At 38.0% G+C, this 61356-nt stretch overlaps 3 protein-coding genes across 3 annotated transcripts in view; 2 read left to right on the top strand and 1 right to left on the bottom strand.

Annotated features, from left to right (window-relative positions):
• Positions 1–661: 661 nt before the first annotated feature.
• Positions 662–14078, bottom strand: LOC139744083 (peroxisomal leader peptide-processing protease-like). The gene is made up of 10 exons (XM_071654541.1): positions 14060–14078; positions 11977–12853; positions 11419–11627; positions 9796–9990; positions 8520–8663; positions 6249–6404; positions 4471–4592; positions 3338–3429; positions 2220–2314; positions 662–1039 (listed from the first exon to the last, which is right to left on the bottom strand). The coding sequence occupies exons 1-10, from the start codon at positions 14076–14078 to the stop codon at positions 933–935; spliced, it is 2016 nt and encodes a 671-aa protein (XP_071510642.1). The 3' UTR covers positions 662–932.
• A 10957-nt stretch (positions 14079–25035) lies between these two features.
• On the top strand, positions 25036–25985 carry LOC139744082 (uncharacterized). The gene is made up of 2 exons (XM_071654540.1): positions 25036–25636; positions 25762–25985. Exons 1-2 carry the CDS (start codon positions 25036–25038, stop codon positions 25983–25985), a joined length of 825 nt encoding a protein of 274 aa, XP_071510641.1.
• A 30833-nt stretch (positions 25986–56818) lies between these two features.
• Positions 56819–61356, top strand: part of LOC139744081 (uncharacterized) — a 5735-nt gene continuing 1197 nt past the window's right edge. The window contains exons 1-3 of the mRNA XM_071654539.1: positions 56819–57182; positions 57681–57872; positions 59820–60149. Of these exons, the coding sequence (XP_071510640.1) occupies positions 56819–57182; positions 57681–57872; positions 59820–60149 (886 nt within the window). The remainder of the gene's footprint in view (positions 57183–57680; positions 57873–59819; positions 60150–61356) is intronic.

The following is a 61356-nucleotide window of genomic DNA, read 5'->3' as shown; positions in this document are numbered from 1 at the left end:
TATTCAATTCACTTATCACAGTACAGTGTAGTATCTCATGACGGACTCAATAATCTTCAGGAAAAAAAAAATGATGCAGGCTCAGAGCTGAACTAACAGTAAACCTTCAATTAAACATCACTGTTACATCACTTACATGTACAGTGCACAACATTGAGTCTGCTTCCTACACTACCAAAAGTTTCTTATTTGTAATCATGCTTGTGCAGTTCTTTTCTGATCAAGTTTACAACATAAAGGACAAGGCTAGAGAAGATAAAACTTCATTGATAAGAAGAAAAGACAATCTACGGGATCAAGAATGAAAATATCCAAAATCAGATTAAACAAATTATTTTTTTCCCCTTATCATTCATTGATCCTGGTTTTAGCATTCTGCTGTGGGTATCCCAGGTTCTGGGGTAAGCAGCAGGCACCCAGGCAGCTAGAATGTCTAACACCCGCCATACTCAAGATTGTATTGATACACGAAGTGACGCTTTCAACGTGAACTCTTCCACCTCCTCCTTGTCCTCCTCTCCCTTCTTCCATTTTTGCTCCTCCTTTCCCCCCCCCCCCCCCCCTTCATTTTCTCCATCTACACCATCTTTTTCTTCTTCTCTTCCTCCTCCTCCTCCTCATCCTTCTACTCTTCTTCCTTCCACTTTTGCTCCCCCTCAATCACCCCCTTCTTGATGTTCTCCCCATTCACCATCGTCTTCTCATTCTTCTTAAGTACTACTCCTCCTTTTCTATGTGGCACATTGGTGCCTGTTTGATGACGATTATCAGCGACCAGGTACACTTGACCACCGTCAAGTCATGAGGGGTCAAATATTATCTGAAACACCCTTAGCATCCATCCTTGAAGATATGAAATCTATTGCGGCACAGACTCCACGCACAAATCCCAGCTGGTTTCCTTGCACGAGGGCGCTCACCCATCCTCGCCATCACAATTTGCTCTGAGTGATCCTCTGGTATCGCCCGCCTTCCTGGAGTGACCACACCCTACACAGAGAGTCTTCGCTGGTGTTAAGTTCATGGAAACTCTGTAGGTCTGAGGGAATCAGCGAAGCATTCTTAAGTCTAAACAGGTTGGTAAGGTCGAGCTTAGCGGTGATCTATCACTTCGTCTACTCCCACTTTGTCTAATGACCATTTCAATAGTCCAATTGCCACTTAATAGCCTCATAACCAGTTGGTCTACTTCCAGACGTGCTATGCTACCTTCGTCTAATACCCATAGTTTATTAGACACAATAGGAAAAAAAAATCCAAGGAAGCAAAATTGCAATAAGATCATCTGATCATCAGATGAAATGATAATTAGCCAAACTAGGCATTAGGCCAAGTGAGAATTGCACCAAGCCAGCATTAGACAAAGTTGATAGTAGACCAAAACGAGTTTAGCCATTGTGATGCTAGACAAACTGGAAAGTAGACCACCCTGATATTAGACCAAATGGCAATAAACCAAGCTTGGCTACATGATGACACAAGTTCAAAACAAAATAACAATTGGTAAAACTTAAAGACAAAAGCTGTCATTATATAGCCCCTTTCCCCAGTAAGAAAGAAAATACCCTGCAAGTAAAATGTGAGGGCACAGATACACTATTCTGCTTTGACAGTTTCAATTAACATTTTCACACATCAAGTGTTTTGTCCATTCATCTACTTGTTGGAACATCTCAAAAGATTCAACACTTCATCTAATATTGGTCCTCATCTTATGAGAGTTTTTACAATTACTCTACCATCCCTATGGGAGCAGCTCGCTAATACACAGCAGCAGTGCACGTGTTGTCTACAACTTTGGATTAACCTGCAATGACAGCAACTATCTGTAAGCTACTATTGCAAAACCTCTTTCTGAAACTGGTCTCATATCAAAATGACAAGTATCTGAAGTTCATTCCTATGCAAACAAGGGAAACACTCTTTTGTCGCTGGGTGACAAGACCTTGTATCTGAAATTTTTGGGAATATGTTTTTTTTTGGGATTAATGGTCAAAATATAATTGGTTTGGTGATGTCCTGTCCAAATCCTATCAAACTGTCTTACCCCAAAACTGAAGCCACTACAGCATATCAAAGGAAAGCCAATCTCATTTGCTATAGTGCTTTGGCTGCCATGTTTTTCGGCTCTCCTGAACATCTGACATTTTTTTAGATACGAGGTCTTGTCGCCCCAGTGACGCTTTGCGATCGAGTGTAAGCACAGTGATGTAAATTACCTTTGGTACGAATGTATTTCTCCAGCGGAGATCTGAAGCAGCTCACTGGAATGCTGAAGTTTACATGAGGGAATGTGGCCCCACTCTCAGCATCCCTGTCCAATCAGAAGAGAGATAGATCAATGGCAAGATTACCGGACTGATATAGATGATAACATTGATAATATCATCATCAACAATAATGATGCCAATAACAACAGTAATAGTAGTAACAACTACATGTACTAGTACTGGGGGATGTTTCATAAAGCTGTTCGTAAAGTTACGAACAACTCACGAGCGACTGGTGATCAGTTCTGATGTGCTATACTTATCAAAATTTCTATAATTCAGCACAAGAACTGATCACCAGTCGCTCGTAAGTCGTTCGTAACTTTACGAACAGCTTTATGAAACATCCCCCAGCTACTACTCCTTCTACCACTTTTACTTTTAAAAAGTAATCTCATTATGTACAAGAGAGGAATAAGGATAATAACAATATTTACAATACTACTTAGGATAATAGAAGTGATACAATGAGAACACCAAGATAGTGTATTTAGTCTTTAACAATGGAAGTTGTTCATAACATAGAGAACACAAAGAACTTGTTTTTCAATTGACCAGTATATGAATGTGTTGAGTGGATGGGGGGGGGGGGGGGGGGGGGGGAGAGCAAACTTGGTCAGAAAAATGCTGATAATATCCAAAGAGCAGAGCTCTCATTGACTTGGTATCCCAATGCCAGCTTTATCAAATCTTCCCTAGAAGAGAAAAAAGAAGAAGAAGAAGAAGAAAAACAGACACAAATAGAAAATACTTCTCTCCAGGGGGGGGGGGGGGGGGGGGGGGGGGGCGTTTCATGAAGGAACTTGCCGGATAAAATGTCCGACAAGTCAATTTTATCCGACAAGTTCAGAGAAATCAGCCAATCAGACAAAAGAATTTCTCAAAACTTGTTGGATATCATTGACTGGTCGGACATTTTATCCGACAAGTTCCTTCATGAAATGCCCCCTGGAACTCTGAATACTAAACACAGCTGACATCGGTAAAATCACTCAAGAAAGACCGTGAGAAGTTTCACAAACACTGAACATCACGTAGGAAGGACAGGAGGATGCGGAGCATCTTACTTTGAGTTACTTGCGATGATGCCGACTAATCTCCCTGTGTGGGCACACAGCAGCGCTCCCCCACTGGCCCCAGGGTGTACTGCACAGCTGGACTGAAATGATACAACATACAATGTAGATACATCGTATCTATTATGGATGACTGACAAGTTACATCAATATTGCTAGTCCTGCTATCATTACTACAGCTACTACACTTTGTACTACTACTACTACTCTTTGTGCCACTAGTACTACTATACGTACTACTACACTTTGTACCCCTACTACTACTACTACTACTACCACTACCACTACTACTACTACTACTACTACTACTACTACAACTACTACTACTACACTTTGTACTACTGTACTTCTATTTCTACTACTACTAATTTATTACCATTATCATTATTACTACATTGTACTACCACTTCTACTAAGTTATATTATTACTACTACTACTAACTACTACTACTACTACTACTGCTACTACTATTACTATGTGTACTACTACTATTACTACTGGACTGTACTACTACTACTGCTACTACTACTACCACTACTACTACCACTATTACTACTACTACTAGACAGCAGTATTACAACCATCACTGCTACTGTGTGTACTTTTGCCTAATCTACCATTTTCCAACACAGCAGTGTGCTTGTTTGCAATAAACTTTGCATGAATACGTATAGTACATGACAACCAAAGTTGAGCTCACTAGATTCTGACTTGTTTGCTGACCCCATGCAAGAGTCCTTGTAGTGTTTAAAAATAGAATTTGCTAGCCCAGGACATGCTCTATTAATATCTCAATATTCGGCATTGTTCGGATTGCACATGCAAAGGGGATACATGTAATACTCAACTGCCTCCACACAGGTGGATCACCAGCCTGTCCCTTCCTTGTCAGCGGGCATAAAGGATTAGTTGTTTTGTTGATTTTGTGATAAATAGTCACGTTTATCATGTTGTCTTCTCCAAACATGAAGAGATGACAAAGAATTAGCAAGATAGCAGCTCTGTGAAGGAGCAATGATGACGATGATATGATGATGATCATTGTCATGGTAACGCAAGTGGAGATGATAATGATGCTAATAATAATAATATATGTAATCAGTATGAGTAACACTGGACTAACCTGGATCCTTACTGGTGTGTGGTCGACCCGCACGACCTTTGACACGACCCCAGAGGTCACTGCATAATCTGTACTCTGGCTGGGGTCAAACAGGGGGTAACCTACTGCAAAGACCCTGTTACCTAGCAACAAAACAGGAACCAGTAGATCATTCACATACAAACCAGCATTGAAACCAGTGACATACATATTGACATTCTTCCAGCACTCATTTTTATGATTACCATAATATTGTAAACATAAATAAGAAATCAATTGATTAGTGTTTTAGTAGAAACCAAGACAAAAGAAACAGGGGCATGCAGTGTACATACTCAAACAAGACGCAAACCTAGAACCTCCTAATTGAGTGGAATCCTAATTGAGTAGAATCCTGCTCGAGTATGTATGCCCATGATTTTTTTTTTTTTTGTCATGGCTACTTCTAAAACACTGATCAATTTAGTGCTTTTTACATCGATGTAAGGCAATTTGTCAATTAGTTGCAAGAAAAACAACTCCCTCTATGCAAGAATTTCATCTACCATTGATAATGCTATCACTCAATTAATATCATTATCACTTCTTTATAAGGGCAGTGATGTGACTGAGTCGGCAATGTATCTGCCTCCCAATCCAAATTACACGGGTTGGAGTCCAGTCAAGCAATCTTGTGTGCAAGCATAATGTCCCCTTACTTTAGTAAGAGGTAAACACTCTTTACACTAAAAGATCCTGCTTCATTCATTCATAGCAAAGAGCAGGGTGCTAACCCTGCGAGGTGGTGGTCCACCTACCTACCCACACAAGAAAATGGGCAAATGATGCCAACCTCGGTGGTTCCTCCCCAAGTGACTAACAGCAGTCAGCAAACGGTATCAACCAGGCACATTATTCCATACCCATGTACGTATGTACTCTTAACCCCGATCCTTATGGGAGCAACTGATATACGGGAACCTGATATACCAGGTTCCAAAGATGAAGACAAGAGTGCCTGCTTTTATAATGTCCCCCAAAATGGGTATGATAAAAAGATTAGAGTTTATTCTATCAGTACTTGTTTTCTTTCTTTTGAAGTATTTTTTACCTTTATTCTGACTTAGTTTGCCCTTGCTCTGCTATAAAACTCTTTGAACATGTACATTAGCGATCAAAGATGAGCTCAGTAGATTTCTGAGTTCGCTGTCCCCAGTCATCCCATTCAAGTGCCTGGTTTTGTGTAGAACAAACGAGTCTGTGAGTCCATCAGTGCACGCTCAATTCATACATACGGCACATTGCACCCGATCGATATTTCCATTGTTCAAAAGCACGTATGTAGTTGACTATGGAGAGGGGATACATGCATGGGTTGACTGCCTTCACACAGGTGGATTACCAACCTGTCCATTCTCTGCGGACGGGCCTAAAAGAATCTCAGTTTGGGGGCATTAAAGGCACTCAAAGAATTGCGGAAGGAATAGGTCAACTGTACAATACCCAGTAGCCTTACAATAATCCTGCACAAAATACCCCAATATGTCTTTGATCTTCAGGTTTGACCTTAGCATTTACTAGTACTACAGCACTATAATTACATAGTGTGTCCTGTCAGTGCTACTTTCTTTCTTGTTGATACAGTTTGCTGACTATTTCCAGTCACCTTGGTCGAACCACGAGAGGTCGGCATCATTCGCCCTTTTTTACCTGTGTGGGTAGGTAGGGGGACCACTTCACTGGGTTAGCACCCTGCACTTTTCAACAAATGAATGAAGAGGGATCCTGTACATACATGATATGTCTATGCTAGGAAATACCTTCTGCACAATTTGAAGAGAGCTCCGCTTCCACCAGGCTGCCACAGCTGGTGATGTCATTGATCTTCACGATGGCGAGGTCAAGGGGCGAGAGGTCAGAGGTCACAAACAGGATGTCGCCCTTCACCCAGGGGTGTGATGGAACCTTCACTCTCACTGACAAAAATGAAGAAAATTTTGCATGACATGACTCAAACATGTTACCACATCACAGTTAAAAAAAAGGAAGCTCTTTGGGTGTTAATTGACCCTTAGGAAGTTTCAGATTTCTACCAACATCTATACAGTGGACTCCCATTATAATGAAGTCCTCGGCAGGTTTCTTTCATTATACTGAAATTTCTTTATAACTGAACAAAAAAGCTATGAAAATATATAGAGTGTATAATGCTGTGTCCTGAATTTTTACTTCGTTGTGACTGGAATTTTGTGTGCACTGTACACTGTACTGTAGTCTACTCACAATAGGGGTAAGTACACACGTAGTGGTGTTTACACTGTGTGGGTGCAGACATATGCTGCAAATAAATGATAAGATTAGCTTTAATATATGGTAAGACACTAAATAGATTACTATACTAGAAATGTCGCTAAGGCGACTGGTATGCCTCCGCCATAATGCATAATTCTCCTAATAGGTCTATGGTACATGTAGACAATGTGTGATTACATTTTCACAAAATTGGCAAAATATCAAAATGATAAGTTTGTCATAAATGTGTTGAATGTTCACCTTCCTTGACCTAGCTTCAATTGGATGAATAGGAGAGCATGTATTTGGGGATTTAAGGACTTTAACTTGACTTTGACCCATTCATAAGTCTATGCATTGAGTAATTTTCAAGGTATAGAGAAAAAGTGCAATTTCTGTATTGAAAAGTTCATTGTTACCATTTTCATCTGGCCTTTGACCCTAAAATTCATAGGATAATCACTGTCAGGCACAACATGCATTTAAGTTTCAAGATAACTTGAGCCACTTCTGAAATATGGAGGAAAAAGTTAGTTCAGCACTTTCCCTTGATCTTTGACCTTTTGACCTTTGAGGCAAAAAAAAAGAAGAAAAAAGAAAGCTTCCAGAGAATTTCTATTAGGTTATACATGCATACACCAAGTGTTAAAAAAAAATAATAATCCTGCCGGCACTGCATAAATATGAGGGAAATAGTAAAATTTTGAAATGTTGCACTTGACCTTTGACCCCTGACCTTTGACCCATGAACCCTAAATTCTCTAGATAATCACTGCCAGTTAGTACAGTACATGTATATATACTATGTTCCATGAAGACACCTTGAACAATTTCCAAGATACGGAGAAAAAAGTGAAGTTTTAATATTTTACTTGACCTTTTGACCTTTGACCTTTGACCTCATGACCCCAAACTTTCACCATAGAATCTTAATTGGGTAATACATGTATACACTAAGTTTCAAGAAAATATCTTCAGGCATTGCATAGATATGGTGGAAATAGTGAAATTTTACGTTATTTGACCTTGACCTTTTGACCTTTGACCTTGAGCATGTGCACCCAAAAGTTGATAGGCACAACTTCACCCCCTAATACACATACGTGCCAAGTTTCATTAAGATACCTCAAAAGGTTTTTTAGTTACGCTGTCCACAAAATTCATTACGGACGGAAGGACGGACGGAAGGACGGACGGAAGGACGGACGGACGGACGGACAACCCGAAAACATAATGCCTCCGGCACCACTTCGTGGCGGAGGCATAAAAAGTGGATATTTGGGGGGAAGAAATGTTTTGTACACAGCTGGGTGAGAAAAAATTTGGGGTGTTTTGATTCCGCGGGATCCAGACTTTAATCAGCGGTGCAAATAGCAAGCAAATATATCTGCATGCTTTCCTTCACAGGCTAGTTTTTGGTTGCGCTAAAATGTGCAAAAATCTCCACACCATGAATATTTTCACTTTTACAATACACGATCTAGACTTTCATGTTAACCATTTTCAGACACACACACACACACACACACAAAGACAGCCATGGGTGTTGCAGTGATTTGTGAGAGGGATTGTTGTGGACAGTTTGATAGGGATAAAATCCTGATTTGGGGGGGGGGTGGGGTTGGGGTAGGAGTGGATTGATGTCGACTATGTACTCACTTTTACTTTCCAGATTAAGGCTGCCTGATATGAATTACAAGTTTGACAGGATGAAAACGATACTTTACACTTCACATCACTCTCCATTTGGTCTGCCAAAGGGAAGCCAGCTCATTGTTTGATTTCGGTTGACGTCTTACCTTTGCTAGAGGGCGACCTCTTCACAACATGCCGACAGGTTACGATGAGTCCCTGTGCTGCATTCACAATGACCCCTGAGCCCCAGACGGGACCGACACGCAGAAGGACCACACTGTCAAAAGCGGACACACCCTTTCGCTCTTCTGTTGAAACAGCAAAAGAGAAAATGACAATTTACTAACCCTTCCTGTGCCACAGACTTGGCACAGTGTTTACTTGGCTTCTGCAAAACATGATATTTTGGCGGTATGAAATTTTCGTAAATGGGGGTCAATGGCCTTTTCCGCGTCATGGAATCTTCGCGAGTTGCCTGTAATATTCAATGCATAGAGTATAGGCAACAATTTTTGTGTGTATTTTAATTTCGCCAATCTTGGCTCTCGCGTAATTCGCAAAATTGCAATACACGCAAACATTCCTTGTTTTACAGTATAAATACTTTTTCTGTGCCATCAGCACTCAAAGCATTACCAGAGATGCCAAGTTCAAAAATCTTTTATGAGTGAGATTTTTATGACTCGGCATCTCGGCGCTCGCGCGCATGCGCGTGCGAACGAGGGGGGTGTCCCCCTCCCATGGTAGGGAGCTTTTTTAAATTATTAGCTCTTAATGATGCGATCTGGTGCATACTTAAGTGACTATTTTTTACTAATTTTGAAAGGGAAAAGGGAAATATACCTTCAATTGCAACTATCACTTTAATCCTTTGAGCTACAATTGTATATGCTCCATATTTTTGGCCCAAATTGCAGACTTCACCAGATGCGTGAGAAAAATCGGTGCCATGCGTGAGATCGTGAGACAGACCCTAAATGCTTGAGTCTCACGCAGAATGCGTGAGACTTGGTAGCTCTGCATTACAAGGTATTAAACAACATTATTAACTTTCAAAGGCAAGAGAGGTTGTCTTTAGAGGTGCCACCAGCAATGATGGCAGTTTGAAAATCTGAAAACTATTAAGAATTTTCATTTTTCCAAAGTTGATTGGATCTGTTGCAATGCCTTTAAAGTCACACTCCACAATGTCTACAATGCCTTTTATACATTGTACATTATGACATGGCCATATGTGATGTATACACTTACCAAACTCTAAACACCATTTTGGAATAAATGAAAATTGTACAACTACCTTTGTAAAATTTCCCTGACCATCAATTGCTAAGAAAAGAAAGAAAAAGATAACAACCACCTAATATATATAAATATAAACCTTTGATTGTGTGGAAAATTAGTAAAAAAATTTGTTCCTGCTGGTTTTTGCCCTACAATTACCTCTGCTAAGGAACTTTCTGGGCGCAGTACTCCGAAGGAAATCTGCAAAGTTCATCGACCCCAAGGAAGGACACCCGAAGGCCACGCTCTGTAGAGAATTCAAAATGGCTTCCATGGAACAGGCGAGGGTCAGGCCAATCCATTCGTTGCTTTTCCAGCACAAGGGAGATACAATCACCGCTGCCAGTGCTCTGTAAATATAGGTGATGAATATTATGACTGCTAGGCTAGTTGACTTTCGTAAGAGTACTTAAACTGTAAAAGTGCAGTGGCGGATCCAGAGGGGGGAGCAAAAGGCGCACGCCCCCCTTTATTTATCGTTAAAAACAAAAGAAATAAACAGAAAAAAATATGAAATGAAACCCAGAAGTAGCACCAGAAATATTAGTTGCCCCCCCCCCCCCCCCCCCCCCCCTTTACAGAATTCCTGGATCTGCCCCTGAAGTGGATACTTTCACACCAGTAATTTTTCGTGCTTGGTTGGGTAAGATGTGTTTTTAATTTAGCGGAATCAAGAATTGAACTCACGGACTAAAACATATAGCAAGCAAAAATATTTGTGTGCTTTTATTTTTGTGCCTTAGTCTGTTGCAGGAAATGCGCGAAAATTTCATTTAAAACCACAAAAATTTCCATTTACTAGCTTGCTGCATTGGACACTAATATTACAATGTATGTCCGGTGACTTTCTGGTAGTTATTCTGTTTGAAAAAAAAATGAGCTCTGTTAACAAAATATTAATAAGATACAATAAACGAAAATCATTAAACTGGCTTAAAAGGGAGTTTGGTAATGTATCTACATGTTTTGAGGCACAAACTGGGAACAGTTTTTTTTTTTTTTTTTTTTTTTTCCTGACAAGAAAGCTTGGCCTGGCCTAGTCTGAACTAGCAAATAACTTGTGGATGCAAATTAATTCAGCCACATGTTAGAATACATGCATATATGTAGATATGTTCAACAACTACCTAATATGTAAAGGAAATAGAAAGAACTCATATCACTTAAAAACAAATGTTTACAGATGAGAATACATCACAAAACTCACCTATTAATGATTACCTTGCCTTGAGCAAACTATAAACACAATTTTCATTGTGCAAGCTAGCACTTATCAAGTTACTTTTATATAGGAAAAGACTAAAAATGGAAAGACTGGACATGTCTTTGTAGCTACATGTATGACTAAAATTACACATTAACACAAAACATAAATTCTGTTAGCGGCTCTCAATTATCGTCAATGCGATTATAATGTTGATTCATCTGCTTAGTACCCATTCACACCTTAATCCGTTGAGGACGAGTTCCGAGTATACTCGGGCAGGTACGTGTCTATGGGAATTGCGTGTCGTAGCAAAATCAAACCGTCCTCAACGGGTTAATGTTTCACTTCGTACAATTGATTTATAAATACACTTTATACATTTGTGTTTTTGTTTGTTTGTTTGTTTTAAATGGCTCTGGTTCTACTGATGGTGAGCCTTGCAGATACACAGAAAGAGTGAACATATCAGTAATAGATTTTTACCAGTCAATACCATATTGTGTAATAACTAGCTTCATATTCTATCACACCAAAGCATTCATCTACTCCTGTCGTTTAAACTCACAGTGATTTCTGCCCCTTATCGCAGATGAAGACCCCGCCCCCTTCTGTGCCGGGCATGCAACGCGCATCCGTCATGATGAGAGCGCCCTTTCCACCTGTTGTCTTGGCAATGATGCCAGCACTGAGACTGTTCAAAAAGATGGACGGGCAGAGGGTGGCGAAAGGCGTGCCGCACGCCACTACCGGCTGGCCAACACGGAGCTCTGGTCTGGGGAAAATGCTTGGGATGAAACCAAAAAGGAGATGGTGTAAAATTTATGTCAATGAAATTCATTACATTGTAGCTTCTAGAGAATTAGGCTCATGAAACACTGTGAAATAGTGCAATTCACAATTTCATCATCTATTTCACATCAATGTGAAAGACACATGCTAATGCTTATGAATGCTTAAATATACCCAAAACAGAAAAAAAAATCATTGGATGGCACCATAATCACTATTATCTAGGATTATGAGCACATTGGTAATTAACCCTTGTAAAATGTATGATGATTATGCAAAACCAATACACTGAATGTACAAAGTGGATTCCCCTGAATAATAAATGACACTACAAATGTAGCTACCTCACGTGTGATGTTTGAGTAAGCATGCCGTCAACTTTCAGCAAGGCGAACCAACTCAAATATTTGTGGTGAGTGTTACCCCCTCTCAGGGTTTTCTCCCTCACGGTGTCGAGCTGTACTTCGTCGTCGTTCTGAGAGAGAAAGGATCTGTCACCAGTCTCACCATCCTTCTCCCCATAGTCCAGTTGCCATCCCTCACTGTGTGGTACCAGTCTACTCATCTCGCTCGCTAGGGTGTGGCATCTCCATAGCAACAAGACCCTGGCATCATGCACTAACATACTTTCGGTTGTAGCCTCGTCGGCAACCATCTCCTGCTGTTTGCCTTGCCTCTTCCTCCTCACTGTTAATCTGTCTGGCATGTTCGTCAGGCAATATCTCTCGGAGTTTGAGGCATCTTTTGGAGGCAAAATGTGGCTGGAAGAGTTGAGCAGCTCAGAGCAATTACTAGTAACAAAGTTGTTGATGTTATATTTGGGGCACTGAGTGATCACCGAGACAGTCAAATCTGACAGCGCCTCTCCCTCAATATATCCCTTCTCCTCCGCCTCATCCTCACTTTCCGAGGTTGATAAGTCACAGCGCTCCTGGTGATCATTTCTCCCTTTTTGGTCGCAATGCATCAACTCGATGAAAGGCAGAGCAGAAGTGATGACCAGTCCATTCCTGGGGTCGAGTACAATACCACTGCTTCCAGTGTGAGAGGTGAACTCGTCAAGGGATCCTGTCTTCCTCGACTCTGAAGCTGGCCCGAGTCCCCGGTTGTTATCACGGCTGTTTGACTGCTGTTTAGAATGTTTTTCGACTGCCACCAGACAGACAGGGAATCTCAATCCTACACTGGTTGCCATGGCTACTGATGATGCTGTAAGACATCCTGAGAAGAGCAATCAGACAAAGAGCACCAAAAAGTGGGAGACCTGATTAATATGCAACTAAGAAACATTTATAACAGAAATTTTCTTGACTTTTAATTCACACACTACTACCTAAAACGGGTGGTGTGCAGTACAGTCTATGGGAATTTGAGAATGGTGACATAGTAAGGCCTGGGGTTTCTCAACCTTTTTTAATCCGAGGCCCACTTTTGTTTGAACTACAATTCTTTTCGAGGCCCACAGTTAGATAAAATGTGACTGTTTTTTATTTCATTTTTGGCCAACATTTTTGGCTCACCTGCAACTATCTGCACAACTTCACAGCCCGCCAGTCAATTTTTTGTTTTTACACTGAAGAGAGAATTAAAAGCACACAACCCCTTGCATTAAATCTTTGATTGTATGTACAGCGAAACTTCCCTTGATCAAGGTCAATAATTTGATGAACCCAATTCACCACCATCTAGTCTAGGGCATATAGATCTATATAAAAAAACTGCTATGACTACTGAGGGCGAGAGATATTGTCAGTGACCTTTCACATTTTGACACTTTGATGCACATAGGCCCACCAGTAACTTTCCACTAGACTTCTACACATCTACAGAACTTAGACGGCAACCACTTCAGCAGGAGAGTCATGGTAAGTCTGGCTAGGATAGAATGGTGGAATTGTCATAGAAGTTCAATTCTAGTTCCACTTACTGTACACTATCTACAGTCTTCTTCCAGTAGACATCTAGATATCTACTCCTAGTTTTATATTTTCCTAGTACGTTCCAACTCTTACATTATTACTAATTTATATAATTAGGCATTTACAGGCAATGGCGGATCAGGGGAGGGGGGAGGGGGGAGGGATCGAGGGGTGCGCACTGGGCGTGCGCTCCCTCTTAATTATAATTTTTTTGGGTAAAAACAAAAGAAATGAAAAGAAAAAATGGGAGGCACCCCTTTAATTTTGTATTGTAAAGGCACCGCCCCTTTAATTTAATACCAGGGTAGTAGACTTCCTGGATCTGCCCCTGTTACTCTGACGGTGTAGGCTCTAGGCCTATTGGTATGAGACAGTAATTTACTTTGTATGATATATATGTGTAACCTATACATAGCCATGATCACTTGCTCTCTTCAATTAGATTCAAAATGTGACTATTTTTTCTTTGTGGCTAGGCTCTCCTTCAAGAAGCCAGACGTAGTCTCACTGGAACAGATCCCCGACATTTGTACCTCCCTGCTGCATGGGTCCCTGCCTTGTTAATATATTATTCATCTTTCATTTGCCATGCCAAAGCAACTTTTATCCATTCTCATACTATTTAAGTACTTTGACGAGAGTAGACTGCGTAAACTTCACCTACGAAAAATAAACAAACCACGTTTGATAAAAATTTATGTAAGAAATTCACTAGGCTCTAGAATCTTGAATGCGCACACTGCGATGCATGTTGGCAACCATCGGTCCATAGCATACAACATCGCCCAGAACTTCCCCGTCCAGTAACCGGTGTCTGAGGTGTAGCGATGGAATTCCAAAACAAGGGCACAGTATGCTGCTATGTGTAAGCGCGATTGATTGTACTGAGGTTTAGTACTACTCTAATCTAAAACGGTGTTATGCCATTAAACCGAGGATGGCCCAGTAAAATACCTCAAAATGTAATATTTCACGAATATCTTATAATTTCTTACAGTCTTGCATACTCCGCAGCCTCCGAGTTTCGCTGTACCGGGACGGGGCGGCGGCATCTCAGTGCATTTCACGTATTAGCAGTGTGTTGGGCAGCTCGCTCATCAGAGCGGGTTGATATACTAATGATGCACAGGATAGAGTGTGTTAGTGAAGGTGCGGCGCGCTCGAGAGTATTGACAATGGTGCGACATGCACGAGGCGCAGCCGAGTGCATGTTTGCAACCGTTGTCAATACTCGAGAGTGAGCCGCACCTTCACTAACGCCACGAAATAATCCTGTGCATCATTAGTTTTATAAAATGGGTCGAAAACTAACAGCATTATTCACGTACCTTTGTGGGTCAATACCAGTCAGCTACATGTAGCACTCGCTCAAAAGTCAAGATGTCCGAAGATGTTCGTCCCAAACATTTACGCACGTCGCACTCGGAAATCCCGCACACTATAAGTACTGTATGTACGTATAAGAGTATACGTACGCCACGTACTGTTATGCACAAGAAAGGCCGCCGGCTGTTGTGGCAGCCCGCGGCCCGAACTAGAAGTTGTTTACAGGATTGACAGCGCGTATAGTAGCGCGTGACGCACTTGTAACAACTGATTGAGTGCGCACTGCTAGTGTAAAACATTGTGACGTACGTCAGGCCAGGGAGGTGGAAGAGAGACTCTTCTTAGTGCTTACCTGAAGAAAATAATGCACGCACACGTGACTCATTTCAGCGCTTCCAATTGGCTACATTCTTGAACCCATTTTATAATAGATATTATAAAATGGGTTCAAGAATGTAGCCAATTGGAAGCGCTGAAATGAGTCACGTGTGCGTGCATTATTTTCTTCAGGTAAGCACTAAGAAGAGTCTCTCTTCCACCTCCTTGGCCTGACGTACGTCACAATGTTTTACACTAGCAGTGCGCACTCAATCAGTTGTTACAAGTGCGTCACGCGCTACTATACGCGCTGTCAATCCTGTAAACAAGTTCTAGTTCGGGCCGCGGGCTGCCACTAACACTCTCCGGCGGCCTTTCTTGTGCATAACAGTACGTGGCGTACGTATACTCTTATACGTACGTACAGTAGTGCGGGATTTCCGAGTGCGACGTGCGTAAATGTTTGGGACGAACATCTTCGGACATCTTGACTTTTGAGCGAGTGCTACATGTAGCTGACTGGTATTGACCCACAAAGGTACGTGAATAATGCTTTTAGTTTTCGACCCATTTTATAAAACTAATGATGCACAGGATTATTTCGTGGCGTTAGTGAAGGTGCGGCTCACTCTCGAGTATTGACAACGGTTGCAAACATGCACTCGGCTGCGCCTCGTGCATGTCGCACCATTGTCAATACTCTCGAGCGCGCCGCACCTTCACTAACACACTCTATCCTGTGCATCATTAGTATATCAACCCGCTCTGAGCTCGCTAGCTGAGCGCCCGCTAGCTAGCTAGCTAGCTGCATGCAGGTTAGTTCGGTGATGCAGCCTGCTGGCTGTAGCCGTAGCTGGCGCAGGTTGCTGGCAGGTTTCTTTAATTATCAGTGAAAATTGAACGTTGATGGCAGCAAACAAAATCTGTCTGCCCACCTGCCAGGGCCCCATTTCATAAAGAGTTTACTTGATGACAACTCTTTGCTGGAATGACTGTTTGCTGTGGAAAGTGGTCATTCCAGCAAGAGTTGCCATCCTAACATCTTTTATGAAATGGGGCCCAGAAGTACAAGGAAAATGAAAGTAGGACCTACCTTTTATGCATGTTAATGTATCACACATTGAATAGGTTTGAAAACCTTGGGAATTTGTACTTTATAGGTCATCGTCTTTATTACTGGCATCATTAATAATATCACCGCACGTCTATTTCTTTGATACAATGCATGCATTATGTGTATCATAGACGAATAAAAAACCCATTACTACCACATGGGACCTATACAACATGAACAGATGATTCTATGTAGGAATCCATAATTTAAAAAAAAATAATAATAATGATAAAACAGAAAGTGAACTGCAGAACAATCAGTCCTAGATTTCCATTAAAAGGCCCGCTTACAAAGTTTTGAAACAATAATCAAACGACAATAAGCAAAAGATATCAAATCAAATTCAAAATACATTTCTGTATACCGGACCCATAATCTAGAAAATAGCTTAAAAGATTCACCCTCATTCCTCACATTTAAATACAAATTCAGAAAACATTTATTATCTACTTATAATTCTAGATAATCTGAATTAATTGTTTTATGCTTGAGGTTTTCACCTGTCCTGATGTCGCAGCACTTGGCGTGTTCGAATCTGTATGCAGACCTCTCTTCTCTCTTTTTTCTTCTTTCCTCTTCCTTCCTGTCTTTTGTTCCTCTTAGACTTGTATTGTCACCGTCTTCTCTCTTCTCGGTACTGTCTCGCGTCGTATATGTGTGTGGGTAACTGAATGTCTGTACGAGTGTCGTCCTTCTCATATTTGCCCGGTACACCAGTTCAATGAACACCGTCTGGGCATTAGCATTGATACTCTATTCTTAGCTCCTATTACTGTCGAAGCCAGTGTATCTCAAAATAGCTATATTTTCACAAATGATTTAAGTAATCTACATTCAATGCAAATGCTGTAAGAAAATAATAAAACAAACTTGAATAATATATTGCTTACTCATCAATTATCTAGCGATCCACGTCCTACAAGCTTAGCTTTTTAGTGGATCGCTATTTTCCAAAATTGAAGTTATTTTCTGAAAGCTCGCGAAGTATACATGTATACGCATTGTTCCTTCTGATTATTGTACATACATTGATGTATTTAATTTATTTCGTATATTACATGAACCTTTTGTACAAGTTTAGACAATATCATTTTATGATATGTATACTTTGTATTACGTTTTGATTTTCGTTGATTGGAAATAAACTATGATTGAACTTGAACTTGAAAACAGAAGACATGACCGGCGAAACCGGGGGGTGGGGGGGGGGGGGGGGAGGGTGGGGGACGTTCGGGCTTGGGCCCCCACACTTTTTTGTGCACCATACAAAGGAAAACATAAGGTTTCATCACTTTGGGCCCCCACTTTTGTTTTTTTTTTTGTCTTTTTTTTTAACCCAAAAGTATGTAAGTGGTACTAAAAATAAATTGATAGAGATTTTGAAGCGTGATCGCGATAAGGTTATGTTTCTCCGCTGAAGACCATTTTTTCCCTTCTTCTTCTTTTTCTTGGCGGCTGAAGAAACCCGGTGGTGGAGAGGTGGAACTTGATAGCTCATAAAACCCGGAAGTGCCCCCCCCCTCCTCAACTGAAGAGTTTGTTCGCAAAAAACCGATAAGTCCATTTTGGAAGATTTTGAAGTACGGTGTCTGTCATAAAGTACAAAATAATACCCTTTAAATTATATATTGGTCACTACATATAAAGGTACATTTTTGAAGTAATAGTCGAAAGAAGCAAACATTTTCTTATTTTTTGTTTGTTTGTTTGTTTTTTTATTGTTCCATATTCCACATTTCGACAAATACATAAAACATAAACATCACAATACAAAAGCCTGGATGAATTGTCAAGTACAGCTTATAAGACAATAAAATATGTGAAATATGAGGAATCTACATAGAAGCATTGCTTGTAGGATGTAGATTCCCAGATGCGGATGTGAGATTATTTCTTACTTGGTTGTGTAATTAAAGGAATATTAATATTCTATATGAGAATTATTATCTATATAATTATTACCTATATGAGAATTATTATTCTCATTACTTTTCTTGACCTTTAATTGCAAATTATCCATTTGGCAAATATGGACTTATCGGTCTTTGCGAACAAACTCTTCAACTTTTGAAAACGCTCCTCCGGCCCTGGAAAAGAGTTGCGACTCAACATGAATTAGAATCTATACAAATAAAATTTTGTAAAGAAATAAAACATACTAACCTCCATCTCCCACACATCGATCAACCCCCTCCCCCCCCCCAAAAAAAAATAGTTTATTGGACAATATAGGCCCTACTGCATATAGTGAGGAACTGTCAAATCAAGAAAAGTAGTCAAGAATAAGTACCATTCAGTGTTTTGATGAAGCCGTTATCTATTAAAATGCGCTCTGCTTCATCGTAAAAGGAGTTTGCTCCATTATTGTCAATTTGAGATATTACAGTGTAATAATTGCTTCTGTAACAAAAAAAAATACAAAGAAAGAACGAAACAAAGGATATGTTTTGGAAGTATTGGATATCTTAAATCATATCAAAGGGAAATTAATGATATTTTCTATCATAATTCGAGAAGTATAGAATCTAACACAATAATCATCATGATGCACGTGGCACTTGGATAATCAGTATCATATTACTTTTATCAACTATTATAGGGCCTATCACTTTTCATGAACATTGACAGGTTTCTTTTTTTATATTAATCCTTTGTTTATTTGTTTTTCTTTTGTGATGAGCTATATGCCAAAGTGCCATCATGATGGAAGACCTCACATTGCATTTTATTTTGTATAACTCACACTTTGATATAATAATGCTAAGTTCACATTAATTTTATTCTAATTTGAATAATTTGCGAGATACATGCTGCAGAAAAAGACGCCAATAACAACTCCCTCTCTTTCTCGACGTATTGGACCCTGTTCTTCCTTCCTTCACCCCGCTTTTTCGTTCACTGTCGTTATTGTACTTGCTTAACCCCTTTCATAATCAATTCTGAAATCCTCATAGACTTAATACACAGCTCACCAGGTTCCCGAAGTGAAAGGGTTTTTTTTTTCTTCCTTCGAGATCTCTTTTATCCTCTTACACGTTCTTTTCCTTTATCCGGCTTTGTCGGGGACACCCCACCAGAGCGACACCCACGAGTCATAGGTCAACAGCCCACGAGCTCGACACTGAAAACAAAAAGTCCTTGAGTCATATAGCCCACGAGTTTTATACAGCCCGTGGATTCGACACGTTATGATAGGCAAATATGTCCCTATAGTTCGACACTATTATGTAAAGACAACCTAAGTTTGACATTACATAACTCGGGGCTTAATGTGTTGGTCTCGTGGGCCTTGTTTTCTTAGTGTCGAACTCATAGGCTGTAAGACTAGTGGGCTAGCTATATAACTCGTGGGTATCAAATCGGTCTCCATCTTCACTAACATCTGCTTCCTCTCCATCTCCCGTGCCCTCCTTTCCTATTCCTCAGTCCGCCGTGTATCCTCCCACCCTATCTTTTTCTTTGTGAACACTCCCTTCCTTTCTCTCTCAGCCCATGTCCTCCTCCACCTTAAACAATACGTTACCGTTCATCACAAAACCAACAAAAAAGTCGCATCAATTGATTTTACATGAGGACTCAAAAAAGGTGAAACAGGTCAACCAAGTCAAGCTTATAAGTTTTCATTTTCTGAAATAGCTATATTCCTATTCTACATTAGTTTTCCTACGTTTGGGACCTTCAAATGAATGGGAAAGCGTATTTTTAGCAGTTTTTCTACATTTTTTTTTTTGCAGAGTTGTGAGATGAGGTATGTCTCAGAGGCCCCTTTTCTTTTCGTGAAAATCCTTTGCACACTCATCACTTTCAACCCTAATAACTTTTAAAAAGATAATGCTATACCGCTTTGAAAGTTGTCATTAATCATGGACAGAATGTGATAATAAGGCATGCACAAATTGTTTCAGATCACTTTGATAATCTCTTCATTGTTGTTGCTCCGGCGGTTTATATCCTGTATTTTTGTCCCATTCATCACACAATTAGAGCCAACCGCAGCGGTTTGGTAAAGATTAAGCCGTTGAATATAGACCCTGTACTTCAGAGCCTCTTTTCTCAGTTTAGACTCTTCCTGAGTGCGTGCTTTCTAGCCATAGTATTGAGATAGGTTAGGATCTGAGACTCCATAGGGCTTTTTACACTTGTGTTTCTTAACCCCGGACTTTCTCTGACCCAGGACTATCGTTAGTCCCGTACCAATTTTTTCAGCTTTTTACACTCGCCAATTAGTCCCGTACTATCTCTTGTCCGGGGCTAAGGAGAAAACTGACCTTTTTACACTCGTATTTCTTAGCCCCGGACTTTCCAAACCACATGAATATTCATAATTACGCTGTGTACTGTACACGTACACGCACGCACCGGCAGCGCTTGATTACCTCTTTTCTGATTGGTCAGTGAGGGTCGGACTTCGTCTCCGTCACTTAGCCCAGGATTATTTTTTCGTTCTGTTTACACTCACTTGCTTGGCACCGCAATTGCGGTGCTAACCTCTGCTATTTTGCAGGGCCAGATAGTACCGTACTATCGGTGGGGCTAGCCCACTTTGGCAAAAACGAGTGTAAACAGAAAGTGGGCTAAGGATAGTCCCGTACCAACGGTGGGGCTAAGGCCCCCCCCCCCCCTTAGCCCCACCGTTGGTCCGGGGCTAAGCAAAAATTTACAAGTGTAAAAAGCCCTCATTTGAGTTGAGCTATACATCATAAAGCTTGGAGTCTGCTCTTTCAGAATCTGCCATCAATTATATCATAACTGGCGACTCTTTGTTGGTTTTGTGATGTAAAGTCATATAATTATACAAATGTACTTTTTCTTTTTCCTTTATACTCGATTTCTCCCTCTTCTTCTAGGAGTCCTCTTTCCTGTATACTTTTGTTTCCAGTATCAGCTAAGAATGCCGAAGATCGTATTCACTATCATTATAAACAGCTTTGTTGTGATTTTCCTTTTTTTGTAGAAGTATTTCGTACATTCATTTTTAGATATTACTGTAATCATACAATACAATTCAGTTGGCATAATTGTATTGTGTTATGTTCCCAGAAGAATCTCATTGTGTTTTGATGTTCGGGCCTACTTTTGTGATCACTGATGTGTAGGGAGAATATTACCAGAAATCAGCAGAACTGCTCAATGTTTTTCTTTTTTTTATGCATGCGACCTTCCTCGTTTTACAGTATATCAAATAAAATGAATGTGACTTGGGGGGAGTTTGTGCAGGTGTCACATCGTCCAGAAATTGAGCAATTAAAAATGGACACACGATAAATGAAATGTTCATATTCGGCTCTTGTTGTATAAACTTCCTATTATTCGTGAGGGCATCTTACATGCCATAGTATGAGCCCAGATGGAGTTTCTCAAGCTCCTGCAGCTAGCAATTTTCTTGAGCGGAGACAAAAATCGTTGGGGAGTCAAAAAAACCCAAAACAAAGCAACAGCAACTGTGTTATCGATAGACCATCACCAAAGATCTTCCAAATGTGAATTTCATAATAATGATTCATATTCTTCGTGATGAAGTCTAATGCGGTTACGATGTCACCGTGTAGTGATCCTCTGTAACAGGCATGCATAGTATTTGCTTGGGCTTTTTAATATTGATTGGCTTTTAATCAAGTTCGGGGCCAACTTCGTCAGATCGAAATTGAAAATTCCATGTTTCGTTTGGCCATCTCGTGTCAATTTCGGGACAAGCGTGACGCCACCCTCAGCAGTTACTGTATTATATGCCTATGCGCGCGACATTTGCACTTACATCATCATTTGCTTACTCATCAATTATCTAGCGATCCACGTCCTACAAGCTTAGCTTTTTAGTGGATCGCTATTTTCCAAAATTGAAGTTATTTTCTGAAAGCTCGCGAAGTATACATGTATACGCACCGTTCCTTCTGATTATTGTACATATGTTGATGTATACAATTTATTTCGTATATTACATGAACCTTTTGTAAAAGTTTAGACAATATCATTTTATGATATGTATACTTTGTATTACGTTTTGATTTTCGTTGATTGGAAATAAACTATATGATTGATTGATTGATTGATTAAAAAGAGTATCTTTCCGTGGTGAGAACTAAATGCGCAAAATGCGCAAGATTATCCTGCCTGAGCCCTTCACCTCTCAGTGGATTTTTTTTTTCTTTTTAGGGCCTTTCTGGTACAACAGTGACAGCAACATCTTCGGGACTGACCTAAATGCTTTGCTGGACTTTCTGGCTTTCTATTGAACATCTGCAATTCGCATCGAATGGTATTTTCTAATCCTTAAATCTGACGACGCGACCTCTGCTACTAACTTTAACAAACAGTGACGAAGGTCAGCAATGATCTGCGGTATATGGCTACACTTTCTTTATAGTTTGATTCTATACTGTTTTGATATGACTTTTACATAATATCGTTGTTTCTTTGAGTTGTCATGGATTTCGACTTCATTTCTTCTAATAATGCCCTATATGTAGATAATGATTGCAGTATGCAAGTATGTAGTCCGTTACTAATGAAATTCATGTCCGATATACTAGACTTAAGTGTTAGTTTATCATCACGGCTTCTTTGAAGGTTACCTTTACATGCGTACATAAAGTCCCGTGATACTATGTAATGTCGGCTTCATGGGCCTTGTTTTCCTTGTGTTGAACTCATGGGCCTTGTTTGCGTATCGGGCCGGCCCCTCACTCAGGTGGTCATCTGTATACCGCATGCGCGTTCCCGATTTTTCAGAAAAGAATTGTGTCTTTATAGGGGCGTAATTCCCGAGAATTACTGCTACACTACAAAAAGTCCGGTGTTAAATAGTGAACACCGAGCTGGTGTTAAATTTTCGGTGCTCATTTATGGTATTAAATTAACACCTCCGGGTGTCATTTCCAAATTTTAAACTGTTTTTTTGAAGAGTTTCTTAGTAACTGCACTTCTTGTTGATTTTTAATTTAAACAAGACGATCAAGAATTTTACATTAAAATACTAGATTTTTGAAAAAAATGTGAAAATAAATTTACACCAAAGTAACACCAGCTGGTGTGGTCTCTTATTGAAGCTGGACGGGTGTTAAACCATTGATATTAACACCAACAAATATCAAATCAACACCATGTGGTGTCATTTTTGAATTAACACCAGTACAGTGTCAAAATAACACCAGGTACAGTGTCAAATTAACACCACGAAGTGTCAAGTGAACACTTTTCAACACCATCACAGTGCATTTTTAACACCTGTGGGTGTGGTCCTTTATTGAAGTTTGATCGGTGTTAGATTTAACACCCGTGGTGTTAAATCTAACACCGATGTTTTTACAGTGTATATAGCAGCAATGTGTAAACGGGAGGGGCTATAAATAGAGCTGATGCTGATGCAACAACGCAATTCAAAACAAATCATCCAAACATTCAAATCTGATAATCGTCTTCTTATCTCCAGTGCCTCCACGGATGAACTTTATACTATCATTAACCTATAACAGAAAGGTATGTCACCAACTAAATGTTACATGAGTTTTATGGTCGATTCCTGAACTAAGTTTCTGAAAACACTATGCATTTCACATAATAACAATCAAAATATGATATATGACTCAAATCAATTACCTTAATAGACAGTCACGTGATAACGAATTAACGCATTGACACGATGTCGGGATGAACATGATCAAAGAAAAAAAAAAAAACAACTGATGGTGGATTATTACTCGGTACGCATGCAAGGACCTGCTACAAGAATTGTCAGGATTTGAACCTTATCCCTATATAATTCGTGTCCTTTTTAATGAGGTGCATCTCGGTCGTTGAACTTTGCGTGCACGAAATTCTCATGCCACTACGCTATACCAAGATCATATTCCATTCATGGCTGCGCGCAACTTTCAACGACCTATTATAGATGCACCTCATTAAAAGGGACACGAAGGTTCAAATCCTGACAATTCGTACAGCATGCAGCTCCTTGCATGTGTACAAAGTTAAGATCCATCGTAAGGTTCTTTTTTTCTCCTGAGTAAATTCAGACTTTGACTGCCAATAAATATGACCTGTGTACTGCTGTGATATTGCAATAAACGGCTAAGTGTGTGATATTATTGGACAATATTTTATATTTATATCTCCTCTCTTCCAGTCGTTATCTTACTGTAAATATTGTATGTACGTCTCATGACATTACATTCCAGTATTCTCTTAGACCGATCTCAGAATTATCTCGTATCTATAGAAGCTTTTGTCTGAATTATGTATGTAAGCCTCTATTGTCTATATTGTCGAGCTCATAGGCCATATTTGCTTAGTGTCAATGTTTTGGAGGTATAGTTTGTTACCCTATCTTACTAAAGACGTCTAGCTCGTGGGTTACGCTCACTTTGAAAAGTTCTAGCAGCTCGTGGGCTGTATCATGCATGAGTATTATGACTCGATATCATTATGACTCGTGGGTTCGAGCTCGTGACGTGTACCCTGTAAGCCTCACGCTGGTACTATAATGGTGATTGCTATACATGGCACATGCACCTACTATAACTTGGCAGCCAGACTGAGTGTGAACCCTGTGGCGCATCGGGGAAGAAGAATAAAGAATTCGAATTTGAACAGTACGTGATTATGAGCAAAAGCATCATTTAAAAGTGAAGACAGGAACGAATTTTGCTTCGCATTGGAATTAAAAGAAAATTTTTGTTTTCATTTTATTCAGGCCGTCATAGTGTGTAAACGACACGATAGATGATGCTATGGCTACAGCTGAAAGAATATCCGATGTGATGACATCAGAGGAAGCATTTGCGTTCATTTGCGAAGTACTAGGAGTGACGTCACCTAAAGACAAGATGGTCTCCGATCCAGTCGCTCTGTTAAATGAAATCTTGTATTCCTGGCAGGAAAATATACCGTACCAGACAATCCACAGTATCGCTACGCCAAAGAAGGACAGACATCTTCCCACGTTGCCTGAAATCAAGAATGATATAATGGCAAAGTTTGGAGGTTGTTGCTACCACCACAATGTCGGCTGTTACATGGTGATCAAAGCTCTTGGATACCAGGTAGCTCTGGTACCCGGTGACGCGAACGGTTTTAGGAGCGCCCACGTAGCCATAATCGTCTTCAACCTCTCCGGGGAAGGTAGCAAGCACATGGCGGACGTCGGCACGGGAGGATGGCCGACATTCCAGCTCATCCCGCTGGACTTTGAGAGGGAATCTCCTGAGTACCACGAGTCCTTCTTGATCTACAAGTTTGTGCGACAAGGTGACCTTATCTTACGCCAGCACAACGCGGAAAGCGATCCGGCAGGCGCGCCAATTACTTCAAGGTGTCCCTCAAGTACGGATGGTACACCTATTCCTCCATCCATTACAACATGTACGTTGACGTGTCCTACTTTGACGAGGTAATGGAGATACTTCACACCCAGGTTCTAGATGATCTACAAGTTCTCAACAAAATATGGTGTAAAGCTTTCCCAAAAGGTCGACTTCTCTCGATTAACAACGCCACGCTCTTGGAAGAACAGGAGGACGGGTACATAAAGAAAACTTACCTTAGATCACGTGAGGAGATGATCAGCGTGTTTAAACGTCACTTTCCACAGTTAGATGAATATATCATACAGGCAGCAATTGACGATGAGCTGGTCAAATTAGACTTCAACCGGAATGAAATCTCATTTGCGAAGGAGTGACAATTTTCGATGGAAATCTCACTCTCTAAACGTGTAAAATATAACATGAGACTATTGGGGTACAATGAATCGTTTTTTCTCGCGAAGAAAAATCGCAAGTAAGCAGTACACTGCACCTACGATTTTTCTTTGCGAGACAAACAATTAATTGTAGAACTCAACGAAATGATCAGCATCTTCTTAAGTAAACATAAACATGTGGTTATTCAGGCGGGGATTGATATTACATGTACAAGACCCAATACCTGCCATGATAATGTATATCATTAAAGAAGGAAATAAATACAAGTTTTGTTGTACTTGTAGCTTTACTTGTAACTTGTAACTTTATTTTTCATTTCCATTGAATAAACAGGAGAAATTATATACAATGCATAAACAAAACAAATTTGTAGTAATTACAAAAAACGTACATTAACAAAATAAATGTGATGATGAGTAACAACATAATCGCATTTATACATGTGATAATGACTAACAACATAATTGCATCACAATAGATGTGATGATGAGTAACAACATAATTGCATCACAATAGATGTAATGATGAGTAACAACATAATTGCATTTAAAAGGTATATGCATATTACACGGATGGGAATGGAAATAGAGGGTCCCTCTAAAAAGCCAAGCTTGTACGATATGGGACCCTCAGAAATACATCAAAAACGAATAATGACTTCATGAACTACAAACAAATGATCAAAGAAACCAATGTCCACTGACATGAAATTAAATAACAGGAAAGAAGGGGAAAAAAGAAAAAAAAAGAAAAAAGAAAAAGAAAATGAAACTGCAACACACGCCATCGTGGACACAAACAAACTGAATTCTAGGATGTAGGAGTAATGGGATGAAGGAGTAATAAGACGCACCCTGGAATGATATTGCGAATGTAAGAATTGGGTAAATATACCAGAAAAATACAAAAGAGCGGACATATTAAAAGGAAAGAATACTAGTAGACACAATGATACATTGTTCAATAACTGCAACGTTTGAGGAGAACTTGAATTCGACAGATTAGTTTACTGTTATAATAAAAAATATTTCATAATAATGTAATGATTAATGCATAATATACAATAAAGAGAGATGATGACTTAATTGAGTTTACGAAACAACTTAATTGAGTTTATGGAAAAAACTTCATTGAGTACGTCAGGAATTTGCTGTACGTTTCCCCCACCAAAATTAGTAGGGTCCATTTAATTACTTAAATTCTGTGGCATAGTGGATAAGACTTCTGACTTTGAATAAAAGAAAGAAAGAAAAAAACGCCTACGATCAGATCCAGCCCAGTGATTATGTCTGAGTACTATATTGATGGCAAGATTTTTTTTTTTCTGCCATGTCCGTCATGACCCATGATATTGTGTACAAATGGGTACCTGGCAACACTACAGGTAATAATGATGGCAGGGTCCTCTGGTAGAGCGGTGACAACACTGAAGAAGTTAGCCTGGATACGAAAGACCTTAAAGCAGACAAATTTCTGTTTTTGTTTGTTTGTTTGTTTGTTTTTTGTTTTTTGGTCTGAGTTATTATGGATTGGCACTAGCAGTGATGGGCTCGGTGGCACGGGACAACCATAAACTGATGTCGGGCCACGACTTTATTTAAAAAAAACAACAACCCAGAAATATGTTTTGATGGCCACCAAAAGTTTGTGAGTGTGTAGTTCGCTTTGATGTGTTGTTCTCATTCAGAAAAGAGGAGAATACTCGCGGCATACAACTCCATGACTTCACGCATTTCAGCAGATGCCGTGAATACATGACAAGCCTTTCTTCGTTAAAATCATTTTCTTGTACCATGGATTCCATTTTGTGGTTTAAAAAAAATAGATTTGTGATATCACAGAAGATTCTCTTATGAAGTGTATAGCGCATGTAGGTATTTTGGTTTTTTTTAATATCAAGAAATCGAATTTGTGACATCACAAATTCAATTCGTAATTTCAAAAAAGAAATCATTTTTTTAGTATGACGAAATTAATTTGTGATATCACTAAATGAAGTTGTAATATCACAAATTCGATTTTGTAATATCGAAAAATACGTTCACGTGATAAACCATTGGGTATTTGTGGTGTCAGAAAGTCGATTTGTTCATATGAGAGAATGGGATTTGTGATATCAGAAAATTACTTTATAAAATAGAAAGGCATGTTATACTATCAAGGATGTAAGATAGTCTTGAAGGCCGAACTCGATCTATTTTACGGCCACTTCGGCAAGACTATTTATTTTGTTTCTTTTTCTTATTTAACTTTCATATTTCCAATAATAGAAGTAGGTATACACTGTATCGTCTTCATTATATCAAATCTAATCATATTACGAACACGTGTTCTCATGGAAATTATGTTTACACCTCAATTCAATATTGAATATGAATTATAGTGAACTTGGTTATTACAAGTGGCATTTGAATACTTTTATTATATCTACCACTTCACATAGTCATCAACATTTGTGATCATTTCATTCAGGATTTAATGAATTCATTTCATAATGTTTCATTTTGATTCTTAGTCACAGTACGTGTTATTTAGAGCACTTTATTCCACCCGTCAATATTTATATAGTTACTATGGTTTGATGCATTGTTTGAACGCATTGTTTTGTAATTTCTTCTTTTTTTCGGGCCACCAAATTTCATTGTCGGGCCACCAAAATGCAACTTGCTGATGTTGGTTCTTAGAACAGGCAGCCAAGATATTAGGATGTATTGGGCTGCTTCAAAGCGTGTGATCTTATTATCACTGTGCGTAACGTATTACAGGTTAGGTCCCCAGAGTCAATGTGATCACCTTGTGTCATAGGTATTCATAACTCATGTGTGGGGTAGGTTTGCACGGACGACTCAGGCGACGGCATGCAAACTTCGCATATGCTGCTTAAAAGCCGCAAACCCGCCCAAATCAATCGCTAAATCGCTAAATGCAATGACAGCTTTTATCGGGATTTCGTTCCTCTCATATATAGCTTGCATTTTATGTGGTGTTTGAATTGCAAGCGGTGTCCGCTACTCAATTAATCGCTTGTAAATTACAAGTTGCGGACTGTTTTGTGTGCGAAGGTCATGTTTTTACTGTAGTCATTTGAAAGAAAAACAAATCCTCTTAGATTTGTCATACAATTCCGTGAAACAAAGCTTTGCATTTTCTGTACAACTTTGTTCACTACAATGTCCAACTTGTAATAACAGAAATTTGTATAAGTTACATAGATCTGAAAAAACAAACAAACAAAATGTTTTCTCAAAGCATGACTTGACGTTAGTGTCTCAGAATAATATGGAATACAGGGGTTTTCCACCATGGCACCTAAAGAGTTAAGAGATAAAAAACAATGTCAAGCCCTGGATTTCATGATATCATTCCTATCTCAACTCCATGTTGGTTGGTTTGTGTTGTTACGCTTCCTAAATGGCAAATTTCAATTCTCAGTTTCAGACTGCATTTGGTTATGTGTCTATGCTGTCACAGAATACGGGTCATCTCGATCAAAAAGAAAAGATATGAAATACATTTATTAAGTCAATAATATCTTTGCTGTTGTATGATTTTTAATCAAATTATTATGTATACGGATTAACATATTATGCTAACTTGCCTTGTTGTTTTGTCTCTTGTCAGTTTTGTACTTTGTAATGTCTTCTGTTTAAGTTTTTATGATGTGTGTTTTGTCTGGTATTTCTTGGGGATTGACCTTGAAAGGCTGGTTTAAGCCTATGTTGATTACTCCACTTCTCTTGATATAACGCCTATGTTTTGTATGTTGTTGTTTTTTTTGCCTTTATGATGTCCTTTGTATGCTGTCATGTACAATGTAATTGCTTCTTTTATCGGATTTGTGGAAATAAACTGAATTGAATTGAAAAAAAAATTTAAGATACAGCAATTATCTTTCCACACGAAATGTATCGGTGAACCTGCACCACATTACCCTAATGAGGACATCAAACTGATTCTGGCTGTAAAAAAAAAGAAAAAAATAGTTTTAAAAATGCAATATCCTACTGTCTAAAATTTAATTATCACTTGAGGTTTATGTTTGCGAATTGCTTTCTTGAATTTCCAAAACCCATCGATAGCATTCAAGTGAAACATTTCCAAAGTATCTTGGTCTCACACAACTTTTACAAGATGGTGATTACAAATGAATAATTTCCAAAATATTGTATTTTGTACCCCCAAAAAACACAGAAAACCATTCAGATCAGCTTTGCTGGGTTCACAGTTTATATTAATCATATAAAGATATAAATAGGTTGAATGTTTTGATATTGGTGATGGTATACGATATGTTATCAAATATTTCATTTTTTTTTACGTTTTATGATGTTGGCAAAAAGATGCCTGTCTTATGTCATTGGCCTATAATAACTCATTATGTCATTTTAAATGTTGTTTATGAAATTGTATTGCATTTTTTTTTAAAGGCATGTGAACAACACATATATTAATTTTATAATATGAACAATAAATGCTTGAAATTGGATTGAAATTGAAGTGAATGTAATGTGATGTGTTTTAAGAGTCCTAGCCCCTTTTAATTTGTACATCTTTCATTTCTATGTAAATGTTTTTGAATGATGAAATCATTACGTATACAGTACTCTCCGCATAATCAGGTAGGCTCGGGCAGAGCGTTTCGTACCCGATTAAGCGGAGTACCCGATTAACAGAAGAACACATCTCATTCACAATTGACACGCACAATGTGTATGTACATGCACACTTAACATACCTTACCCTTGCTCAGTCACGACAGGGAGGTGATCTCCCTGGTCACGAGCAATAATTTACACTCTTTTTATGGACAAATATATCTTCAGAAAACTTTGTCGTTTGACTATGGACTCCTCGCTAACATGCAGGCGTTTTCCGAAATGAACACGTCTCTTTGCGTCTACTAGTCACGTAGCACGTCTTCGAGAAGTGACTGGGGAAAAGCAAAATTATGGAGCTGGTGCATGGTCTCATTTTCGTTGCAAACTTAACTCGTATTATGAATTGTTGCAGAGCAAGGGAGGAACGCAAGTGTGTTCAACTCCTGTCTGTCTATGCAATTGTGAGTGCCAGCTACATATGTAATGTTCGTTTATGTGTGGCAAGTCGGTACTGGTACATGTGTTTTCATGTTTAATAATTTCTCAAATGATCGTTTTTTTTTTTTTTTTGCAAATTAAGCAGAAAATGCAATTAGACGTAGAAATTTTGACATTCATGGTTTCTCAAAGTGTTATTTATGCGATAAAATGTGGGTAGAAATTAGGTAAGAAGAGATTTTTTTACTCATTTATGCGGAGAGGCAACCCGATTATCAGGTAATTTTAATGTGCATTGGAACTGATTTTGACATTTCTACCCAATTAAACGGAGTACCCGTTTAAACGATACCCGATTACGCGGAGAGTACTGTATTATATAAGAGTCGCATTGACAGCTTTTATATCGTACAATGTGATATAATTATTGTCTTTATTCATACCATGTTGTTTCAATCTTTGAATATTTATGTGCATAGTGTACATGCGAGGTTTCTACGAATAAGTTTTCAATTCACTGATAAAGCCGTCTTGTGAAAATGAAAGAAATAAAAGTGGCTACCGCTTTCGTGTGGTAAACAGGTCTTTGTACAGAGCTATATATTATGCCTACGCATGTATTGCGATCGATGTAACGCAGTGTCTTCAATATCGCGATTAGCATTCTAAATTTGCTATATGAGGTCAAATGCAATCCTTCCCTTGAGAAACTTATCAGGGGATAAAACGCTCATATTATAATTATCATTTGATATTGAATTGATTAAACAGATGCAAACAAACACGCATCAAATAACATTTGGTGTGCGCATAATATAGATACCATGTAATTGAAACAGAAAATCCAGACGAGGTAAAATATGCACTACAAAGACTTGCTTAGTGAATATTATTAACGACTGGCAATCCAAAGTGCCTTGCAATACATTTCGGCAGCATAAAGTACTTTAGTAGGCGCTATCGGCCCGACAGTGCACTCCCGTTATAACGAAAACGGTAATAACGTAATTCCTGTTACAACGAAATAGAATTTCAGGCCGCATCATTATCGATTCTACATTGGTTCCTTGTTTATTTGTTCGGTTTTAACGAAATTTCGATATAACGAGTGAAAACTGCCGGTCCCGAGGACTTCGTTGTGATGGGAGTCCATTGTACTGTAATACCTTCCGGCAACTATACTGTAACACACGACCAGTTCAAAGTGTACTACAGTACCACGACATACAGAATCCGATTACCGTGTAATAATATGCTAGTCTTGCTCTTCATCATTCATCCATCTTCATTAGGCGTTTTCACATCAGCCCGATAAAAATCCAAGCTCAAGATATTTTTCGCCATTGCGAATTAGAGCGCTATTTCGTTTCTTATTCTTAAAAGAATTAGCCCGAATTTTTTTCGAGCTAATTCGACAGCTGAGCATGTGCAAACAGCATCAGCAATGTGTGCACTTTAAAAAATTTCTCATGATTAGTGTGCAGTTTGCCTCGATCGATCGGGTCACACACGCTAGTCATGATGGGATGCATCGCGCTAAAATCTCGGGTCGTTTTCACATTATCAAATAGCGCGCTACTATCCCGCTATTTCAGAAATTTCCCGAGTTGGACTCAAGAAATTTTCTCGATCAGAGTGATACAATTAGCGCGCTTATTTGTGTTCACATTATCAAATAGCGCGCTATTTCGTGATCGGGTTAATTTCCCAAGTCAAAAATAGCGTGCTATTTCGAAACATCGGGCTAATGTGAAAACGCCTAAGAATCCTTGTGCGAAAATCCTCGCATCAAACACGACATGTCTACAGCAGTCACAGCAACAGACTCTCAAGATTAGGCAAAAAAAGACATGGCCAAAACGTCTAAATTGGTATTCCTCCGAAAAAGTTCGCGTATTTTACAATGCAAATGAAATATGACAATATCAAAGGCCAACCATACGTAATTCTTATAGATTTGTTTGTCTTTTTCCTGATTCATTCGATACTCCCTATACATATTGACATTTATGTCATGGCTGATATTATTCCTCCTGCACCCTGTAAAGGTTACTCACGTGCTCTTACGTTTTGCTGTGAAATCCAATTTTCTTTCATTGGCGCCTTAAAGCGACTGTACAGTACTAGGTGAGATGGGGATTCGTATTTTGAACATTCCTAAGTGAGATATGATAGGCCTAAACCTCTTATGAAATAGGAAAGAACATGTAACTGTAAGAAGGATTCAACATTTATTTGATGAAAATTGATTTTCAAACGGCTGAGATATCCAAAAAATGGATAATAATAAAAGGCAACAAGCCACGCTTTTTATTAGGATCTCTTTGTTTCAAGGGATCGTACAGTTCTGGTTGAGACCGAATTTCAGGTTTCTAATATTTTTAGGTGAGATAATGAGAAATCTCATATGAAATATGAAAGAGCATGCAATTCTAGGAGGAATTCGACGTTTATTTGATAAAAATTGGTTTTGAAATGGCTGCGATATCAAAAAAGAGCGATTCTCATAAAGTGTGGGACCCACACTTTGTAACGATCGCTTTGTTTTACTTTGTTTTTGGATGTTTCAGTTATTCCAAACCCGATTTTCATCAAATAAACTTTGAATTCCTCTTAAAATAGTATGCTCTGTACTATATCATAAGTGTTTTCTTGGTATCTTGCAAAAATATAAAGGCCCAATTCTCATCTCAACCAATACTGTACTATCCCTTTAACCTTGTTTTGGGATATCTCAGCCATTGCAAACACGCTTTTCATCAAATAAAACTTTTGATACCCCTTAGAATTGCATGCTCTGTAACAATCTCATAGAGTGGTTTCTGAATGTCTTGCAAAACGTTAAAGGCTAAATCCTCACCTCGACCAGAACTGTACACACAGTTGCTCTGCTTTCATTGATTCTTGCACAAAACATAAACAACAAAATAATGTTATCTTTCAATGAACCGTGCAATTTTGAGATGATCTGATTTTTACTGAGTTCACTTGATTTGGAGTTTTAAAGCTCCCCCTTTTTAGACGCAGGTGACTGTATGTAAACATTGCATATATTCAACCTTATAACGAGAATGATGGTGTATATAGGGTTGGTATGAATTACATTACAACAAACGAATTACTCTTGCGTATTAAAGCCCCTGTCACACTTTTCCGAATAGGCCCATCGTTATTCAAATCGTCAATCCGATGGACAGAGTGTAAATTTTCCTTTTAATAGGGGCCGAATGAAACGAACAAACAACGCACCTAGGGGGATTCTGTACAGGACAGCGGAGCAAGTCAAAACGCACGAGAAACGAATATGAAGCCTATGCCCACTGGACAAAAGGCACGAGGAACAAATCGGTAACGCACGAGACGTACATCGAACCTCAGAGAACCGAGTGTATGCGTTTGTTGTGCTTTGCATAATCGTTCCATTCTTCCCATCTCTTGCAGCAACGGACTCTACAGGAGGCCTACCGGATGGAAACGCGTGGAAAATGACACTGCACCGTACAGATACAAGAGAAAGTTCACAATCGTTGGACAAAGGTCAGATCGCGCTATCCGTTTTTGGTGAGATCAAACTTTGTGCATGCATAGAACTTTCTGGCCGCTGAGATGGAAAACATCGGAAGATAGACGTCAATCCAAATAGGATAAAAATGTCGTGAAGTGCATTTCAACGGTTATCAATTCATGGCAAAAAGAAAAAAAAATCGACATTAGTTTCTCATGCGTTTGCCTTATCCAGCAAAGTGTGACAGGGACAGTACAGACAAAGATATCAGATATTTTGATTCATGCTCGAGAGTTGATTGTAAGTGCACTGTGCTCTCCATGGGGGCAGTACAGTATAATATTATAGTCAGTCATAGTGGATGATATAGACTCCAGCACTGCCTTGCAAACGGAAGTCGTGATATCATGGACAAACAAGTTTTACCCATGATGCCCCTTTTGACTCAATTGTAAAATTCTTCTCTAGTAAATCTATAAAGATATGACCCTGTACAAAAAAAAGAAGAAGAAGTAGTAGTGCTTTTACTGCAGCGGCTAACGTTGGTACCATGACCGTGATATTCTTATTAACGCTATCATAATCATTACTATTATCACTATTATCATTATTATTATTATTATTATTATTATTATTATTATTATTATTATTATTATCATTATCATTATCATTATTATCATCATCATCGTTATTATTGTTATCATCATTATCATCGTCTTCATTATGTTTGTGATTATCATGCGTGTTGTTATTGTTATTATCATGAAACTTATAGTAAAAACTTATAATAAAGCATAAAATTCAATGAATCCTAGATTATCTCGAAAGTCCAAGGATTTTGGGGTTTTTTTGTTAGTACTCATTATACAATATTGCCGTTTAAAAAGTGTGACGTTAGTTTTATGAAGTAAGAATTGTTTCAGAAGTTATTATCTTTTTAATTTTACCTCCCTTTCTTTTAGCAAAATGATAATGTTATAAGAAATGTATGGCAAACTATCTAGTTTGGACTGCTCTGGCTTCTACAAAGCTCTTGTTACTTAACTAGCTGTGAGCATTACACCCAGTGTAAACTGAACATGGGCAGAAAAAAAGAGGGTATAAGAAATAAAAGTTGAGCTCTGTGCACCACCTGTGATGTAAGGCGTTATAGTGACGGTGGTAACGTTCGTTTCCCCACCGGACCTCTCTTTAAATGCACAGACCCACGAAACATTTCTGGAATTCTCCTTGTCTATCTCTGCTGGAGATAATTCTGCAAATACGTTGATATCAACGATCAAGGGGGTGTAATCACCATCAGTGGTACAAGATAAATTGATACCTTGATTCATCATCACATCATGAATATCTAATTCGAATGCCATCGGGTCAGGATGCGTACTCGAATAAATCAGAGTATCAATCGGCAAGAGGAATTGCGAACTCGCCCATGTGATGTGTTCTTGAGGATATGATATTATGGGGCATGCCACTGATATTGTGGAGTTATTGACCTTGCAAATCCGCCCAGTCGTAATGAGCGGCGGGCACGGGAAATCCCCTAGAATAAGATCAGATACGGAGCGATCTTTGTTCATCATGGGCGCGGTACACACACCGCTTTGAATTGTCAACACATCTTCGATGGTCATGAGCCATCGTTGACTGCAGTCACAAACGAGCGGATTGTCGTCTGCGACAATCGAGAGATAAAGCAATGGCATATTCCGTGAACTCACTGGGACGATGTCTTTGGTTAGATACTGCAGGCTGTTCGTTGACAAGTCAAAGAATGAGAGGCGAGGAAAAATGTTAAGACACGAATCATCTTCCCTAGTTGCAAATCGCCAAATGTCATTACCCTTCAGGATGAATGTCTCAAGTGGATGAACGCAGTCTGGCCTTGAACATTTTGACAGAAAGCTTATTCGATTGTAAGATAAGTCAATTGTAAGAACTCTTGGATAATGGTCAACGAAACTGTCGATATCAAAATCTCTCAACAGATTGCCTGTAACGTTCAAAGTCAAAAGACTCGGAGCAAAGATTCTAGGAATGTCATTCAATCCACTTTGTGAGTACTCTAAACTAGTGAGATTTGATCTGTGAAAAGGTGGCATTAGTTTTTGAAGTGAACGTTGTGAAATCACGGTAATTCCTCTTAACGAGAGTGAACGTCCAGTAGTTAGGCCTAATAGATTCAAGATGACCTTGTCGTCCACGATGGTTTCTTCAAGGGAGAAATAATGTGGTACAACAGAGGCGATGTACTTGGTGTCATTTACTCCATGAATTTGTCCCCCAATCAAGGAAAATGTCCTTTCTGCGTCGAGGCTGAAGATATTATTGTATGTGAGTGTAACGTTAGATGCGAACACGAAATGAGCAATGAAAATACTGTTCATGCGGTTCACCAAGCCAGCTGAGACAGACACTGTCTTTTTGCTACCGAGGCAAGCCGAGACTATTGGGAGAGCTTCCAGCGCAAAGGTGTCCAAATGCTCGATGGGATTCTCACAAAGGTGCAAAAATGTTAGTCGGGGAAAATTTTCGGTCAGGTTTCCGGGAATGTCCGATAACCAATTACCGCGTAAATCCAATAATTTCAAGGAAGGTACAATAGCATCGAATGCCAAAAGACCAGTATTTCGCAGGCGGAGATGGGTAATTTGTGGTGCAGTGAAAAACGCAGAAGGGTGAATGTAATAAATTGGGTTATTGTCAAAATTTGCCCATTTGAGTCGTGGTAAGACTGGAAACTCCAGAAGAGCGGTGATCATGTTATCTGGAAGATCTAATACTTCAAGGTTATACAACAGCCTAAGATTGTCTTGAGTAAGGACTTTGATTTCATTTTTGTCAAGAACCAAATGTCGAAGATATGGAGTCAAGGGTAAGATGGACGAATCACGAATATTGTTTTGACTAAGCTTTAGTAATTCAAGGAGAGTGAAGTAAAATGCCTCTTCACTTATAAAAGACAAATTGTTCTCTTCCAAATCTAGTGTGCTTAGGTTTGGAGTATGAAATTGTCCAGTTAATGAAGTTATCGCATTTTTGCCTAAGGCAAGATACTCAAGACTGACAAGGTTTTTGAAAGTCGAAGCTTGCACTGACTGAATTTTGTTGTCTGTCAAATCGACAGTATTCAACATCATCAAACCGGCAAGCATTGGCACAGTCCGTAGTTTGTTCCCAAAAGCCATTAGAACAAATAAACTTGACAATTTCGAAATGTTACGAAGTTCTTCAACCTGTGAAGTGTGGATCTTCAACTTTTCTACGGAAAATTGGATACTAAAGGAAATTGATCGAAGGGGACTATGATCAATTTCTACTGAAATTAAGTTTGGAGTGTTCTCAAGGAAAGATATAAGTTGCAGTTCTCTGTTGCTTGCATCAATCGTCAAGTATTGGAGCTGCTCAAAGGAGTGCGATATATGGAAAAGACAGCTCTGTTGACGCGAAATAGAAAGGTAACGCAGATTCGGGGATCCCACTGGAGACGCAAGCTGTCTCAATCTGTTTCCTGTAAGATCGAGATAATGCAGGTTGACGTGGAAGGCGTCGGCTGCAATCCATGATATGTAATTATCTCGCAATTCCACTGCTCGAAGGGTCCGCAGAAGGAATGTCCCAGGAACAATATGCGATAATCGATTGTTATTCAAAACAATTCTGTCAAGTTGGTGCAAGTAATCGAAAGCCCATTCCTTTAGGTTTTCTATCAAATTGAACTTCAAATCCAGGGTGTGAAGGGTGGTGGGAAACTGATTTGGTGTGATAGTCTTGATCCTGTTATTATAAATGTAAAGGCTTTCTAGATAAGGGACGTCATTGCGAAGGTGTTTCCCTATCTCGCGAATTGCGTTATGTCCTAAATGGAGCCATCTTAGAGAGGTGTTGTTATGGAACATTGGGATTGCAGACAGTAGGTTTTTGGCGAGTGATACACTGGCGAGCTGCCGCATACGCAAGAATAAATCCAGAGGAACTTCCCGAAATGAGTTGTGGTCTAGCATCAGCCATTTCGTATCTTCCACCTCCTGGAAAAACTCAGAATAGATACTCGAGGGCCACTCCGGGGTATCGATAGAGGCACCGGATGAGCTATGATGGAAACAGCTTGAACAAGGGGCATCAAAGACGTGTGTGCAGGTGACACTTTGAAGATGGGAGAGGCAGGAACATATCTCGCACACCATGGCCAGGGAGGTTGATGGAATGAGAGCAGCCATTATAAAAACCATCATGTTAAAACTGCGGCTATAACACGGACTGACTATCGGTTTTCGTCCTTGGCTAAACATTTTCGTTCCTGTTCGCTGCAAAGGTAAGGAAAAATGACGAAGAGAGTTAACTTTGATTTCAATTCAATAGCAATTCCATTAATATTGATATTTATAAATTGCAAAAACATCATTTAACATCTTATAATATCCAACTTGGATGAACACTACAATATTATATGTTTTTTAATTCTTGTTTTTATTTTTCATTATTTTTACTTTCATTTCCGATTAATGCGCTTAGAAACATCCTTATGTGTGGGAGGTGATTGCGCGATGCCGCTATTCCACCTTACAGATTCTTGGGTTTTAAAAATATAAGATATATCATGGCTCTACTTAATTCAGGTTTTTTATTGTGCTAGATATGTCTTTTTTAGTGTTATATGAAAAAAAAAACAGATATGAGAAGCACGTATGAATGACAACTGGCTAATTTTTGCAACTTTATCTTTATTCCTTTGAGGAGGAAAAAAACCCACACCAAAGGTATTCACTCATGCGTAAAATATGTATCTTTTTATTGACCTACCAGGTTGATAGCCAATTAGATTACCTTTCATATGGTATATGATGCATTATCTTTTAGCCAAATATTCTATGAGAAATCTAAACTTGAAGAGCGTTTCTTTTCTTCATCTTTTTTTTCTTCTTCTTTATTTATTTATTTATTTTTTTTTTTGCTGAGTGTATTTAGGAATAAACTTCGCCGAATAGAGATCGTGTATATATATGAAGAAAAAAAATGAAGAAAAAAACAACAAGGAACAGAGATGCAACTTTGGACTAAAATTTATTGTAAAAAAAAAGAAGAAAGACTGTTACACACTAGGGTACTATGGCACATATTTGTCAAATGCAAGTGTAAGTCAGAAAGATAAAACCACGTTGTGCTGAAAAACTAACGGCTATTATGGAAGCAGTAACTGAGTTCGGGTGCAACTTTTTATCTATATAAGGGATATGAATTATACCGGGTGAGGCCCTGATCATTGGAAGGAAGAAGAAATTATGAAGGAACAATTAAGCGTAAACTTTCTGTTAGAGGAAAAACGGTGTACTAGCTGGAGAAATTACTGTAACAGTGTGAATATCTCTACACTTGTGACACAGCAAAGTGGACTGAGTAACTCAGGCCATTTTGAGGTCAGGCTAGTTTCACAAATATAGGACTTCTTTAATCCACTTCCCTCAGGAGCTTGCCTGGTCGTGCATAGTGACAGCGGGGATTTCTTTATTCTAGGTTACAATCTTCTTGATGCATCGTTGTCCATATGTACCTTTAGAGGTGAATGAGGGTAAAATAATATTCTACGAAAATGTCTGTTAGATAACATGGTATAAAACACGGACCATGTTTCTTGAAGACAAGAAAACAAATCGAGTAAAATACTATTTCATAAAGGCAATTGTTGATTTCATTTTGATAAAAGGGACAGGAGTGATGCCCAAGTCTCTTTCCCTATACTACATGTAACTGACGCACATAGAATAAAGTAGATATTGATTACCTTATTTTGAATGTGTCATATCGATTGAGACTGAAACACTCAAATTATCGTAAAATATGTTCTTAACTTCTAAAATATACTTAGGTATTTTTTTTTAAAATGAAGATATATAAAAAATGATGGGTACACTAGTCGGGTTAATAAGACTGGTGTTCAAGGCTTACAAAGAGTCTTCTTCTATGTACGTGAACGACGAGAGCCATTTAAACCGAATTGGTCCCCTCTCATTTCCACCACAATTTAAGACTTTGATCGCAAATGTGAATAAAGCTGCGACCAAAAGAGAAGGAAATGATATAGAAATATGAGGAAATTATCTTATCATAACTATATTCCATGCTGTCTTTCAGTGTGGTATCGTCGGAAAAGCTTTATCTTGCTTTATGTGATGATGGAATTTATTGTTTAAAGGGAAGCTGAGCGCATTTTGGGACCAAACTCTTCAATTTATCTTTCAAACACATTTTCTATAAAAGATACACTATAATTGCATAAAGACTAAAAAAAAAAAAAAAGCCGGGAAGTACTCCATTAGAAGGTAAGACATGAACACCTGCAAAAAAAAAGAACAAGAAAAGAACAAGAAAATGTTTTACCCTAAAAGTATCACTCTAGGTCTCACTCTCTCATTGAGACTTACCTCTACCAAAAGTGATTTCTTGATATGTTTCAATTCCATTTTCTTTACAAAAGACGGTAGACTGAAAACGTCATTTATGAGATTATCGATAGAAAAAAGGCCGAATAATCGTGCTGACACCTCTTTTAATTAAAGAAGTACATGTACAATAATACTCACCGGTATATGCATCCTGAAGCATTGGAACACTAGTATATTATATACTCTACGTCGCTGTGACGAATGTATAATTGCGATGAGAAAAAGAAAGAGAGTAGGAGAGGCACTATATCTGATACGACATATCTCAGAAGAAGTCGACGAAGGGGCTAATTTATATTCCAATGCGATCGAGTACTAAAGGCTCACACGGCGCCGGCGAAGAAATGAGGTACAGTGCGCATGCACATATTATGCGCTTTCACAAATACTACCCTGTTACCAAAGGTACACTGTTCTTGTTTTCAAACTCGTGCGTGTTTAAACACGCCGCGTATTACCATCTACTTGGACAGTTCATTTATTCAGATGCAGGTTTCTTCACTTTGTCTCCCTCTAAATAATCCCTCTGAATAATATCTTTCCTTCATTATATGCCTTGTCCGCCTTGGATTACTTAACATAACAATGTCGGAATTTCGGAGCTTGGGTATTTGTTCCATGTTCACCGTGTCACTGCCGGCAACCAGGGACAGCCTGGTGGTAGTGTCGCTGCCCGGAAAGCAGTAGATGACAGGTTCGAGTCCCGCTGGTTCCTTTTTTCCGACGTGTTTGTTAATTTACAGATCAGCAGTTGCGATCTTAACAAATTTAATTTGTAGAGGGAGACAAAGTGAAGGCTGTGTAAAGCATCTCTTCAATTCCCTCTTTCGTTTCTTTGATCAGCGTGTAGGCATTCTCTTTCTTCCTTCCTTTCATTTTCCACCTTTCTGTCTAGTCGTGTCATGTTATTGTGTGTCTCCTGTTTTGTTCCGTCTTGTTTAAACTATACTTGTGTTAAGCATATACAAATTAGTATTTCGTTAGAGTTTCTTGAGTGGTTCAAAATCTACAAGCTTGCTTTTTAGTGGACCTCTCATTTCTCCTTTTTTTTCCAACTGAAACATAGACTTGTATTATTTTGCGTATACATTCATACATATGTGACTTTATTATTGTATCATTTGATATCATTTGTGTGTATACGATTGTGATAATAACCTAATTCAATACATACTGTGTTGTGTTCTGTTGGAAAAAGGAGAATGAAATAAAATGAAATGAAATAAAATGAAATGAAATGAAATGAATGAAGAAACTTGCATCTGAACCTTCACCCCTCTGAATAATATCTTTTTTTTTCAGTTGATTTATTGTAAAATATTTTTGTGACGGCTCATTCTTTGCGTCGCTTCTATTACAGTGTTGGTGGAGTGACGTAGGTGTATTTGTTTCCTTTTATTGCTCTTTTACAAGATGTATAGGAGACCGCCTATGTTATGATCATTCCATTTATAATGAGGAAGCCCTTAGACAAAAACGTGAGACCCAGTCGAAAGCAAATTATTTGAGGTTAGGGACGGGGGTGAAAGGTTTTAGGCTTGTTCACTGTGAATAGCCCTGTGATTGGTCATTTTGACGTAACATGTACACGTCAAATGAATATGAAACCCCTCGATATTTCGAAATTGTCATATACTTCTTAACATAACAATGTAGGAATTTTCGGAACTTGGGTTTTTATTCCAAGTTCATAGTGTCACTGCCGGCAACCAGGGATAGCCTGGTGGTAGTGTCGTATGTATTTTGCCCCCATTTCATTTGATATACCCCGCATTTTACTTTGTCTTGTGTATGTGTTTCTTCTGTCTTATTCCAACTTGTATTGAGTACTCGTAGAATTCTTTGAGTTGTTAATAATATACAAGTATGATTTTTAGTGAACTTGTCGATTTTTTTTAGACATAATATTACAACTATACTTCATAGTGTAGTTATCATCGTTTGACATCTACTGTCTTCATTGCCACAATTATAGCATCTTTTTCAAGATGACAAAAGTGTTTGGTAAACATGCCAGCACCATGTCACTATGTATGTATGTGTATAGGAATGATCTCAAAAATTACAATCGAATTTTCGCATTGATAACTTGAAATTTGATTTAATCGTCTCAATGCTATTTCAAGGTCTAAGAATTTAACATCTATTCTACATCTTGCAGGAAACCCAATTCCATTTGGTTAAGTGGTCACAGAGAAAAGTGGATTATGGGTATGATTCTTCCAAGTTTAGTACTTGGATGCTCTTGGAACTGCTTACAATGGACAGAACCGGGGGGGGGGGGAGGGATTCCTGACATGCCAGCCTACAAAAATCCTAATTTCTCTTTGGCCAATGAAGCAAATCGGATGGGGATTTTTGTAATATGTGGATGATATAATTCATAAGACTTAGTTTTATACCGTGAAGTAATTTTGAATTGATTGAAGATTTTTTAAGGTATCATGGCGGAAGGTCCTGTCGTATTTTTTTTTTTTTTTTAGGGGGAGGGGGGACATATTGTTCTGATACACACACACACACACACACATACAGCTGTATATATATATATATATATATATATATATCATATGTGTGTTTGTGTGCATATACATACATATGTTTTTGTGTGCATGTATGTGTGTATTTAGAGGCAGATTTGAATGACGAATGCATGGATAAAATGCAATTACGTTTTTTCTTATAAAATGCGTAGTCCTACTTTAATCACTATAACCTATATGCATATAAGTTGCAACCATGAAAGACTTTTGATGACGGTTATCTTCAATCAGTCGTTGACAACATAAGCCGGCTTGTGGCTTCAAGGTGATTTAATACATGTTTTCTCTCTTTCTTATTGAGAGAAAAAAAATGTGTTTTTACGGCTATAAACTCGGCTGATTTAATCCATGGATTTCCGTCCGTAGGCGAGAGGTAACCATTATGTATTCCGAAATATTCCTGGCTTCTTTGAGACCCTGGTGATTCTATTTCTTGTCATTCTTCTTTTCTTTTTTCAAGATTGATCAATTTCTTTTACAATCATGAAATGCCTATTGATGTGGGAGTGACTTTTTTATGTTTATAAAGGTGCAATGTGTCAGGTGAAATAAAGGTATATTACGATCAAAATATTAGCAGATCCAAGTGAAATCAGGAATACTATTCTTGTAGCATAAAATTGAAAGATCTTAAAAAAAAAATAGGTGAAATTCAGTTGGATAAGCCTAAACATCTTGAGATTGAAAATAATTCAATAATAAATGACACGGATTGAAGACAATGATAAAATGATTGTACGTGATATGACAATCGCATGATGCTGATATCATATGAGTTACATAATGCATAATGAATATCTTAATTCCTACCGTTTTTATGGACCGAACCAATACACTAACTTTGTCAATGTGTTTGCTTTTCAATGTCGAATCCAGATGGCACAGTAAATCTATATAATTGGGGCCAAAACCCATCCCTCACTCTGTTCATATTACAACAGTACATATCACGTAAGACCCTATTGCAATTTAGATGTAAAGACATGTTATTCAGCGTGGGTATTAGTAAATGAGAGTAAAAGAAAAAGGTATACCAAAAGAGGGTCATTACCACACATTCTTATCATTACTGTGATTATTTTCTATCAAATATATTCAAACTTCAAAGTGCAAAGCAATTGATTGTAAGGTAAAGAATATGCATTAATTTGTACAGATTGCATTTCTAAGTGTCACAAAGGGTGTGGTAATCACTCAGTAGGCCCCATTCAAGACGACATTCAATTTACAGTGAGATCCGATACATAATACAATCATAAAAAACAACAGCAACAAACATCACAGATATGTTAATATTGCACAAATATTGTAGAGACAAAGAAAAAGCTGAGCAAATAGAAAGAATAATACATCAAAGCATTATTCAGGTTTTAACTTTGAAAAGTGCTCCACCACAGACATGCCAGGATGAGATGTTTAAAAAATGTATTGTCTTAGTAAATTACGATTAAGTAATGACAACTGCGAATTAAACTACTTCCTACTTCTCGACATAACTTCCATTATGGTATTCAGTATGCTCTCCACTAATTGTCTAATGGTGTTTTCTTTTTTAAAACGAACCACTAGATCCCTTTACAGACTCTCCCCGCTGGTAAGTACCGTTTACAGGGGTTACATGAATAATCATTACATCAGGGATCCTTATCTCGGTGAATTCAAAGACAAATATGCAAGATTGTACAAATGACCCTTTTCTGCTCATGCGCAATGTGGAACTGTAAACTTGCTTATACGTCAGCTAAAGAATGTCGAACTTCATAATACCACATGTGTATCATTTGCAGATTTCGATTTACCAGCTGATAATCTTTAAATCTAAAGGCAGGGTTCCAAAAAAAAAATATATATCAAAAGTCAAAAAGTAAGGCAATATTCGAAAAGTCGGCTTTCAACCATTGTCAGTTTATGACCTTTGACCTAATCAAATAGAGTGAGCACATACCATACTTTGTTCTGGTACTGTTAATGATTCATCCTTCTTTTTTTAGCAGTTTAAAACAAATAACATTATCAATAAGTCAAAAGGCGACTCTGAAGTACCAAGTTCTTCCAAAAATAATTCTTAATTCCAACTGCATAGTGATCATATTAGATTTGACACACTTAGTTTTATTGTGCCTGTCTGTGAGCGTTTGTTAGAGCTTTAAATCCTTTCGGAGAGGCGATATACATAGATGATAATGGTGATAAAACTAGTAATTGTTATTGTAAACGGCTCATAATGATATATCATGATTATTCTCTTCGCACTTAACCTACTTTTCTCCTACATTGGAAACAGATAGATTTTCAGAAACTTTAAAAATTTCTTCTGTCTCAGCAGTAGGTCTGTCTGGCATCATGGTTTAGGTACTACAACAGCAAAAGAACGATTTCCATATGAACGGTTGGATGGAAATGGTATAGTATCAAATCAAATGCTTCAGAAGAGCAAATGATTATTATAGATGTGTGTAGAGTAATAGCACATTAGATTAATAGGAAAGAGAGTGATTGATTACAACAATATGAAACAAAAGAATAGTCTCGTACATTATTCCTTTGGCTACATGTAACAAATATGGCCTGTCAATATACTGCTTATGTGAAGTGTTTGATTTGATTTGATTTGATTTATTGGTTCCTGCATTATATCATTACTCATGCAGATACATACACATTATATACATTGTTGGTGCCATACACATATATAAATAAACATTAATTGTTGACAAAATAAGTTTCTTCATTGCCTTCACAATGTACAACAAACCATATTAGCGATGCAATGAATAACACAGAAGGGCTACAGCCTAAGCATTGCTTGATTTGCATGCAGCCCTAGTACATAATACATAACATATAGGAAAATAGGAGGGAGGGATGACTGGCATAGAGATAGGATAGAAGAAAGGAGAGAGGAGAGGTCTGTCTGCTTTCGCTAATGCACAAAGTTAAATCACCTAGATCACTGAATAGTAAAGCATGGCAAAGTATTTTCTCATCAAGGTACAAGTGAACAGTTACAGGTCATGGTCGGTTAGGCAACATTACGCAATAAATTTAAGTTATGTAATCTATGTTTTCTATGTTATCTATGTTATTTGGAAGAAGTGTGATGAATATTGTTGATAATATCCTTTTTAGAAGTAATGATGTATCTGTCTTTTTAAAGTAATACTTTCTTTATGTTCCTATGTCTATCCTCAAAAAGAGTTAGAGAAGCAAGTAAATGTCAAGGGAGGAAAAAATACAACGTGTAAAGAAAAATAACAGCAGGAGGCAAACTTGTTAAAGTTTTTGATTATGAGAAATGGAATAAATCCAAAACGATATTTCATCTGACATTGTGATACTACGACAACGAATGCGGCTGAAGTATGATAAGATTCATTAAAAAGTAATAAAAATATTAGGAAATGTAACGTAGCAATTAATGACGTTTTTTTTTTAAGTTGCAATATTACGAGCAAAAGAATTTAAGTTATGATAACTGCAATTTTCCATGTGATTTTGATGCATTAGACATCTTATGTGATGTGTATGTATATATATATGTTATATATATATATATATATATATATATATATATATACATGAAGAGTTTGTTCGCAAAAACCGATAAGACCATATTTGCCAAATAGAGATATTTGCGATTAAAGGTCAAGAAAAATAAAGAGAATTATAAGAAATTTTTAGCTTCTTTTGGTCATAACTTCAGAAATGTACCTTTATATGTAGTGACCAATATATCATTAAAGAGGTATTATTTTGTTCTTTATGGCAAAGACCGTACTCCAAAATCTTCGAAAATGGACATATCGGTTTTTGCAAACAAAGTCCATATATATATATATATATATATATATATATATATTTCATTTCATTTATTTCCACATTAAAAACAACGATCATTACATTTCAAGTCATAGTATAAACATATTCATTGTGGGGGACCAATCAAAGCCTTTCAGGCTTGTTGGGAATAGGCCCCAAAGTAAATACAAGACTTTCTCAACTTACAATATATAGATACAAAATATATAGAACACAAATGGTGCACAATCAAAGCAGGATGAAGAAGGAAAAAAGAAAAGAGTAAAATACTGGCAGAATATACAAAACCATGTTGCTATTACATACGGAAAGTGCGTCTAAAATTGTTTCTGAACTGCTGTAATGATTTGTAGGTTTTCAGCAATATATATATATATATATATATATATATATATATGTATATATATACACACATTACACACAGCAATATGTATATATATATACACACATTTTTATAATAATTATATAACTATTTATGAACACAAGTACGGAAATACGTGTCTACACATCGGGCACATATTTGTGCATGTGTGTTCCTATATATTATAGGCTATGGGCTCACAGACTGATGCATGCATTGTTATTCGACTTTGGAATACAATATCACTCTGAAACGTTAGTTTTTAGACGGATGAAGATTTTTTTTTTTTGTTCTTATGAGTCAAATTGCTTGTAGACAAGGAACTATCTAGTATTGTCCCCGGCAAAATGTGCGTGCAAAGAAAGCATGAGCCAACCACATTGTTTTCTTTGTAAACAAGAAGTGAAACCTTACTGACGCATTTTGAAAGAGAAACCAACTCGCGTTGTATATCATGAGGTGATATGAGCTCTCGTTGTCACGAACACCAGTTTGATATTGCTTTTTCATCAGTTCTCATGACAATGTATAAGAGTTCCACATTTTTCGTATACTCTTCTCAGTTTGCTTTCCTTATGAAACCTTACTTTCTGTTACCAAAGAGAGAGAAATGTCGATGTTCACGTTTCGAAATGAAATAAAATTTGGTTTCAGTTTAATGGAACTTAATGAATATTAGAATGTCCCTATAATTTCATGGAAAAAAAGATCTTTAAGATGAGATATTCGAGCAAGATGGACATCTTTTCTTCTTTTGTACAAGCCAAAAAAAAAAAAAATGACTGAAAATATGAGTTAGCAAGTTCAAGTCATTAAACTCGACTTGATAGAAATTGTGGGTTCCAAAACGGGTAGTCCCACAATGCAAAATCCATGTACGGAATATCGTCTGACTCCTCAACAAAAATCATTCCATATGCAAACTCGATGTGACAACAAAAGGTTAATACACAAAGCATCTCCTTAAAACTTGGGGATTGAAATGAAAATGGAATAACGACAGAAATATTAAGAACTTAATATATTTTGCTAGATGAAATTATTGAGAACCCTTAAAGCGCTTAATTTGGAAATAACGGAAGTTTGAATCTTGTGTGGACCCCTCCTAAAACCAGTCTTTGACTGACGAGAGTGCCCCACCTCATGAGAGTGAAATAATACGTTGAATTGAATTGAATCGAAGTCGAGCGTCCTTTCTTCTCAAATAATATTCAGTTCACCTTCTGAATATCTCGAGGTTGGTTAGGCATGGATAATTCATGGCGATTGCTGTTGAGTTTGACGCGGATTAATACAGCGAGCGATGGACAAAGCCACTATCAAGCAAATGGGCTTAGCACACTCGTATATCATTACGCCCTTGCAGAGCTTTATTCAAAGCTTGTTGATCTTGCCGATGGATGCGCGGTACTCGCCTGACTCTGGCATTAATATTAGGACATAGGACTTGTTCTTTTCGCATTCATCTCGACACAAATAATTTGATTCACGGTGATTCCAGGATTTCTATTTTTCATTTTCACGCCGAAAATATTCCTATTTTCTTTCATGTTGTCAAAGCCACAACTTGCTTCATGTAAACAACGCCATGACGATGTAATGTGAATGAATCTTTCCTACGCCTGAACTGTATCAGTTTGACCTCAGTTTTTTTTTTTTTGTCTTGAATTCTAAAATCTCTTTATTCTTCATCAATCATCACCTTTCAGGTGTTAACAGATGCTGGTCGGGATGACGGGTAACAGACGAATATTATTCCTTCTTGGAATATTCTCATTTATCATTTCTCATACAGGTAAGCAGTTTACATTTCATATGTTTTGGATAACCGGCACATACAATGCAGCATTTTTATATATTTTTGAATACATTTTAAAGAAACACTCTGCACCCACGATCTAATTCTTTTCTTTTTATAGGATTTGCATTTGACTGGTGCTTTGTTAACATGGCATCCGCGCGTTGATGATCCACAACTTTGATAAAGGTAACTGTAAAGTGTAATAAAATACAACCAGATGTAGAGAGCTTGGGTCAAAACTGCATAAAAGTCCACCTGAACAAATGGCAAACTATTTGAATAAGAACAAATTTATAAAATTTGCAAATCGCAGCCTTTGGTACATCACTGCTCCTAATTCATTACATCTTACTGCTTTAATCTTGCTTATCTAAGTTCAAATATCGTTCTGATTCATTAAAGATTTTGTTTTCGAAATTGCTCATGTATAGGCGGCACGAGTGTGACATTAGAGGTGCCAAGCCCTCTAACACCAGACCAGGAAGTTACAGCTGTGTGCACAGGCGAGGAGGTGTTTGGAGCTGAAGACGCAGTCTGGTATCTAAATGGTGATAGGATAACTAATGGCGTGTCGACAAACAGCAGTGTGAATAGGCTGATCCAATATGAACTAGGAAGTTTTGAGACAAAATGGAATGAACCCTCCAATAAGTCAAACGTTTGGCAACACTGCAGTTTTGATGTAAACATTCATCCAATCCAAACTGAATTTGATTACCTCTCACAATGTTCGCTCTATTTCGGATTAAATGTCGCTATTTTGGTAGCATTTTCTGCCCACTTCAATGTCACAGTATTCTTGGAAAGTTACCAACACAAACGATCTCCGGCTTCCGGGTTCTGACGTCACATGACGAGGGAATCCCCCCGCAAGGTCTTCAATGGAGCACCGTTTTTATATCGAAATAAACTCTAAGGAAAATTTGTATTCATTGACAAAGGAGACACGCCCCCTCCCCCACATTCTTGTTGATCAAAATGTATTGATCCTTATTTTTGTTCTTCTGCTTTGTTTTCACAAAAACAAATGTAGACATTGTAGAAATTATGTGTTTGTACATATACGTGTATCTTCGTTTATGTTTGTGTGTGTGATAGAGTGTGCGCGTGTATAATGTGTGTGTTTGTTGCATAAAGAGAGAGAGAGAGAGAGAGAGAGAGAGAGAGAGAATAGGAGCAAAGATATAAGTCATACAATTCGAGGACTTTTCAAATTTCATGCTGCTAAACCTTGTCCAATAACTTTTACTGTCAAACCTTTCCTTTAACACTTCTGTAAGATATAGATATCAAAATACGAACAAAATCAAACAAAACCCACGGTATCACATAAAAAAAATGCAATCCATTAATGTATTGAGTAGTAGAGTTGCCCTCTCGTCCAACCGATGTCAACTAATGTTGCATTACACAGATTGCTGAATGAAAAAAACAACAACAACAACAACATAATGTAAGAACAAGTGCAATGAAAATTACGTGTATGATAAGAATGATTACAGTGGATGAGATTGATACTTAATATGGGAGTTTCTATAGGGGCATTTATACAGACAAAAAGAGATGAATTACGATATAACAGAACATAATAATACACATTATGATATGCATATACCGCGCATTATGTTTAGTTTTCTGTTGTCATAAGGATGACATGAATGTTTTGAGTGGTGGGTCTATTGAAATCCAAAGGATTACATTCGTAAAAAAAAGAAAGAAAAAGAAGAAGAAAGAAGCCAAGTATGATGGATTTATTCTATCTATTTGCTTATCATGTAAAAGGGAATACACGCAACTAATTTTGATATATACGCAGGGGAATCAGTCGGTGGTATCAGTAATTTTTGGAAGAAAACTAATTTGCAATGACGAACTTGAGAGCGCAAAATCTACTCCAAACGGGCAAAGCAAAAGGGTTGAATAAGAAAAAGAAATGATCATCTCCAAAACGGATATGAGTCATACAGTTCCAAGGTCTCAACCTCTTCCGAATGATAACATTGTAACCTGGCATAGGACGGAAGCCAACTATTGCTAACATATCATACATCCCTCATTCATTTCATTCTTGCGTCTTTGTGCTAACCATTTTAGGAGAGGAATGACTCGGAAAACAAGCAGGAGATATTAATGAATAAATATTCATACAAACTGGTGGACAGACGGACTTCTACAAACTAGGAATGTAGACCGACTCACTTCATTACCATCCCAGCGGTGAACCACTGCTTGGGCAGATCACGGTTGCCTTCTCAACGTACGCCCTACCATATCTCTCCTAGCATGACCGGTAGAATCTATAAAATGAAAAACAAGCTAAAACATTGGTTCGATGCATAACATCAGTGTAAACAAATAATGAAAATGTCCAAAAACATCTTATATTTTGCCAACTTGCTAACCTTAAATCTAATGCAACTCCCGAAATAGCTCTGAAATTTCTTCCTGTGAATATGCATCATGTATACGTTAACATATTACAGCCAGTTAAGAGCAATGTCGAACGCTTTAATACTTTAGATCAGACCAAGCGGAAGACTTCTAGGCATGTTCTTTTTCTCTATTTTCTTTATCATTTTTTCCCCTCTTGTAGAATACCTTTTTATTATAGTTCTCTTGATGTGGATATGTTTCAAATTCGTCATTAGTAGAAATATCTATGATAAAGATTGGTCATACCTCAAGCAATCAAATTTTGGTCAATTATACGATTATAATAATTGTTTCCATAATTTTTTCCACAAATGTCACCCTAAACTCAAAATATTTTACAAGTTACGCGATTGAATGCGTTCCTTCTCTCTATGTTCCATTTACAGTTATCTAGACGTGATGTACTCCAGCGACGGAAATGAAGCAAACTTGGCTGGATGAAGAAAATTCGTCTTCAAAGCAAAGAAAGAAGGATTATTTAACATAGTATAACTTCAGAATGGAGAGAATGATTTGTCTTTGCGAAGTTCATTTAATGAACATGATTTAACGATAACGAAAATGTTACGCGGCATTTTTCGATGGTGCATCTCGCGTTTTCTAAGAGATAGGGAAAAGGCAGAACTGCTTTTCCCATCAGCGATCTCTCTATTACAGATAGAGCGAACGGAAAGAAAAATCAAATAAGCCCATGCTGTTTTAATTTAAGTACATTGTGTTGGATATCCCTCAAATGAAGTAAAAAATATGAATCGACTTCACTCCCGCGAATAGAATGGCATCGAAGTAGAATTTTTCAATGCAAATTGGCCCACCTGATTTAGCCACTGCCAAAAGCATTATTATGTTATTTTCCATGTACGAGCAGCAGTATTTCGTTTTATTACTTACTAAAATTGATAAGGAAATATATGCGATAAAATTCTGAAGCGATGACAAAGGTGTACATTCATACAAATTTCCTTGCCTTGTAGAAAAATGTTTTCTGCTCTTATATTCCACTTTAATTGAAGGAAAGTCTTATGAATTCCTACAGGTATTTTTCACTGTATGCGACGATAACATTCGCCATTTTCACGATACCGTAAAATAGTTTCTACTTCCTTGAAGTCACAGAGTTATAACAAGTTACATCCATAGTGGTTGTACGAGACAGTACATTTTATCATGCTGATGTCGTGATGTACAGCATTTATTTTAGCGTCAAAATAGAAGACTTTTAGGTTCAGACATCACGGACACCGTATACACATTGTCTCACTTCTCACGAGAGAAGAAAATGTAACGCTCTGAACGGACTGTCTACGGTATATTACAATTTCCGCGGCACCCACTGCTCGAGGCCGTGCGATGGCAAGACTGGTGAGTAACATGATCTACTTGGAATCCTTCCAAATTTCACTCTCGAAAGCATTGTAACGTTGGACTTGCAGACTTCCATAATTTGACGGCATAAAACTCTCCTTACCTTTTCTGTCTGTCTGTATGTCTGTCTGTCTGTCTATTTGTTTGTCTCTCTATTTCTTCGTTCGCCTGTCTTAACTAATGTGCCGCAGTATGTATGTCACATTGTTAGTGTATACAATCTTGGTTACTTTAATATAAAATCTGACGTCATTTCCTGCTCTCTCGAACATAGCCTTTGCGACTTAACGGGTGCTAGGTGACAGTGCATTATCTTTTTATCATTGCTTTGATTTGAAACTTTCATAAATCCCCTGATTCAGTCATGAAAATAGATGGCTGTAGAAAGAGGGAGAAAGAAAGGAAAGACAAAATAAAAATAGTGTGAGTCGGTTAGAAAACAGACACATTCGTTCCAGTTCAGATGCTATCAATACAAATTTATTTTCCAGAACAACAAAATGAATTTGATGGAAATGGAACTCAGAACCACTTTCTATAATCTATCTATTTAGATACGTATTATACTTGTGCTATCGCAACTCCTTTGTGTAACAAATATTAAGTGCTCGTGATCTAAATATATCGGCCTGTTTATTTTCCATGATGATATAAAATGCAATTTAAAATGCAATTTTTCTTCGTACGTATCTCTGCCTTATATCAAGGACCAACTTTAATGACTCTGGCTCTCGTATTCATCAGTATCTTCTGAACCTCATGAGCGTTCCGGATGTTCATTCATTGTGTTGTAATTATTCGTCTTTAGTTTGTTTGATTTTTGAGGGGAAGGGGTATATTTTAAGTACCCAATTCGGAGAAAAATTTCCGAAAATTCGAGTAGATGCAGGGTCTTTTGGTAATTTATTTCCAGACAATGTTTTTAATATGGGAGAGTTTTTCAAATCTTTGCCGAGCTATCCTGAATTAGGGTCCAGAATAGGATCAATTTCAACCCCCGACAAATTCCGAAATACGGTAATGCGGCTTTCTGGTGTTTTCCCCGTTTCTCCTGACTGTGCATACTGTGCATGTTTAGCTGCAGAGCATGTCGAGCTCGGAGTCTTTTTGCAGGACATTGGTTATGTTTGCCATATGCGCCGTATGTACCTTACGCTACTTAGTTTCATAACTTATGAATCATTAAAAAAAAAAAACTGTTCGAGTTTCTCCATAATGACAACTTTGGTCTGCTTAATTTCATTATACAACATGGGTGTTAAAGGGAATGTACAGTACTGGTTGAGGTGCGGATTCATGGTTTGAACATTCCTAAGTGAGATAATGAGAAACATCTTATGAAATATGAAAGAACATGTAATTCACACAGGATTCAACGTTTGTTTGATGAAGATTGGTTTTAAAACGACTGAGATATCCAAACAAGTTATGATGATAAAAGGCTACAGAAGAAGCCTTTTATTCGGATCTCTTTATTTTACTTAGTTTTTGGATATTCCAGCCATTCAAAAACCGATCTTAATTAAATAAACTTTTGATAGCCCTTAGAATTACATGGTCTTTGACATCTCATAGAGTGGTTTCTGAAAATCTCTAAATCCTCACCTCAACCAGAACTGTTCACCCTTCCATTTCATATACATAAATTGTCCGCAGCAAAGTCTATCTTAAATAATCTTACCAACAAAGGTAACATAAAAATATGTTGACGAGGTGTAGGCACTGAAGTTCAATAAAAGACTCGACCGAAGTCTACATCTCGAGGTGCTTAGCCTTTTTGTTGTATGTAATGAAACCCCAGTGTCCTGCAGTTCTCATATTTGTATTCCAATGGGTACTTACCTTTTTATTAGTGACACTGTGTATGAAAGGGGCGTTAACGGGCATGTATCTAAGTAAATACATACAGCAAACAGAACTTATTATAACTTTATTTTCAATATAAAGATTAAGCGAACTGATTTCTGTTTTCACTTTTTTTTATTTCATTCCTTCCTTTCACTTGGCGGCCTAGCTGCTAAATTTGCAGGATGGAATGACATTTCAAGTATATTACCATTATGGTGTACATTTTGCTTTGAATTTTACATAAAATGTAAGAATGACAATAAATAGAGCGTTTAGCCCTTGGTATGTTAAAGGGGAAGGCTAGTAACTGATCAGTGGGAATCAGTGGAAATGCTGGGAGATGATTGTTCCAATCCTTATGGGATTCATTCAAGAGTTCATTGTATATCTATTGTTGTGTGAAAATGATTTGCTTCAGAACGGTCTCATATTCAAGTAATGTGCAGATTAATGCTCCGTCACTGACCAGGGACGCTAACCTGGAAGCATTAAACTGCACATTACTTGAATATGAGACCATTCTGAAGCAAATCATTTTCACACAACAATAGATATACAATGAACTCTTGAATGAATCCCATAAGGATTGGAACAATCATCTCCCAGCATTTCCACTGATTCCCACTGCTCAGTTACTCGCCTTCCCCTTTAATTTTATTCATGCAAAAAAAAAAATCAATCAACCCTAACACACGCACGCACGCACACACACACACATACATACACAAACACAAACGCGTCTACAGTGGAAACCGAGGACCTGTTTTATCCACAAGAATTTTACCGAGGACCTGTGTGTCAATAGGACTCTTGTGAACCGAACACTTATTATAATAATGCTAATCAAGGACCTAAAAACAAGTACCCCTACATGCGAAAACATGCGAAAAGCAGACAGTTTGGAATGGTCTGCATACCAAGGACGTCCTCGGTTCTCTGTGCGTACTCGGTTTAAATGACTGTATAGTTCGTGTGTGTGTCCTCGTTTTGAACACACACATACACACACACACACACACTCAAACTCATCATCACAAGCCTATAAAACATAATCAAATGCATTTTTTTTTATGTTGGTTTAATTGTTTTTGCATTGGCCCATAACACAAAAAGTGTTGGTTTATTGTTTTTTACTCTCCAAAAAATCGAGTGAAAATTTTCGCTCTAAAAAGAGCGAATACAAAAAAGAGTGAATTTCGAGTGAAATTGGAGTGAATTTTGAGTGAAAATGCTCATTTTCACTCATTTTGGAGTGACGTCAGGGATCACTCGAAGATTTTGGAGTGATCCCTGACGTCACTCCAAAATGAGTGAAAATGAACATTTTCGCTCAAAATTCACACTCGAAGATTTTGGAGTGATCCCTGACGTCATTCCAAAATGAGTGAAAATGAACATTTTCGCTCAAAATTCACTCCAATTTCATCCAAAATTCAATCTTTTTTGTATTCACTCTTTTAACAGTGAATATTTTCACTCGATTTTTTTTTAGAGAGTACTTTCTTGTTGTGTTTTAGGGCTCCAGATACAAGCAGATTATTGCTTCTTTGGAGTTCTGGTATATACATGTATATATTTTTCTTTTTGTTGACTCCTAGATTGTTTAATATTTTGCCCCCCCCCCCCCCCCCCCCCCAAAAAAAAAGTGAAATGCAAGATGAATGTCTGTTCTCCTTTTACAGTCCGTCTTGTCGGTCCTAGCGGAGGGAAGGATGGAGAGGGGCGAGTTGAGATACTCTGCGACGGGGAGTGGGGCACGGTGTGTGACGGAGGGTGGGACATCAAAGAGGCACACGCGGTCTGCAGGCAGCTTGGCTACACATCAGCCGCATCGGTGCACGTCGGAGCACACTTCGGGGAGGGCACGGGTCCTATCTGGATTGATGACTATACGTACTGCCCGACGGGTAACGAGAGATCCCTTCTGGAGTGTACCCGATGGCCGTGGGGCTGCTTCCCATCCTACCTCTCAACTTCATGCGGACATGGACAGGACGTTGGAGTTCGTTGCGAGGGTCAACGTATGCTAGTCTCCTTATAGGCTATTTCATTTTATATTTAATATTATTTTTTTTTTGGTAAGGTTCACATTAATCATTGCATTCATCTATCATATACTTTTAAAGTATATCACCCAATAAGTTACTTAAGAGTCTCATTAAAAGAAAAATCAAATTTCAGGGTTCTTATCAATGAAAAGAGAATAAGAGTAAATTCCTCGACGTGAAGATAAGATGGTGGCTAGCAAAACTTTCTTAACATCACTTCCGACATATACTCTTAAAGCCGAAAAAAAAAAAATTTTCATTGTCTAGCCAAACAATCTCGAAGAAAATAAAGTGCTGTGTCAAAGCACATGTGTTCGTTCAATCAAAGTAAACGGAATTGGTTTCAATAGTTGGGACGTCGAGTATTTCGTTCCATCGAAGTTCTTTTTCAAATTTCCAGATGCCCCGTATTGCCAGATTTTTCCATGCATGAAATGAAAATAAAAAAAGTCGTCCTGTTTTATTCCCCAGGAAACCAAACTACTGTGGATGAGTATTTTGAGAGCGTGACCTACTCCGAAGGCTTTACGTACGGCGTAGATCGTTACTCGTATTACGACATGAAGAGTGAGTTCACCTTTACCCCTACTTCCGCCAGCGATGGTGACATTCTGCAGTGCCACGTTTACGGTGTTGTACGGTCCGTAACTCTTCAAATTCTCGGTGAGTTTCTGTATATTCATTTGTACTATGATTTAAAACGCAACTAATCTGCGAAGTAATCTGCAAAGTTTCCATCCTACATTCAATGTCTTTGAAAAGAAAAAAAATGAATGATGCAAAATTAATGTCTTAATTTTATTTTTTACCCATGATGAATGCTGGTGATGACAGAACTTCTGCTTCATCACCCCCCCCCCCACACACACACACACGTACGTACACACACACATGTATTGATGAATTTCTACGATTATACATAACCCGGCATGCTGACGACAGCAAACTACCTTTAGTGTGTTCACAATTCGTTCACATTGTAGGTTATGTGAAAACCTATGTGAACACGCTCGAGTTTAACAATGTGAAGATGATTTCACACTGTGGCATATGTTCTTTCACAATGAATTCCACGCAGAAATGTACTATTTCACACTGTGAATTGATGAATCACAGTGTGTTGATGAATCACAGTATGTTCACTGTGGTGAAACACCCGAATTTCAGTGTGAAAAAAAATCACTGTATGTTTCACACTGCTTCACATAGTGTTTCACACTGTATTTCCAGCATGGGATATCAAAGGGAAAAGTCACCTCTATATCATGTTGCCTTTTATGCAAAAAGAAACATTAAAGAAGTAATCGTGTGAATATTGATAAAAACCATCTGAAACATAATATAGTCATGAATGGTTCTACTTATATTCGATTTGATGCTTTTTTTTTCTGTTTGACATTGTTCACAAGCACGTTTATTCTCAGGAAATATTATCAACATTGTGCCAATTTGTAGTCAAACAGTAGGCCTAATTATTAAAACATAATGGACCAGATATTTGGAATTCTTTACCCCCTAATTTAAAACAATGTACGTCGTTGAACATTTTCAAACGAGAACTAAAAAACACCCTCATAATCCAGTATACTTCTGACACATAAATATTCATACCACCTGGTCAACAAACACCCTAAACAATGAGTTGACGGCCATAACTGAAGTAACATTCACCTCATCACACTGATACTCAAAATAACACTCAACGTACAAACCAAGATTCATCCCAACACAATGCACAACGCACTGCACCGCACGCCCTTCGCACAATTACTTCCCACTCAGTGAGTGGCAAGATTTTCTTTATGTATCTCTTTATTGTGCCCTTCGCACAATTACCCCCCACTCAGTGAGTGGCAAGATTTTCTTTATGTATCTCTTTACCTGGGGCCATCTTCCTCGTCAAGCTTAGCTTATGATGATGGTCCCCTGCATTTCATTTTTATTATTTCCTATCATTTCCTATTGCTTCCTTTCATATATGATATTCGTTCTTGAAAAAAAGAAAAAATGTATGTAAGATCCAAACGTTACGAATATTAGCTGTGTAAATGACTATGTAAGTATTTTGTTGATTTGTATTGATTTTGAAATGCAGAAATAAAAACTGAACTGAACTGAACTAATATAACTAAATTGATGAACTTTTTTTTTACTTGTACACACGTTTAAAAAGTACAATATACAATTGTAAAAGATTACAGCATAATACAAATTTGCAGCTCAGCCTTGCGTATCTGTTGAACAGCTCTCTCTATTCAGAGAGTAGAGAAGTGTTACTTTTCTAATTTCCTTTTTTTTTTCTTCAGGTAGAACATTACTTCAGCCTTTTTTGACACCGTAGAGATGTGTTCAACACCTACATCCAAGAGTGTAGCCAATTCATCATAAACACTCTCCAAACTGTTATGATTCATGATAATTCAGATAATGTTTCAGATGTTTTCCCAAATTTTTCACTGACCTTCTTCTCTATTTTGTTCTTTCTGTGTGTTTTATAAAGCAACAAATGAAAGCGATGAAATTTCCCTGTAACCGAATTTATTCTCTGTCTCAAATGATACTTCAAAGCTTCATTTAAATTTTACAATCCTGTATCCTTCCAACTCCTAGGTGGTCAGCCAGATCCCGTAGTTGTCGCGGTAGCGGCCACCCCAAGACCAGGTCAACCTCCACTACCAAACATTCTATCCATCGAGGCTGTGGAGCTGAGAGGAAGAGATAACATGGTAAATCTCGTCATCTCGTGTCAAGTGAACTTCACCGACCAGCCGTTCCCGTACCTCCACACCTACACCATTGAGGCTGGGAATACCACTCTCTCCTCATCAAGCTCCGGCTCAGCCATCCTCTCGCCACGCCCTAATGAATGTATTAACCTCACATGCTCTTCGACGAACGGAGTTGGTTCGACCTCAGCCTCTCTCTGGCACTGTCCAAAAGGTAATCTCTAATGGCTGCTGTCTACGCTCTTCCAAAGTTGGTACCAATGACGTCAAATCTTGAATATGAATGGGGTAGAGTAAGGGGCATAGCTCTAAAGAGACGGAAAACAAATGAACGGTTGGGTTATGAATATTTATAATCAAGCATGCCTACATACACACAAACACGCACACACACACACGCACGCACGCACGCATGCATGCACACACTTGTCCTTTCTCCTTTATATGTGATTCAACGTGATTATTCAGCTGCACACTTTGATTTGATTTAGAGCGTAATCACTTCTTTTTTTTTTAAGGTGATGGCTAGTGATTGATCTGTGGGAATCAGTGGATATGCTGGGGATGATTGTTCCAATTCTTGTGTGATTCATTTAAGAGTACATTATATATCTATTGTTGTGTGAAAATTATTTGCTTCAAAACGGTCTAATGTTCAAGTTATGTGCAAGTTCAAGTTATGTGCAGTTTAATGCCTCGTCACTGTACAGGCATGCTAACATTTAACTGCACATTACTTGAATACGAGACCATTCTGAAGCAAATAATTTTCACACAGCAATAGATATACAATGTACTCTTAAATGAATCCCACAAACATTTAAACCATCATTCTCCAGCATTCCCACTGATTCCCACTGATCAATTACTCGCCATCCCCTTTAAATGTTTTTATCGTCTTTATCCGTCTTCACATAGACTAGAAGATCAAACTATTTTGACATTGAGCTACCATACCCATTGTTTGTTGTCGCCCGATAAGTATATTTCTGATTTCATGTCATTTACATTACAAACGATTAAACACAAAACAAAAACAAAACAAAAACAAAACGAAATCATGTCATTGAATTTACCATCCCCTTCGTAGCATCACAGAATATTTAGAAGATATTTATGAATTTGGCATTTCCTCTTGATTGCTGCAATCTCCTGGCGTATTATTATATCATCTTTTAATGAGTTAATATGTGAAGACCACTAAACTCTGCTGCTGGAAATGCATTTATGTCATGTGAAAGGAATCGTACTACACTCATCTTGAAAAGCTTGTGTTGGCTACCGGTCAGAGAGCGTTTTGAAATCGAAATCGAATTTGAAGTCATGCTCGACACCGCTCTAGTTGCAAGACTAAGTTTGGAGACGAAGAACGCATTTCACCTTTCGTTGAATTACTAGCTGTATTTCACCCAAAATTTTTA

Source organism: Diadema antillarum, unplaced genomic scaffold (assembly GCF_040938485.1).
Source record: "Diadema antillarum isolate AM-2024a unplaced genomic scaffold, OU_Dant_1.0 seq00001135_RagTag, whole genome shotgun sequence".
NCBI classification, from domain to species: Eukaryota; Metazoa; Echinodermata; class Echinoidea; order Diadematoida; family Diadematidae; genus Diadema; species Diadema antillarum.
Note: the sequence above shows the minus strand (reverse complement) of the source record. Positions and strands in the feature narration are given on the sequence as shown.

What these genes read in the sequence shown, in the direction of transcription:
- LOC139744083 (XM_071654541.1), bottom strand. An exon ending in CTCTTCAAATTGTGCAGAAG is followed by an intron (nt 4,593 to 6,248) that starts GTATTTCCTAGC and finishes TTTTGTTGCTAG; the next exon opens with GTAACAGGGTCTTTGCAGTA. An exon ending in ACACACCAGTAAGGATCCAG is followed by an intron (nt 3,430 to 4,470) that starts GTTAGTCCAGTG and finishes GTATCATTTCAG; the next exon opens with TCCAGCTGTGCAGTACACCC.
- LOC139744082 (XM_071654540.1), top strand. Translation starts at nt 25,036, where the DNA reads ATGGCTACAGCTGAAAGAATATCCGATGTGATGACATCAGAGGAAGCA. An exon ending in GTGTCCCTCAAGTACGGATG is followed by an intron (nt 25,637 to 25,761) that starts GTACACCTATTC and finishes TATGGTGTAAAG; the next exon opens with CTTTCCCAAAAGGTCGACTT.